The 72,089-nt window shown below is 37.1% G+C and overlaps 2 protein-coding genes across 5 annotated transcripts; both read left to right on the forward strand.

Annotated features, from left to right (window-relative positions):
• Nucleotides 1-9,704: 9,704 nt before the first annotated feature.
• Nucleotides 9,705-18,637, forward strand: LOC311277058 (GTPase IMAP family member 7-like). 2 transcript variants are annotated; one of them, XM_084387197.1, is made up of 4 exons: nucleotides 9,705-9,878; nucleotides 10,134-10,210; nucleotides 14,282-14,317; nucleotides 14,494-18,637. In XM_084387197.1, exons 2-4 carry the CDS (start codon nucleotides 10,177-10,179, stop codon nucleotides 15,339-15,341), a joined length of 918 nt encoding a protein of 305 aa, XP_084243323.1. In that variant the 5' UTR covers nucleotides 9,705-9,878; nucleotides 10,134-10,176; the 3' UTR covers nucleotides 15,342-18,637. The 2 variants fall into 2 exon arrangements, with proteins under 2 accessions (XP_084243323.1, XP_084243324.1); XM_084387198.1 differs by lacking the exon at nucleotides 14,282-14,317 and having other exon boundaries at nucleotides 9,720-9,878.
• A 1,217-nt stretch (nucleotides 18,638-19,854) lies between these two features.
• Nucleotides 19,855-57,039, forward strand: LOC311276864 (interferon-induced very large GTPase 1-like). Of its 3 annotated transcripts, none has more exons than XM_084386849.1 (4): nucleotides 19,855-20,093; nucleotides 35,287-35,890; nucleotides 51,678-51,772; nucleotides 52,133-57,039. In XM_084386849.1, the coding sequence occupies exons 2-4, from the start codon at nucleotides 35,317-35,319 to the stop codon at nucleotides 56,894-56,896; spliced, it is 5,433 nt and encodes a 1,810-aa protein (XP_084242975.1). In that variant the 5' UTR covers nucleotides 19,855-20,093; nucleotides 35,287-35,316; the 3' UTR covers nucleotides 56,897-57,039. The 3 variants fall into 3 exon arrangements, with proteins under 3 accessions (XP_084242975.1, XP_084242974.1, XP_084242973.1); XM_084386848.1 differs by having other exon boundaries at nucleotides 19,856-20,093; nucleotides 52,130-57,039; XM_084386847.1 differs by having other exon boundaries at nucleotides 19,861-19,940; nucleotides 52,130-57,039.
• The last annotated feature ends 15,050 nt before the right edge of the window (nucleotides 57,040-72,089 follow it).

A 72,089-nucleotide genomic window follows, 5' to 3' on the forward strand; every position in this document is an offset into this window, starting at 1 on the left:
AATATTATACCATTTTCCATTAAAACAGTAATATACCGTAGAAAATAAAAGTAGCCTACAGGAATATACTGTGAATTAACAGTGCTCAAAGTCGACACTCAGAGGCTGTTTTCCCAATCACACCCTATACCCTCATTCACTATTCTCTACATTAGTTCACTAATATAGTCCACTTGAATGAAAAGAAGTAAGTGAATTGAGACACTGATGAACACCTGATAAGCAGAATCACTGAAGGACAGAGAAAAAAGAACAGAAAAAAGAGAAACACAAAAACTACAACTGACTTCCAGCCACACTGAGTGTGAAACCAGTTTACAAACCAGTTTACGATTATTTCTTTCATACATGTACAAAAGTTCTTGTTGAGAATTAACAGAGATTTAGTTATTAATAAAATTTGTTGTCACCATGATGGAGATCAGTATTTGCTTTAGTTGGTCTCTTGTCCCTGGACTTCTTACCATTCATCTTCCTCTGACTGCTGTAACAGTGAGTTTATAAAACACATTTGTTATGGCACGAAAAAGTCAAGAGGAAGATGATCAGGTGTTTTTTTTTTTTTTTTGTGATGATGTCACAATCATCCTGAACATGCCTGGTTTTCAGATTTTTCCTGTATATAGTCATTGAAATTATAGTTATCTCATATTTAGCATATATCTGTGAATCTACAAAATGAAATCAATATTTCTGTAATCAGGTCTTTTGAAGAATATTGTAATCATATAGTGCATTCAATTTTATTTTACTCCTGCTTGACTCAGACACACACAGATATCAACAATCAGCGTATGAATCTCAACAATGGTGAAAAGTTTCATGTCGCAATGCATGCTGGGTTCCAGGATAATATAAAACTCCCAGCATGCACTGCTGCATGAATAATAATAATAATAATAATAAAGAAATATTGCCACCATTGTTGAGATTCATGTGCTAAATTGTGATATCTCAGTTTTTCTAAAACACAGTGTAGCTCTGTTTCTCTGGCTATGCATCATGTGTTAAAAAAAAAGAGTCATTGTATCTTATTGCTGCGTTTTCACAGTGGTGCTAATGCAACACTTTTGATTGAGAATTAAACTCTGAATAAGTGAGAATGAATTCCTTAGTGAATGAACAGGCAATATGATGATTTTGTCATCATAATCATTACAACTGCAGTCATTCATAAACTGTGTGTGCGCAAGTGTGACTTGCAAAAACACAGCTCAAGCAGCAAAAGAAAAACTAACGTTTTAGCATCAGCATCCCAACTAAAGCAAGCACTGATCTCTATAATGGTAACTTCAAACCAAACATTTTCAATTAAACATCTCAATAACAACTTCTGTATGACAGAAATAAAGTCATACTGGTTAATAAAAAGTGTTAAAATGTGTAATGGCTGGAAGTCAGTCGTAGTTATTGTGTTCCTCTATTTTCTGTTCTTGTGTTTCTCTTTTCTTCAGTGATTCTGCTTACAATCACTTACATATTCCCTTAATTATCTCACTGCATCGCTACTTTTTACTCGTAGTGTGGATTTTCCTGTGGGGTTGAAAGGGTTAACTGTGTAAGATAAAAAAGACACACCCACAAAATGTATTTTAACAGGAATAAACTGTAAGTTATAAAACAGGTTTATACTGGCAACACTGTTGCCAGTAGTTTACTGTAAAATTAATTTTTTGGGTCACCATTGTGCTGAAGAGTAGAGCCTGTGCTTCAGTCCAGGAGAAGCTCTACAAACATTGATGATTTGCTGCATGTTGCTTTATTTAACAGACAGTGACTGTGTAGTTGCTGATCCAGTAAAAATCTTTTTATGTACAATAGTTTTTTAGTGGTCTCAAATGAAAGAAGTTCACAGTAATACTTTGCTCACATTATTAATGCATTATAAATTTTAGTTAATACATTTAAATGACAGTTGGTCAATTTAAGGCAGTCGGTTTCTGCAAGTGTAATTAGTTAACTATAATTTAGTGCATTTTTACAGAAACAAACTAGATTACAGTAAAGAACTGTACAATTAACAGTATTTTACTGGCAACAGTGTTGCCAGTATTTTACTGTAAAAAAAAACCGGTAAGGTCTAACAGTGCAGTTAAAATAAACTCTGCTTTACTCCCCCAGTGGCCCCTCTCTTCTATCTGTCCTGCGATTGTCTTCATACCGGCGCACCGTTTTCACCAGTTCACTCTGAACCAGCTGCAATTCTACAGTGGTGGAGGATATACTGAATTATGACAAAGGCATAATTTGAAAAACAAATAAGACAGTGGGAGAGTTGGGCAGGATTCAGGTACAATATGTATTTTAAAGAAATTCACTTAAAAAATATTTAAATATAAAACCTACAGCCTCTAGCATGCATTGGTTCAGTCAGCTGCTGTTGCTGAGTTCTAACAGATTTAATTTTTTTTTTTTTTTTTTTTTTTTTTTAAAGGAGTCGAGTTGAAAAAAATAATAAATGAGTTGGATGAAGGGAAATATTCCTCTGAACTTTGACCTAGGAAGTGCCCAAGTAACTTTTTATATTTTATTAAGTACTAGTTTTGTAACATCCTGAACACAACTAAAATTTTACTCATTACTCATAAAAATAAACACTTTTGTTCCTTTAATTTCCTATTATTACATAAAATTTGTAAATAAATAATACATGCAAGTGTTTCAGATGAAGGGGTAAAGGCCACAATTATTATAGAAGCAAAACCATGTAAAGAAATCATTTTGATAATTTAAAAACAGGTCATATTAACTAAAGAAAACGTTTAAATACATTTCTGATCAGATTATAGAATGATGCCTTTGTTTCTAGTTTGGTAATTTCCAGAGGTGGGAGTAAGTCACATGAACAAGTCACAAGTCTCAAGTCTTAACCTTCAAGTCTCAAGCAAGTCCAAGTCAATTTTGTGAAAAGCAAGTCAAGTCAAGTCATTAATTGAGTGATAATTGAACATTATTGAAGACACCTGATGATAACAAGCAGAATCACTGAAGGAGAAAATATCAAATTGTAAGTTACCATTATGGCGATTTGTGTTTGCTTTAGTTGGACTCTTGACCCATATATGTTTATTTTAAATTTTGTCTGACTGTTGTATCTGAGTTATAACTGCCAGATGAACAAAGCAAAAAAGTGATCTGATGGTGTTGGTTATATTATGACAATCATCATTTGAACTTGATCACTGAACTCATTAAGATCCTTATTTCTGACTTAGATTTACGTTGTTGTTTACAGCATAACTGTGATTCTGCATAAATATCCAGATAGATATAATACAAAGGATTTCTTAAAAGTTGTTTTGAAAAAAAAAAAAGATGAAAAAATCTTTCTTTTAGGCACACACAGACGTCAAGATTCAGTCTATGCATCTCAACAATGGTGACGAGCAGAATATTCAATTAGGAAAAGTAAATTACATAGACAATTCAGATCATAATTTATTCATACCGCAATGCATGATGGGAGCCATTAATGAGTTGTGATTGGTGGCAGCCACTGCAACATGCTTTATTATTGTCACCATTGTTGAGATTCACAGGCAGATTAGAGATTATTGATATCTGTGTTTTTAAATAAATTCATTTGAAAGTGTTTTGATCAGAACAATATTTAATAAATATTTTGAATTATATGAAAAATACTGATAATCATATGCTGTAGAATGGCAGAGCTGCTGTAATTATCAAGATAAGATACCTCAATAAATTTCGTTTTTAAGGTTCACAACATGATTATGTCAAAACATAACCAACACTATCAGATCACACTTTTCTTTATTCATTTGACTGTTATAAATCAATAACAGCAGACAAACAAAATTTAAGGTAAACATAAAATGGTCAAGAGCCCAACTAAAGCAAACACAAATCGCCATAATGGTAACTTACAATTTGTGATTTTCTCCTTCAGTGATTCTGCTTGTTATCATCAGGTGTCTTCAATAATGCTCAATCATCACTCAATTAATGACTTGACTTGACTTGCTTTTCACAAAATTGACTTGGACTTGCTTGAGACTTGAAGGTTAAGACTTGAGACTTGTGACTTGTTCATGTGACTTACTCCCACCTCTGGTAATTTCATCTATGTACTTTGGGCAAAGGCAGACATGATTAATATTAATAAGGAGCGTCCTGAGAAACAAGCTTTTGTATAAAACAGCTCGCATTTGTTCTGGTTCAGGTCCTCTGTACGTGATACGTTGATCTGATACTGTTTAACTCAAGATTCCTTCAGGAGCTATACCAAATATGAGCATAACTGATGCATATGTATGCCATATGCAGGTTTACATAAATCAACCATGTAACGTTAATGTATGCGCACTGCATAACTACAATAATACTCGGGACATACTGAATTTTCTTGTAACTTCCACATACAATGTAAGTATGTAATGGTGCATTATAGTTCGTGCAATTTAAAGTTAACTTACACAAATAAATCAAATATATCTATCAATGTACCATACACTGTTAAAAAAAACCCGTGAAATTTACGGTAAAAAACCGGCAGCTGTGGTTGCCAGTATTTTACCGTAAAAAATAAGGTAGCAACCTTTTATGTTTTACGGGATTTAAATTTACGGGCAAAAAAACACAATGTTAAAAAACCCCTGTGAAATTTACGGTAAAAAACGTTAGCTTGGTTGCCAGTATTTTACCGTAAAAAATATGGTAGCAACCTTACTTTGAAAAAAAAAAAAAAAAAAAAAACCTTCAGCAGGATTTAAATGTGCGGTAAAAAAAAAACATCAGCTGTGGTTCCCAGTACTTTACCATAAAAAAATACAGTAGGAACCTTTTAGTTTTCACGGGACAATCGTTATATTACATAAACCGATAAATGTTATCATTAAATTTCACTGAAGTATTAAAGTCTGCTTTATATCTTTGCAATATACTGAAAACCATCATAATAACACAAGTGGCAAAAAAAAAAAAAAAAAAAAAAAAAAAAAAAAAAACATGATGATTTAAGTATACCATTAGTTTTTCACAAACTGAGATACATGGTAACATTGAGAAGGTGCACAGTGTCATACACACAAACACAAAACACCATCATGGTGACACACACACATGACTCCAAATAATGCCATAAACATTAATTAAACAATATATGATGTAATATAAACCCAAAATTTATAAAACTGATAACAAAAACCAAGAAGAAACATAATTATTTAAATGAAATAGCATCAAATGTGAAGTGTCACACAGGGAATTCTGGGAATGTCCATTTAGAGAAACAACAGGAACAGAAAAAAGAGACGAGCAGAAACACAAGAACTACAACTGACTTCAGCCACAGCCTCAGATGAAATCAACTGAAGATAAAAAAACATTAAATCTGTGAAGATCTCAGCAGAGGAGGATTAAACAACTCCACAAACAGCATTACCAGCTTCACTTATTACTAACCAGACTGACTTTATTTCTGTCAGACGCCTACAGTTCTGTTTGAGAATTAACAGAGGTTTAGATGTTGATGATTTATTGTTTCATTTGAAGTCACCATGATGGAGATCAGTGACTGCTTTAGTTGGGCTCTTGACCCTTGACTTTCTAACTTTAGTTTTTCTCTGCCTGCTGTAACTCTGTGTTTATAAGACATGTTGATTATGGCTAGGAAGTCAGAGAGAAAATGAATCGTATGATGGCAGTTGTGAAGCAATGATGGCACACACAGATGTCACTGAACTCATCAAAATTCTGATTTCTGACTTCGATTTATGTTGTTGGTTAGTGAATCTGCATAAATGTCCAGAATTTTTGATATAATATAAAGGATTTCTTAAAAGTTGTTAAAAAAAAATCATTCTTTTAGGCACACACAGATGTCAAGATTCAGTCTATGCATCTCAACAATGGTGAGGAGCAGAATATTCAATTAGGAAAAGTAAATTACATAGACAATTCAGATCATAATTTATTCATACCGCAATGCATGATGGGAGCCATTAATGAGTTGTGATTGGTGGCAGCCACTGTAACATGCTTTATTATTGTCACCATTGTTGAGATTCACAGGCTGATCATTGATGTCTGTGTTTTAAATGAATTTATTTGAATGTCTTTTGATCAAAACAATGTTTATTAAATATTTTGAATAAGTAAAGTACTGATTATCATAGGCTGAAGAATCACTAAACTGCTGCTAACAAGTTAAACCAAACTATTTCAATAAGTTTCCTTTTTTCAGATCACAGCATGATTATGTCAAAACATAACCAACACTATAAGATAACATTTTACTTTGTTCATTTAACTGTTATAAATTAATAACAGCAGACAAACAACAGTAAATATTAAAGTAAACAAATTATGGTCTAGAGCCCAACTAAAGCAAACACCCATCACCATAATGGTAACTTACAATTTGTGATTTTCTTCTTCAGTGATTCTGCTTGTTAACATCAGGTGTCTTCAATAATGCTCAATCATCACTAAATTAATCACTTAATTATCTCCTCAGCCCTAAATACTGCTTCATCTGAAAGCAGGTGATGGTGATTTACTACTAATCAAGGAACCGGCTTTACTGACGAGATGCGCATAACAATATCGCGATTTAAATCGCCCAGCCCTAATTGAGCCTCCAATCAAAACTCATCAGTATCTCCCAGCATGCATTGCAGCAGGAATACATTATGCTGAATTGCCTTAGTATTTTCTTTTATTATTATATCTGCTTTTATTTGTGATGTTGTTTTTGTTGCAGCTTTTTAGTAGCTTGTTTTGTGATGTTCAGAGTTTTATCTGATTATTGTGTTGATTGTCACCGTTGTTGAGATTCATACGCTGAATCTTGATGTCTGTGTTGGTTTAAATCACGCAGTAATTCAAAACCTATTTTCTACACTATGTATTTTTAAAGTTCTTCAGGTTATCTGTTGCTCATTTACAGAAATATTATACTCAATAATATGAAATATTCATTTGTAATATTATAGTCAATATTATCACTTCGCTCAAAGTGAGAGATAAGACTCTTTATGAGATCAGTGAATCAAACCACAATATGACGATTTTCTCATCATTAACCTGCCATCATCACCTGGTCACATCTTCTCTCTGATTTTCATGCCATAACATTTGTGTTATATAACCACACAGTTAAGGCAGTCAGAGTGAATCTAAAGTTAAAAAGTCAGAGAGCCCAACTAAAGCAAACACTCATCTCCATAATGGTAACTTCAAACTTTATTATTTTCAATAAAACATCAACGTCTAAACCTCTGGTAATTCTCAATAATTAGATTACAGGAAACCACAGCTGGCAGGTTTTTATTTTTTATTTTTTATATAAAAGTTCAGTTCAATGTTCAATGCCATAAAACCTAAAATATTACTACCGTATTTTACCGTATAAACTTTAGTTCAGTGCCGTAAAAGCAAAAACAATTCTACCGTATTTTTTACGGTAAAGTACTGGCAACCACAGCTGCCAGTTTTTTTCCGTAATATTTAGATCACTGCCGTAAAACCTAAAATATTACTACCGTATTTTTTACGGTAAATCGCTTTCAACCAGCTGCCAGTTTTTTACCGTAAACTTTAGTTCAATGCCGTAAAACATAAATATTTATACCGTATTTTTTACGGTAAAGTACTGGCAACCAGCTGGCAGTTTTTCACCGTAATTTTTAGTTCGATGATGTAAAACTTTGTAAAATTAGTAAACATTTGCTACCGTATTTTTTACGGTAAGGTATGGTAAATGCAACGGTAAGTTTTTTTTTTACAGTGTACTTCCAAAATCCGTACATTTAACAGTATATTTATGTACAATTACATGAAATGTCCCGTGAGAGCTATTACAGTTTTTCACTGTATATAGTAAGGGTGCATACCGTTAAGGAATTAACATTTTTTTTTCGTTGCTTTTTTACAGTTTTTTACTGTTAAAATTACGAACATTTTTAACAGTGTATCTATTAAGTCAATACTTTTGACCCACATAAACTGCAAATATTTATGGCTGTGAATCAAACAAACATCATGACTTAACTTGATAAGTGAATAAAATAAGGACTACAGTGTGTGGAACTACAGTCTTTTCTACTGTAATATCTGAAGCTGCAGTTCTACAGTCTCACCACAAGAGGACAGTGTGCACAATTACATAACTATTTACTATTTAGTATAATGATACTGTCACACACACATTGGATATTACAGTATTAACGTAACACTTTAGTTTAGGGTCCAATTCTCACTGTTAACTAGTTGTTTATTAGCATGCATATTACTAAGATATTGGCATTAATTAGTAGCCTACTTATAAAGCACATATTAATTCCTAATTCTGCATGACCATATTCCACATCAATACCTAAACTTAACAACTACCGTACTAACTATACACACTCTCCATTGTTTCTGAGGCATCAGCTTTTTAGCTGCGTCTGCCGAAATTTTTTTTTTTTTTTTTATGGTGAGGATTCTGGAACACACACGATGGTCTGTCTAAAATCTAAAAGGTGCTTTAGCTACCAAAGATATGAGCAGTATAAAACAATAAAATATAGAACAATAAAAGACCTGTGTTTACAGGGTGAAACTAATCAGGTGAGCTCTCGTTGATCAGTATGATGTGCCTGGTGCTATATTATAATAATAGTGATCAGAAGAATTTAACTGAAAGCTCTTCAATAGATATAATATACATACTCCATCTGTATCTGTTTATATTTTTATGGTCAGCTGCTCTTGTCTTTGTCATTTATTCACATTATGCCTCATTTTCACAGAAACTGTATAGCTTGAACCTTTACCTGCACCAAATGCTGTCAAACCAGACGGACAGAAACAGGTTTTTATCTTTGCAATGTGACTGTGACTACATTTGAAAACTTCTTCCTGCTTTCCTGATGGCAATAAAGAAATACATAAATATGTAAACTATACACACAGAAAGAAGAAATAAAGAAAGAAGATTAGAAATATACTGACATGAAATGGTCAGTATATGTTCTCTTTAGATACAATTTAGACAAAATGTCCCATACAAAAAATATACAAGTTTGGGTGTCACACTCAATTGTGCTATTTTCAGGTTTAATGGAAAGATATCACTAATTAAGTCAGATTTTACACCATCTGTAATACATTTTTATGGTCAGCTGCCATTGTTTGTCATTTATTTATATCATGCCTCATTTTCACAGACACTGTAGCTTGAACTTTTACCTGCGCCAAATGTTGCCAAACCAGATGGATAGAAACAGGTTTTCTTATCTTTGCAATGTGACTCTGACTCCATTTGAAAACTTCTTCCTGCTTTCCTGATGGCAATAAAAAATAAATGTGTGAACTATACACACAGAAAGTAGTAGCCTAATAAAGAAAAAAATATATAATAGAAATACGCTGGCATGAAATTAAGAGTTTGGGGTAACACTTTAGATTACAGCCCGGAATTAATTACTTAATTAATTAGGCTACTGCGTAATTAAAACAATTTTACAGTGTAACTTTCTGTAATTATAGTGTACCTTAATTATATATATATAGCCTATATACAAACACACACACACACACACACACACACACTGTGCAGAAGCGTGAATCCCGTGAATCCCGCGAAATCTTTGATCTCGCAGGTGTCAGATCCACTACGAGAAGAGAGAAGTGTCCGGCTTGCCTGCGCTTTTTTCACTCCTCCTCTCACTGCAGCCGCCTACTCTCGACTAGCCTACATTTCAAACAAGCCTAGTGCTTCTAATTGACTAGCCTACACTGGTCTCCGTTGAAGTCTTTGGGGTCGCTGTGTACATTTATTTTACTGTCTATGTCGATAACCATTTTACAGCGCCAGTGAGCAGTGATACCGCATGGCATCTTTTTTGTTGTCCCCAATCACAGCCTGGATGGTATGCGGTACAGTCCTTTGCAATGCTGATGTGATTGTGTCTTGTTTATTCTATAGGCTACTTTTTATAAACTTGTCCTAGTCTGTTGTGACAATGAAGTGATTATTATTATTCTTTTATTTTTTTTGTGTAGCTTGAAAGGAATAATCTTGACTTAACCACACAATTCATTATAATTCCCTCCGTCTGCCATTCATTCAAATGAAGACTGTATCATGTGACTTTCTGCTCTTCTTTCCGTGTTTGCATTCGAAGGAGTCGCCATAGCCCACAACTGCGCATTTATCGGCTGTGCATCATGTCGTCCTCAGGCGCCACAAAAGAGACAAAAGGTATCATTCTGTGTACTTTTGATCATAATAATTATACTGAGAATATTTTATTTATTTTTTTACCACAGAGCCTTACTGTTTAACTGTTTAACTTTTTAGTCAGTATTTTGTAGGAAGAATTCATACTCTCATTGACTTCTCATTGACGCTAAACCACAATTGACGCAGCGTAGTGACTTGAGCGAACATTAAACGCTTAACGATTTAAACATTGCATTCAGTAGTTTTTGCGTGGTAATGTAGGCCTATATGTGATTTAATTTAGGCTATTTTAAGTGCATATGCGTGTATGAATAAACAGGTAAAACAGTTAAAAGAACTGTTTTAATACATAGGTTGCATACAAGTATTTTCCAGTTACTAAGCTGAATAAAATAAAATATTTTTATTCTACTTTCCCATAATAACATACAAATAGATATTTACTTAGTCACATTATTAATCTCGAAAATGTCCAATTGCAGTTCCTATTTATCTTTATTCCTTGAATTTATCTTAAAAATAAAAAAAAAATACATCAAATAGACCATTTTAATCAAAAACTCTTAATAGGTGGTTTGCACATGACGTCACGCTGTGGCGTGAAATGCAGATGGAGGGCAGGAAGCAATTTTCTACATAGTAAAGCACTATCACAAACTCAAAATGCCTATATTTGTGTTGTTTATTGATGCTCTAATCGATTCAATCAAACCGACAAACCGAGAAACCACAAGGAGCTATATCGGTTACGTAATTTTTTTTTTTTTTTTTTTTTTTTTACTTTAAAAGTTGTTGCTTTTAATGGTGTTTTGCACCTGCTGATACTAAATTAATATGGATACCTGCTTACCTTTGAACTTGTTTAAATATTCATATTCTTCATGGTTTTGTTTGCAGGGAAGATAAGCTATTTTATTGCATTGAATAATCATTTGATGTTTGTTTTGTAGAATTCTGTTCACAATGTCGATCTGGTTAAACAAGTTCAACAAGTTGACTTAAGTTGATCCATTTCTTTCTTGGAAAGGTTAAATGTAACTGATTTTTTTTTTTTTTTTGTCTTTGTAAACCCATTTGACCACGGAGGGGATTCAGAGAGTCACGTTCAGCGGACAGACTCCAACAAACTATTTTTTGTATTTATTTGGACAAATGACAACCAAAATCAAATCCATGGAAGCTTGTGAACAGTTTTAAAGTGGCTGCTTGCAAGTGTAATTTGGCGTGTATTTCACAAGCCGAGTGAGAGTCATACTCGCAAATGTAATGTTAATTATTAAACCAAACAAAATGCAAAACTTTCAAAAACACTCAGCAATGTGATTATTTTATAAGTGATAGGCAGTGGGATTAATCAGTGAGATTATTACTAGATTTGCTATCCAGCGTCTTCCCGTCACCTCCTCAACCTCAACCACTATGTGCAGGCCAGTCAAGTTCCTCCACACCAAACTTACTCGTCCATGTCTTTATGGACCTTGCTTTGTGCACTGGTTCGCATGTCATATTGGAACAGGAACATCCCCAAACTGTTCCCACAAAGTTGGGAGCTTGAAATTGTCCAAAGTGTCTTGGTATGTTGACTGCGTCCCACACTTTGCATTTTACTTGGTGATGTAAGGTTTTGATGGAGCTGCTCAGCCATTGAAATCTATTCCATTAAGCTCTATGTTGATTTTATACAAATGTGGCAATGGAAGCAGTGTTAATTTCGTTAACGAAAACTATGACGAAAAATGTTCATTGACAACCGTTTTTCCCCCAACTAAGACAAGACGATGAGAGACGACACCCACGTCATTAAACAATAACTGTGACTACTGTTGACGAAAACAGACGAGACTGAAATGTGTTAAAAAAACAACCAAAAAACAGTGTTTTTACAAGTGTTCCTGCTTACCGTTGCCAGAGTTCAGTAATTTATTTAAACCCTAAGTCAGAGCTCTTTTTCTGTTCAAAAAAACACGTTTTCTACCCAGTCTTTTCAATAGTATATGGCAACCATGCACGCACGCTCTCTACATTGTTTAAGAAGCGCGTATGATCTGAAAACACCATAGACAGTAAAAGAAATGGACACAGCGACCCACTGGATTCAATGGAGAAAAGTGAAGTCAAATCAAGCGGGAAGGAAGTCGACCGGAAGTTGAAGCCGGCCGCGTGCCACCATCTTGTAGCAGAACTTCACTTGCGTTAGCATTCCATTGACTCCCATTCATTTTGGCGTCACTTTGACAGCGAATAACTTTACATCTTAGGCGTTTGAAGACTCTATTTGTCCATTATTTATTTCTAAAGAAACACGTCAATGTATAAAAGGCTCCATTACCTTGTATCTTACGTTATGGCCCCATAGAAGCAGTTTTTGTAAAAATAGGCTAACGATTGCATCATAACCACGCGGCTCTCTGTCGCGCAGTAGAGAGATTACCGTATGAACGGGAGGAGAAGCTCGCGAGCAATCGGGGAGACGTGGAGGCAAAATGTCAAATTAATTAATTAGAATACCTAGCAAAAGTTTCTCCTGCTCCAAGCTCATGAACAGCTCCTACTCACACTCTCCGTCTCTGCAAGTTTCGGAAGGGAATGATTCAGATTTCTCGTGCCACAGCCTCTAGAAGACAGACGGGTTGCTCACGTCACATCTACGTCGTCAAGCTCAGTTTGAGTCTGCGCGTCAGGAACGTAAGTCCTAAAAAAACGCTAAAAATGGGCTTCACTTGTCTCAATTGAGTTCCAATGAGATGACTCTGTCCACTTCTTATACTCTCTATGAGTCAAATAGAAGCACTCACTTCCTGATGGCTGAGCCTGAGCGTACTGCGCAGACTCAAAATGAGCTTGACGACGTAGATGTGACGTGAGCAACCCGTCTGTCTTCTAGTAGCTGTGCCAAGAGAAATCTGAATCATTCCCTTCCGAAATTTGCAGAGACAGAGATCGTGAGTAGGTGTCCATGAGCTTGGAGCAGGAGAAACTTTTGCTAAGTATTCGGATTAATTATTTTGTCATTTTGCCTCCACGTCCCCCCGATTGCCTGCGAGCTTCTCCTCCTGTCCAGTTCATGAACGAATCTGTGAATTTGAACGAATCGTGAGATTCAATGACCCGTTCATAAACAGCCACTTCGTTACTGAATGAATGGATCACTGGATGACTCACTCATAAAGACATTGAGTTACGCCACCTACTGGCGATTTTAATTTAATATTTAAAAGTATCACTTCGTTTTTACCATCATTGCATATTTATTGAACATTGTTTTATTTAAAGCATTATTTATTTTAAGGTAAAAAATGAACTGGAAAAATCAATTAAAGTGGGCAAATATTGTCCCTTAATGGAAAAGGTGTGACTGCAGTCTAAGTGGAAGAGGGGGTACGGCACTCTAAAAAATTGGAGAACCACTGAACTAAGGAAAAGGGATATGTAAAATTGCACAAGTGCTACTGCTAAAGAGTGCAATGTCAATACAGCCTGTTGCCTTGATTCTAAATCATCATAAGCTTAATTGAATTGGCCTTGAGAGAAAAATTATAATAACATTTTTAATAAAGACTGCATATAAAATAGCTACCAAAATTAATGTTGGTAACTGCGGTTTGACTTAAAGTAATGACTGAAAGTTGAAAAAAAAAAATGCAATGACTTTTCATCACCTAAATCTAGACTAAAACTATGAAAGCTAAAGGGCTAAAATGTGACTAAGATCAATAAGCATTTTCGTCTGAAGATGAAGACTGAATAAAAAATGGCCGCCAAAATTAACACTGCATGGAAGTGATTGGAACACCTGAATTCAGTGATTTGGAGGGGTGTCCCAATACTTTTGGCAATATAGTGTATGTTTTTCTGTTTTACACCTTTCTAAACCAGCACAGTACGGGCTCTCCTTCATCTCATCCATTCTGCTTTTTTTTTTTTTACTTCCTCCCCTCCATCTGATTTTTGCGTGTCACCAGAATCACATGTCTGCAAACAAGCTATACAAGTTTCCACACCTTTCCAAAACAGTCTTACATTTCCTAAGAAATGTTTGTAATAAAACAAAAATCTAGTATTAACTGAATGTCTACTCATTTTTTGTAGGTAGAAAAGGAAGCTTTGGCTCAGAAATTCCAAATTGTGAGTATAAACCATAGACTGTAAAAAATAGGTATACACATACAAATGAGTACAATATATGCATTTGTTTGCTTTATGACTTTAACTTAACATTATTTACAGTCAATTTATCTGGTTGTAACCTGTAATCTGTTTAATTTGTAATTGCATGATCTTATCCTCTCTCTCTTGTTCAGTGTCCTTGAGAAGGATGGTGTTGGTGGGAATGACTGGAGCAGGGAAAAGCTCTTCTGGAAACACAATCCTGGGCAGAAAAATCTTCAGAGCCGACAAAAGCCCTTCATCTGTGACCAAAGAGTGTGGGAAAGAGTCTGAAAAGGTGGCTGGAAGAGAAATTACTCTGGTCGATACACCCGGTATGTTTGACACAGATGATATAGAGGAGGATCTTCTGAAACAGGAGATCAGTAAGTGTATAAACATGACGGCACCTGGACCTCACGCCATCATCCTGGTCATTAAACTCGGCCCGTTCACTGAAGAAGAGAGACTTTCAGTGGAGAAGATCAGAGCCATATTCGGAGAAGAATCAGATAAACACACAATCATCCTCTTCACTCACGGTGATAAATTGAAAGACGGCACTATTGAGAAACACCTCAGTGAAGCCAGTGAGGACCTGAAAGAAACCCTGAGGCGCTGTGGGAGAAGATATCACGTGTTCAACAATAAAGACATGGAGGATCGTAATCAGGTTGTGGAGCTGCTGGAGAAAGTGGATGCCATGGTCTCTGCCAATGGAGGAGGATTTTACACCAGTGAATCTTACCAGGGTGTGGAAAGCATGCTGAAAACTAAAGAAAAGGAACTGAGACGAGAATTTGAGAAGAAACTACAAGAGAAAGAGAGAGAACTGGAGTCTAGATTTGCTGAAGAGAAGCAGAAACTGGAGGAGAGATTGAATGAGTACAAGCGTTTTTATGAAGCAAAGCTCACAGAGTTCAGACTGGAGACAGAACGGACTTACACTCATGAGAATAAACTGATAAAGATACTTGCCAAGTTAAAACAACTCACAATGTAATTTTAATCACATTCTAGTTATTTTTAGGCTTATATTTTGAGGTATTACTTGCATTATTATTACACTAATAAACTTTTGTACTGTAAATATTTTTAAATTGACATGTCTTAGGGGACGGGGCACTAGTGAGCAGGCTATGGAATAGCTGGTGTTTTGGGAGGTTTTGACCTCTGTTAAAATGTAAATGAAAATACTTTAAAACTAAAAAAAAAAAAAATGTTTACTTTTTTGCTGCAGCCTAATCAAAGTGCAGAGCAACACTGGATATTTTATTTTCACTTTTTCGTCAAGTTACACAAGCTTTGTCGCTTAAATGGCTAGAAGATTACATCAGTATGCCTACCAAGGGAAGGACGTGGCTAACAGTTCTGGTGCCAACGACCCAAGAATGACTAACAGATAAGCTGAAATGTCAGAAGAACGCACCGAACTTGTTACATGCTGATCTAGAGTCCATGAACAAAACTAAAATTGAAGAAGGCCTCAATGCATATCTGTGTGCAAGATTGAAGCAGAGATTGCTAAACTGCAGGAAAAATGTATTGATATGGAGGGAAGAATGAGGAGATCCACAATTCGAATAATGAATGTGTCAGAGACACTGGGCTTAAGTACCACTCCATCTGTCTCTAATCTGCTAATGGAAGTATTTGGTTTGGAAACTGAGATTCTAATTGACAGATCGCACCGTGAAACCCAGCTCAAACAACCAGCTCAAATTGCACTGTTATCAAGACTGTGTACAAGTTCTCTGCCATGGTCCTCTGCAATGCAACGGTGCCATTCATCCATATTCCTGGACTTTCCTCCAACTGTGGCGCGTGCAAGAGCAGCATTTAATGAGGTCAAGAAATAACTACATTGACGAGATGGCATTCGTTACTTACAGTATCCTTCATCCAGCCAAACTCCAGATAACTCATGAAATGATTGAGAAAACACTCAAAGATCCTATCTTGGCGATGGCCTACATCAAGTCAAACCTCACTGCTAGTAAGGACGTTTAATAGAGGTAATAGGGCCTGATCACATTCTCCTGGTAAAGTGTAAATGTATGTATGTATTAGTAGTAGAAGTGGTATTGAGTAAACTTACCAAAGCCATCAGACTATCGAGGGTGACACAGACTGCGGATGTCTCCTGTAATATCAGTTAAAGTTATTCCTTAAAACTCATCTTTGATCACCAAAATGACATAAGGAATAAAATGTGTATATATTTGTTTTAAATAACTCATCTTTGATCACTAAAATGACACATTTAAAAAATTCATTAAAAATTATTCATGCCTTATAGGGGAGATATCATGAAAATCTGACTTTTCCCATGTTTAATAATCGGGTCCCCGGTGCATCTAACAACCCAGAAAATGTGAAACAACTACATAAATGTATCCACTAACCATTTAGAAACGTCTAAAAGTTAAACTCGTCCTGAGTCTCTCAGTAAGGCTGAACTCGCGACGCTACCTGGTTATTTCTGAGATTTAGATGAGTGAGACGCTTACTTTGTTATTGAAGCTCCAGTATCCAGCAGCTCATTTGCATTTAAAGGGACACACACAAAAACAGAGCGTTTTTGCTCACACCCAAAAAAGGGGCAAATTTGACAAGCTATAATAAATGATCTGGGGGGTGTTTTGAGCTGACACTTTCTGGGGACACCATAGATTTGTATTAAATCTTGTGAAAAGGGGCATATTTTGTCACCTTTAAATCTATTCTTAGAAGTGAGTTTGAGGACATTAATTCTCAAATAAAGTCTGTTAAAACAAAAGTTGTCGGCAGCCGCAGCATTGACATGTTACACGCTGATCTAGAGTCCATGAAGAAAACTGAAATGGAAGAAGGCCTCAACGCATTTGCTGATGAGATAACAGGTCTGCAAAATGTGTGCAAGATGAAAGCAGATTTTGCTAAACTACAGGAAAAATATATTTACATTGAGGGACGAATGAGGAGATGCATATGCATCCAATTAGGATGAAAGTAACTTTCCTCAAGAAAGTTTCATCATTTTTACTTGCCTTCCGAGTACTGACACTCGTCAGTTGATCCTGGGAGGGGATATGAATTGTGTTGTGTCCCCTATGTTAGATCGTAGCTCATCTACAACTGGGGTTGTATCGAAGTCAGCCCAAGCAATACGACTATTTCTGGACGCATATGCGTAGTTGACGCTTGTTTATTTTGAAATTCACCAGTACCCAGAACTTATTCTTAATCATAAACAATTTTTTATAGATAAGACTCTCCTCTCCAAAATTAACTATTCTGATAATCAAGCAATTGTTTTTTTCTTTCTGATCACACACCTTTACAATTGATGTTAGATATCCCAAATACACATGCTATTGCTAACTCTCCTTTTATCTGATACATGTTTTGTTAATTTTATATCAAAAAAAGGTATACCATTTTTTGGAATGTAATATGGCCTCAGTAATGCCGTCCTCAATAATTTCGGAGTCATTGAATTCCTATTTACAGGGACAGATTATATCATATCTATAAAGTGAAGAAAGCTCAAACAACCCAAACCAAACCCCATCAGCTGTGCTTTTTAAACAAATAATTGCCCTTCAAACTGAATGTAATCTTTTAATCCACCACATACAGTATAAGTCCAAACCATGAATACAGAGGAAAAACGGGTACGATTTTGTCTTACCAGGTACAGCAGAAAACCGTAAATCAGTTTACCCTTGTGATAAATGATAAGCTGGGTGTAAAACAGTTAAACCATTCACAAATTAATAAGTGTTTCCAGGAGTTGTATGGTGATTTGTACTCTTCAGAGTCATTTACAAATGTAGCTTACAAAGCTTTCTTTAGTCAATTTAACATGCCTGCAGTCGATGAAAGATAACCCCTAGTATCCACCTAGTTTTGCACAGTGAATTAGAGACCTCACACTCTCTGACACTGGAAAAAAAATTGTTTCTGCTGTACAGCAGACCTAGAAGAAAAGTGATGTCATCGTCCTGCTCAGTTCAGTTCAGTTCTCATATAATGGTGTCAATGCAGGCAGATCAATAATATTGTTGAATATTAAGGGCTATTACTAATAAAGGTAGCTGTAAATTATATGTTGCTTGAGAGCCAGTATTGACTTAGATATGTGATGGATCCAGTTAATGATGTCGAGAACAACTTCTGTTATTACCCTCTGTTAACACACAATATTTTTGTCAAATACTGTTGATATATATGTGTGTGTGTGTGTGTGTGTGTGTGTGTGTGTGTGTTCTGTTGGGATGGGAGCCTTTTGTATTACCAAAAATAAAATAAAAAGACTTTGATAAAACTTTTTTTGCATGTCTTGAATTATGTGCGAAATAAAAGATTTAGTCACAGATTATATAAAAACAATGGGAATCACAAATCATTATAATATTGATTACTTCATATTATAACAGATAATATTACACAACTGAACCATATTTCACAGTTGACATTTACATTAGACCACACCTTTATTCCTGGAGTGACTATTCAGCTGATGGACACGCGCTGCGTTGTCATGGGAACATCCCAGGTGAAAATAATGAGGAAATTACGTTGTCTTTCGTTGCTCCCTTCATCAACATAATGGCACACAAGTGCCCCGCTCCCTCCAAAGTGCCCAATTCAAGGGCTCTGCCGTCTGCCCTTTTAAGAGAGTAGGGCATAGGTAAAGCTCACGAGCAATAGACCTTTTCAGAATGTTTGTAAACAATAGGCACCAAGATACTTCCGGGTGGCAGAACGCGAGCGGCTTCTACTGACTATAACTGAAGAGATCCAGCCGGCGACTGCAACAGTTTCCTACTTATGTTGTTTTTCAACGGCTCTGAGTGGATGTCGTGTCGTCAAAAGTAGAAAATCTTAACGATCCCCTATCTCAACCCTGTCACGGTCTAAAAAAAATTTTTTTTTTTTTTTTAGTTTATAAGTAATTTAATGTTTGTTGAACTTAGTCTGAATTGTTCAGAGCATCATACCAATACTGATTTTAGTTCAAATTCTGAAGTTAAGCCACATCTTTGATCCAAAATGATGAGGTTGCTGTCACAAAAAGTGCTCATTTCAGGCTTTAGTGTAAAATAAGGCTATATGTAAATTTTACATTTACAATTACTGAATTAGTGTGAGGGAGATCTGATTAATAGGAAAAAGTTGATTTCATTACAAATATATTTTATAATCATATTCAGAGAGCTCCCATAGTGTCCATAACGGGGTTGAAGACATATAGGCTAATTACCAATAGGCCTTATGATAGGGATGTGATGCCTAAGGTGGGAAAATATGTTTTTCTAGAAGTTAAATATGTAATTAATGTTGTGGGGTGTTCAGATAAATAATAGGCCTACATATAAGTAAAAAATCCAAAAAAGGGTAAGTCCAAATCGTACCGGTTTCCTGGAATGACTTAAAAGCGTTTTTAAAACAAGAACGTTCACGAGTGAAGAATAATCCTGAAGATGGCAGTAGTGAAACGCCTGTCAATGGAAGCTGCTCTGAAATCAGATAGAAGAAGAAGAAGAAGAAGAAGAAGAAGAAGAAGAAGAAGAAGAAGAAGAAGAAACACCTGTCAATGGAGAGTGGCCAATCTCAGGTACAAATGAAATGTAGCTACAAGAGATCTGGTAGGACCAGTAACTTGTATGGCCTGCGCCATTTTTCTGAAAACATGGTCAATTCGTACAATTCGACGCTCACTTCAGAACTGAAACTAACCTCGAAGCAACTTTTTCTGGTAACTTTTTAGGTAAGTAAAAAAATAATAATAATACTTTAACCTAATTCTGATGTTAACTTGTGTACATTACTGTAAAGTCAACACATTTGCTGTATTTTTAAGCGCGTGTTGTTTTCTAAAGGTGCGGTAACGTTCAGCTTTAATGCTGTGTTCACACCAAACGCGAATAGAGCGTCTGGCGCAAATGATTTCCATGTTAAGTCAATGTAAAGACGTGTTTACCCGCGTCCGGAAGTCCTTCGGCGCGAATGAGGCGTTTAGCGCAGCGCGGTGGGCGCGAATATTATTATTTTATCACACTTAAACTATCAAACTTGATTTCAATATATGAGACACATTTTGTATTGAATGCTATTTATTCCATATCTAATCTAGATTGTATGAAACAAAGTTTCTAATGTAAAGACAACCAACATACTTTAGTGTAGAACATAGGGCTAGTTCGTGTCTGACAGTGTTGTGTGAGAAAACAAATCACAGGACAGGTTTATTACTTTTGGAGGCTGGCTCCAATTATCATCAAAATAAAAATAAATTCCAGATTAGGTGGATGAGGGCGCCGGGCGCGGGTGATCCTCGCTCCGATGCGGGACAACAGGTCCTCTAACTCGGTGCGGGACAGGCGGAAGCACCGCTGAAAGCGGCCGTCATCCAGGCGCAACTCCTGGAGCAAATGGTAAAACTCGCCAAACTGGGATCCCTCGAACTCCTCCGGAGGGTCTGGTGGACAAAAGTACGGCGACGATGACGCCGATGTTCTGCTATCCAGACTCAGAGCAAATACAGAGCGGTGACTCTCTCGATGAATGCTACGCGCGTCCTATTCGCTCTGAACACGCGAATGGATTCAACATTTTCAAGCGTCCAATTTAGACGCGAATTTGACGCTCTATTCGCGTTTGGTGTGAAGGCAGCATTTAGACTGAATCACTCATTCCCTTCATTATCATTCTCGTTCTCTTAAACACGGATGTGTTATAAACACAACCTGTTATATCTTAACACACCTGTGTGTCTAGTTAAGGACAACAAATTTTGTGTTATTTTTAACTCAACCACTGTGTTATTGTTCTTAACACAGGGTTGAAACCGTTTACACTAAATGTGTTATAGTTACACAACTTGTGTCAGATATGTGTCACATGTGACTGTAGTCGGTGTGTATTTGCCAGAGTTACTTCCTGTGTTTTTACAGAGTGTTTGGATGAAAACTGAAACGTAGTTAACTTGTGTTTATGGAGTCCAGTGAAGTTTAATAAAGAGTTTTAAACATTTGGATGGTTTAGACATCATGAATCTACATAGACAAGCTCTTATTGAGAATTAACAGAGGTTTAGATGTTGATGTTTCACTGAATGTTTTATTTGAAGTCACCAGAATCGTGATTAATGGCTTCTTTATTTGAGCTCTTGACCCTGTACTCGTCTTTTAGTTTTTCTCTGTCTGCTTTAACTGTATTTTAATCAAATACATTTGTTATGGTGAGAGAAATATGATCAGATGTTTGTTGATGTCATAATCAGTAAGTGCTGATCTGATCAAGGTTATGAGTATATGGATGGTGTGCATTAAATTTATTTATTTGCTATTAGTTATAACAAGCATGCTATCCATCATAGTAAAAAATGTTTTCTTAAATTTTTAATCTACAGCAGAAACTAGTCAAACACAGACCTCAAGAATCAGCGTATGATTCTCAACAATGGTGACAAACGAAAAGCTTCATGCCGCAATGCATGCTGGGAGTCATGGATGAGATTTGTACTATGGTGGCACCCAGCATGCATTGCGGCATGAAGCTTTTCGTTTGTCACCATTGTTGAGATTCATGTGCTAAATCTTGATGTCTGTTTGATATCAAAGTTTGTAAAGTCCTGTACGAACTGTGTATTTTAAAACAAATTATAAGCTAATTGTAATATGCAAATCCTTTAAAAATCATCTTTTAAATATTACATTAATCTTTCAAATATTGAACTCTTGCTGAGCTTAATAACCCTATATGTCCTTGATGATAATATTATCATCTGAGCATATTTTTCTCATGATTATTTCTGCTGTTTCAAATGTGTTTAAATAAATAGGCTACACAAATACAGCAATCAGAGAAAACTAATGTTGAAGGGTCAATAGCCCAAATAAAGCTACTAATCACGATTCTGGTGACTTCAAATGAAACATTCAATGAATCGTCAACACCAAAACCTGTTAATTCTCAATAAGAGCTTCTGTAGAGTCTGACAGAAATAAAGTTAATCTGGTTATTAATAACAAGTGAAAGCAGCATTTGAAAAAGAGGCATGATGTGATTGGCTGCCAAAAAACACATGTTAATCTTTAAGTTTTCATGAATTAGCCTATGTTTTAATTTATTTATTTAAATGTATTGCTTTATTTATTTTAGAGCATTTTATGGGATACCATATAAAATATACCTATAATTTTTTTCATAAACACAAACTCTCCTCCACCCAGTGCTATTCTATCCAGAGTTACATTTTAACACACATTGTGTGTTAAAAATATACACAACATGTGTCAAAATACCATCAACACATGCTGTGTGTTGTTTTTTAACACATCTCTTTTTAGAGTGTACATGTCGAGGGGAATGAGAAGGAATGCCATTTGAACGCCATTACGCAAATAAGGTTTAAATCCTTATAGCCTGGGACATACACAATAACTAAAGGTTCTCTCTTGAACTGCAACTTTACTTCAATTTTACTTTCCATTATCTTCATTTTCTCTGATATATCTCTCTCACTTGTGTGTATCTTGTTGCAAAACAACCATCTTATTGTAATTTGTTTGCACAATATACATTTATTTTAGTGAAATTTTATACATTACAACATGTTTTTGTTTTATCTTAAAAGGAAATAAATACTAAAGAACAAAAAATTGCCTGAATGTCAAAATTAGTACAAATATAACTACATCATGAATATAGAAAAATCCAAATACTGAACATGTTCTTGCATTATCTAGGGCTGTGCGATATATATCGTGAGATTGTTATGCGCATCTCGTCAGTAAAGCCGGTTCCTTGATTAGTAGTAAATCACCATCACCTGCTTTCAGATGAAGCGGCATTTAGGGCTGAGGAGATAATTAAGTGATAGTGATTAATTTAGTGATGATTGAGCATTATTGAAGACACCTGATGTTAACAAGCAGAATCACTGAAGAAGAAAATCACAAATTGTAAGTTACCATTAAGGTGATGGGTGTTTGCTTTAGTTGGGCTCTAGACCATTATATGTTTACTTTAATATTTACTGTTGTTTGTCTGCTGTTATTGATTTATAACAGTTAAATTAACAAAGTAAAATGTTATCTTATAGTGTTCGTTATGTTTTGACATAATCATGCTGTGATCTGAAAAAGGAATCTTATTGAGATAGTTTGGTTTAACTTGTTAGCAGCAGTTTTGTGTTTCTTCAGCCTATGATTATCAGTACTTTACTTATAATTCAAAATATTTAATAAACATTGTTCTGATCAAAAGACATTCAAATAAATTCATTTAAAACACAGATATCAATAATCAGCCTGTGAATCTCAACAATGGTGACAATAATAAAGCATGTTGCAGTGGCTGCCACCAATCACAACTCAATAATGGCTCCCATCATGCATTGCGGTATGAATAAATTATGATCTGAATTGTCTATGTAATTTACTTTTTCTAATTGAATATTCTGCTCGCCACCATTGTTGAGATGCATAGACTGAATCTTGAAATCTGTGTGTGCCTAAAAGAATGATTTTTTTTTTTTAAACAACTTTTAAGAAATCCTTTATTATATCAAAAATTCTGGGCATTTATGCAGATTCATTAACCAACAACATAAATCGAAGTCAGAAAGAAGGATTTTAATGAGTTCAGTGATCAAGTTCAAATGATGATTGTCATAATATAACCATCACCATCAAATCACTTTTTTCTTTGTTCAACTGGTGATTATAATTCAGATACCTCAGACAAGCAAAATCTAAAGTTAATAATATATGGGTCAAGAGTCCAACTAAAGCAACCATTGATCGTCATAACGGTGGCTTACAATTTGTGATTTTCTCCTTCAGTGATTCTGCTTGTTAACATCAGGTGTCTTCAATAATGTTCAATCATCACTAAATTAATCACTTAATTATATCATTACCTTAAACACTCTTGAGTGTGGACTCATACACTCCCAGGAGTGTTAATTTAACACTGGAGTTTTTGCTGTGTACAAAGAGCCGTAGTTAACTGACAAGCTGAGCCATATCGCATTAATTATCGCTGCCGATACGTCCGCGATATTAATGCGATATGGCTCAGCTTGTCAGTTAACTACAGCTCTTTGTAGTAAATGCCGCTCCATCTGAAAGCAGGTGATGGTGATTTACTACTAATCAAGGAAGTGGCTTTACTGACGAGATGCGCATAACAATCTCACGATATATATTGCACAGCCCTAGCATTATCATGAGTCATGGTTTTCCCTTACAAAAATTAACCATCAGGGTAGGGTTGCACCAGCCGTTCGTAAGTTCTTTCTTAAATTGGAATGTAAAGTCCACACAATAGAGGCTTAGTAACTACTAGTTTGTAACTAACTCTGTACTTTATTCTGTTGCACCATTTGTTCGTAAGGCAGAACTAGTAGGTCGTAAGCTCTCCATAAAGTAATGTGAAGTCGCATATTATGACGTTTAGCCTCGATGATCCAATAGCAGCCTTCAAATACATGAGCAGATGTCGTGTTGAAATGCCGTGAATTTCAGTTTATCCTTCATTCGTTTGCCTCATAGGCTACTAACGGTAAAAATAAGTTTAAAAATTAAATACGATAGCCTACTTGATAATGAATTTTTATATGTAAATAACACTCAGAAACTGTATTTGAAATTAAATGAATGAGGATCAATAAATAGCCTAAATATTGATACAAAAAACATACGAAATTACGTTTATTGACTATGACTGATATTGGACACGCACAGCATGGACCGATGCACACAGCAGCGCACTGTTTAGGAAGGTTCCGTGTTAAAGATAGCCGCTAACAAAGTCGGCTAATCTTTTCACATAATGTTCTCTCTCTAAAATGTAAGCGAGTGTAACCCAGCAGGCACAGGATATAGACTACAACGTCGGTCAGACGTTGGATTTGAAAATGAAAGTCGGGTTGATGTCTAAATCCAATGTTTGTTTGACATCAAGCTCCAACGTTGGGCAGTCGTTGAATTTTGGTTGAAATAAACCAAACAAAAAGGTGAAATGCATGGCTGTACACTTATTACCAGCTTCACTTAAACTAACCAGATTTACTTTATTTATTTAATTTCCAGGTTAAAGAAATCATATTTTGTATTTTAAAGTCACCATGATGGTGGTTAGCGTTTGCTTTAGTTGTGCCCTTGACTCTTTAATGTAAAATGTTCTCTGGCTGCTATAATTGTGTTTATAAAGTACAATTGTTATAGCTAAAAAAGCCATGAAAAAAATGAGATCAGGTGATTTTGGCTGTTTATTGATGATGAAGACTTCAATCTATGGCATTATTCGCACAGACATCAAGAAACAGCATATGAATTTCTCAGATCAACTCTGAGAATAAAACAAGCTACAAAAAAATCCAGCTGCATAATTTATTAATGCCACAATGCATGCTGGGAGATATGGGTGAGTTTTGATTGGTGGTACCCAGCATGCACTGCAACATGAAGCATTTCATTGATTGTCACCATTGTTGAGAGTCATACACTCATTCTTGATGGCTAAGTAATAATGTAGAGGAAAAAGTTTAAAGGTGTTGTGGAGTCGTAACTTCTTGTTTACGTTTGAATTGTTGTCAAACTAATCGGAGGCTAGCTAGACCTTCTCTCCTCCTCCTGCCTCCTCCCTCCTCCCCTCCCTTCCGGCACATGGCTGGACTGGCCATTGGGCATACCGGGCATTTTCCCGGTGGGCCGACGTGCTTTTTGGGCCGATACATCTCATAATCATGCATAATCTTTTTTTTTTTAACGGCCCATAAAATGTGTACATCACCCATTCGTTTGGTTTTGTTTTGCTTAGTTGGCGGCCTGGGTTTGTGCCGGTGTAATGCATTGGTCCAAAAAAGTGTTCGTTTTTTTTTTGTTTTTTTTTTGACAGACCAGTCCATGAAACACGTAGATCAGCGGCCCATTGGTTCTTTCCTTGATTGACACTGGGCTGGCCCAATCACAACTCTAAACGAGTGAGCGAGCGTGCAGCAGTGTCAGTGTGTAATATCTGCCAGAATAGTCAGCGAGATGGAGAAGAAACGCAAGGAATGTGCAGATAAATAGCGTGAAAAAATAGAACCAGGCCCTTAAAGCAGACGCTTTATGTGTCAAAATATATGTTTTCTGACCTTCATCAGCTCCTGTGGCATATGATGATAGTGAGGATCAGGAGAGAGATGAGAAAGTGTAGAGTCCGTGGTAAGCAGAACTACTTTCAAAACACTTCGGCTATGTCATGAGTGTAGGAACCCATAACCCAGTTACAGATTATTTCCACATCTGCATGGTTGACGATTACCGCAATTCACTAGAAATTTAATGAGAGGCGTTTGTAAACCATGTTTTCCGCCAAAATAAAAGCTTGATGCAGTTTGCGTCCAAATAAAAGATCATGTGCTTATCTCTTTCAAGTATAGATTAGTTTTGGTACAAAACTAATTATGAAAGTTTCCTTTATTTTTTAGTGCATTTGTTTTACAAAATATGGCAATTACTGTCATTGGATTAATATTATAACTATTATGTAGTAGGTGTAATGTAAATAGACACTGTAAATAAAAGAGGTTTGAATTTTTCTTTGTTTAATTTGCACACTGAATATGGGTTGGAGCTTTTAATTTTGAACTTTCAAACTGCACCAGATTGATGAATTTAACATTAAAATGCACAATTTTCTCACGGGGGGCATGCCCCCAAACCCCCCTAGAAGGACCAAGGTCCACCCACCACATTTTTACCAAAAATCCTGTAAGAAACACTTGTATTGCTATGCAAATGCAGATTATAGCTTGTTTTAGGCTTAATCACTGTGAAGTGTATTAATAAATGTCAAATTTTTACTTATTTCATCTGTTAACTCTCACTCGTTCCTATACTCACATTACATGGCATTAGTGGTTTTAATGAATAGGAGATGGTATGCATATAATTAAGGGCGGGCAAAGATGGGTGGTGTTTATGACCATATAGTGGGCCAGTCTGGGCCAAAATGCCCGGCCCGATTTTTTTTTTTTTTTTTTTTTTTTTTTTTTTTTTTTTTTGTCCCAGTCCAGCCCTGTTCCGGCATAAAGGAAAGTCAAAGTAGTCACTACAAACAAAGTTAAGTTTTACTGATACTTCATTCAGTGTGTAAGGTCACTAGTTAGATAAATGTGGTAACACTTTACTTGAAGGGGTGTGCATAAGACTGACATGACACCTTCATAATCATGACATGGCAGATGTCATAAATATGAAGGAGGTCTTATGCATGTTTATGACAACTGTCATTAACTGTCATTCGCTCAATTATGACATTTTTAATGCAAATATGACATTGTTTGAGATGTCTTTATGACAACTTGACATAAACCAATACATCATAACCTGTCAGTGTCTTTGTCATGACAACTTGACATTACCAAGACAACATAAATTGTCATAAATATGTCATAAACATGACATAGCAGATTAACTATCAAACTTAAGAAACCACTTAGCTTTATGGGTTAGCATTTCATTAAACTGTCAGGTGGTTAGTTTTGACATTGGCTGTCATGAGGCCATTATAACTGTGTCATGAATGTTTTTCTTGACCTCAAGTACAGTGGTACAAATTTAATTTGTCATTAAAATGTTATAATGGCCTCATGACAGCCAATGTCAAAACCAACCACATGACAGTTTAATGAAATGTTAACCCATAAAGCTAAGTGGTTTCTTAAGTTTGATAATTAATCTGCTATGTCATGTTTATGACATATTTATGACAGGTTGTGTTGTCTTAGTAATGTCAAGTTGCCATAACAAAGACATCTCACACGATGTCATATTTGCATTAAAAATGTCATAATTGAGTGAATGACACTTAATGACAGTTGTCATAAACATGCATAAAACCTCCTTCAGATTATGACGGTGTCATGTCAGTCTTATGCACACCCCTTCAAGTAAAGTGTTACCACAAAGTTAGTCAAAGTTGTCAATAGCCTATAAATGAACATTCAAATTCATAACAAACAGTGGATGAAAACAATCATTCACACAAATTGTCGCCCAACTGTGAATTTGCTTGATCATTTACAATACAGATTGATTGCTAGCTGCTAGAAACAACTTGTATTCACCAAAGTTAACGCTGACTGCATAGATCTAGCTAATTACATCCTTGTGTTTGTTTGGCGAACATGAACGTCAGTTAGGAAAGAAAAATGGATTTACCTGTTCTGCAAAAACAGAGCAACTGAATGTCGGATTGGAAGCCTTTCTGCCGGCGGAGTTCTCGCCACCTTTCGAAGGTTTTTCCGATGTAAATTTGGTACTTTGCGCGTTCCTTATCCTTGTCCCTTATCCTTGTCCCTTATCCTTGACCATCTTCTTTGCAATTAATTAATTTTGTTCATCGGAATGTCGTCTCTTTGGTCGAGTGTCGGCCATAATTCAAAATTTCCTCTTCATGCTTCTCTCTCCTCCACACCCCCTTCATGTGTATGCGCACTAACCCCCCAAACCCCACCTTCAAATACTTCTTACCAGTGATTGGCTGGAACACTGTTTGTTGTGTTTCGTGGTGCGGGTGAGCATAGATATCATATAAAGGCTAGATGTCTTAAGGCGGAGTCACTTCCGGCATCACCGGCGGCCATCTTAGGACAGGACTCTGTGAATTAAGGTGAGTGAGCAGCACGCACACAAATCCTCTTATCTCGCTGAAATCTGGACGGATTTACAATCGGTTTGGTTTCTTACAAACGTTATTAACGTGGCTATAATTCTGAATGCTTAAACATTTTGAACATAATTATTCATATGTATGCAGTATAATAGCTACATCTCTGACGTTTATAACAAACCAAACCGTTTGAAAATCGGTAGAAAATTGAGCAAGTTATGGTTATTTAAAAGTACATGCACCATGTTATGAGTGAGCGAGCATCCTGTCTTAAGATGGCCGCCGTGTGCGGATGTCGAGCTCCATTGGCCAGCAGCGCGGACGAGACATCTAGCCTTTATATGATATCTATGCGGGTGAGCCCTGTTTGTTTTTCTTGCTGTTTGTGGAGCCTGGGCTGTCTACAGAGATCGCGTTTTTTTTTTTACAGTGTGTTCAGGGGACAGGCAGCTAGCGGATAGTGAGGAGATGTTTGCTGGATGTGATAAAAAATGTTTTCGCCTAAAAAAGCATGACATCACTTTAATGCACTAAATGTTTTAAAAATCCTTTATATTTGACAAACAACATTGCTCTCATGCTGTAAAATTAAATATAAATAAAAATATAAGTCCAATATAATCAAAACATTAGACACTGAATAAGATCAGGGATTCAAGCAATTACATGATGATTTCATCAATATCATCATCAATGAACAGCCAACATCACCTGATCTCATTTTCTATAGGCTTTTTTGCCACAACAAATGTGCTTTATAAAAACACAATTATATCAGCCAGAGAAAATGTTATACTAAAAAGTCAAAGGTCAAGAGTCCAACTAAAGCAAACACTAAACACCATCATGAAATACAACCTTTAAAATACATCTATTGATTTCATTCAAATGGATATTAAATAAAGTCAGTCTGGTTAGTAATAAGTGAAGCTGGTAATGCTGTTTGTGGAGTTGTCTACTCCTCCTCTGCTGAGATCTTCACAGATTTAATGTGCTGCCATGCATGTCACATTTTTTTGCGGTGCTTATTCCAACCAAAATTCAACATCTGTCTGACGTTGGAGCTTGACGCCAAACAAACGTTGGGTTTAGACGTCAACCTGACTTTCATTTTCAACCAAAATATGACGTCTGACTGACGTTAGATTAGTTGGAGTCCAACGTCTTCCTGACATCACATTGACGTACTGTGCCTGCTGGTTAATGTCAGCATTACCAGCATTATGTCTAAAGAATTAAAGTCTGTCAGTTAAAAGAAGAGCTTATTGATACAGTTCAGTCTGTCTGATATTTTATTCCAACCTTTACTCCCGATTGGAGGCTGCCGTAAATATGTAGTTTATATGTAGAGTTGCGCTTTAACTAAGTTTAATGGTGCAACGCAAAAATATTTAGAAGTGTGTAAGTGTCCATCTACGTCAAAACTAGGCTAAGTTGTAACTTACTCACAGCTGGTGCAACTGGCCCCAGGGCTCCAAACTAACATTTTTTACAAAGAGTGCTCTAGCCCCTGACTGAAAAACGTAGGAGCGCAAGCAGAAAATTTAGGGGCACACCTTAAATTATGAAGGTAAAAGAGTAGCAAAACTTGAGAGCACGTAGATGTGAGTTTGAGAACTTGTACAATATTCATACTTGTACATTAACATTTACACTCACAGCTCCAATGTGAAAACCTGTAAAATAAAAATCTGAATTTGAATGTTAAAATTGGCACTCGCAGACAATAGTCACAAACCTGTGTTCTGAATTTGAAGCTGCAGACAAGTAGACACAAATGTGTAAAATGCCATTCACAGAAATACAATGACAGACACAAACTTGTAATATATATTTTTGCATTTAATCTTACATTCACATTCGTAGTACAACCTCAATTAGGCACTTGCAACTTCTCAAATCTGTCACTGCAATGTACAAATTGCACAGCTTGACTTTTACTACTCTTTTTGCGATATATCAGGTGCAAAACTAACTTGTGTGCTTGAAACTCAGTGGTGGCGAGAGAGAAAGGAGACGGGGTGTTCAAAGGAGCCGTTTGAAATGAGCCAATGAAATGGGACTTCTATTGTACACGCTGATGTCACGAAACCCGTGTCCTCGGGTACGCTCTGAAACGCTAACATGGACATGGACATTATTAAAGTTAGAGCTTATTTCGAGATATCAGCCAAATGGCTTAGTGCAGGCGCTAATGGATCCAATTTTGTATCTTGTAAATTACCCCAATAATAATGTCCAGAATGGTACCAAACTTCTACAGTAGGTTCTGTACTCAGGACTTTTACAGGCTTTTCCCAAATCATGCACAGCAAAAACTCCAGTGTTAAATTAACACTCCTGGGAGTGTATATGAGTCCACACTCAAGAGTGTAAAGTGTTAAAATATGAGTGTTAAATTAACACTCAAGAGTGTTGAAGTTATTGAGATAATTAAGTGATTAAATGAGTGATGATTGATCATTATTGAATACACCTGATGTTAACAAGCAGAATCACTGAAGGAGAAATTCTCAAATTGTAAGCCACCGTTATGGCGATCAATGTTTGCTTTAGTTGGGCTCTTAACCCTTATATTATTAACTTTAGATTTTGTTTGGCTCCTGTATCTGAGGTAGAACTGCCAGATGAATGAAGAAAAAAAGTGATCTGATGGTGTTGGTTATATTATGACAATCATTATTTGAACTTTATGTTTTTGATTTATGTTGTTGGTTACAGCATAACTATGATTCGGCATAAATATCCAGAATTTTAAATATAATATAAAGGATTTCTTAAAAGTTGTTTAAAAAAAAATATATATTTCTTTTAGGCACACACAGACGTCAAGATTCAGTCAATGCATCTCAACAATGGTGACGAGCAGAATATTCAATTAAGAAAAGTAAATTACATAGACAATTCAGATCATAATTTATTCACACCGCAATGCATGATGGGAGCCATTAATGAGTTGTGATTGGTGGCAGCCACTGCAACATGCTTTATTATTGTCACCATTGTTGAGATTCACAGGCTGATTATTGATGTCTGTGTTTTTAAATTAATTCATTTGAAAGTCTTTTGATCAGAACAATGTTTATTAATATTTTGGATAATAAGAATAATACTGAAAATCATATGCTGTAGAATCACAAAGCTGCTGCTAACAAGTTAAATCAAACTATATCAATAAGTTTTATTTTTCAGATCACAGCATGATTATGTCAAAACATAACCAACACTATCAGATCACACTTTTCTTTGTTCATTTGACTGTTATAAATCAATAACAGCAAACAAACAAAATTTAAAGTTAATGTATAAGGGTCAAGAGTCCAACTAAAGCAAACACTGATCGCCATAACGGTGGCTTACAATTTGAGATTTTCTCCTTCAGTGATTCTGCTTGTTAACATCAGGTGTCTTCAAAAATGCTCAATCATCACTAAATTAATCACTTAATTATCTCATTAACTTAAACACTCTTGAGTGTTAATTTAACACTCATATTTTAACACTTTACACTCTTGAGTGTGGACTCATATACACTCCGAGGAGTGTTAATTTAACACTGGAGTTTTTGCTGTGTGGAAGTGACCTCGACGTCCGGGTTAGCTGCAGCATGAGCCGTTAGGCAAGTGTTATTTAAATAAACTCAGGATCCTGATGTACTTACAAACTTTCCAATGCCTCATTCTATGAGTACAGAACCTATGTGTACTACTGTAAAAGTTTGGTAACATTCTGGGCATTATTAGTGGGGTAATTTACGAGATACAAAATTGGATCCATTAGTGCAGGCCATGCAATTCCACCAACTGCGTTAAACGTAGCCTATAATTTATTATTTAAAATTACCAAAGCTTGTAGAAGGTTCCTATTGGTAAGACTGACTTACTACAGGTGAAATTGTTCCCATTCCTCCCTTCATGTATTTAGAGTAAACAATTATTTTTATATTTTTATTTTTATAAAGGGTTATTGGGGACTTACTACAGGTGAGATTTTGCATTATTCACCTATAGAATAAGAAGTGACCAAATATTAAAGATAAAGTTTGTTTGGCCAATATTAAAGGAGCTGTATGTAAGAAATGTTTTTCAATTAATCATAAAATGGCCCTGATATGTCACTAGACATTAAGAAATCATGTTCATTTCAAATACTTATATCACTGACAACAGTAGTCCGGCCAGGATATTGTCATTTAAAAGTGATAGTTGCAGCCCTCAACTGATGTTGATGTTGTCATCTTGTGTTTTGGCCTGAAGCGCCACCCTCCCTAGGGCTGGGCGATATATCGCACGATATTGTTATGCGCATCTCATCAGTAAAGCCGGTTCCTTGATTAGTAGTAAATCACCATCACCTGCTTTCAGATGGAGCGGCATTTACTACAAAGAGCCGTAGTTAACTGACAAGCTGAGCCATATCGCATTAATATCGCGGACGTATCGCCAGCGATAATTAATGCGATATGGCTCAGCTTGTCAGTTAACTACGGCTCTTTGTACACAGCAAAAAAAAGGAGTGTATATGAGTCCACGTGTTGAAGGTAATGATATAATTAAGTGATTAATTTAGTAATGATTGAGCATTATTGAAGACACCTGATGTTAACAAGCAGAATCACTGAAGGAGAAAATCTCAAATTGTAAGTTACCATTAAGGTGATGGGTGTTTGCTTTAGTTGGGCTCTTGACCCCTTATATTATTACTTTTAGATTTTGTTTGGCTGTTGTATCTGAATTATAACTGCCAGTTGAACAAAAAAAAAAGTGATCTGATGGTGTTGGTTATATTATGACATTCATCATTTGAACTTTATCACTGAACTCATTAAGATCCTTCTTTCTGACTTCGATTTATGTTGTTGTTTACAGTATAACTGTGAATCTGCATAAATGCCCAGAATTTTTTATATAATATAAAGGATTTCTTAAAAGTTGTTTAAAAAAAAAAAATCATTTGTTTAGGCACACACAGATGTCAAGATTCAGTCTATGCATCTCAACAATGGTGACGAGCAGAATATTCAATTAGGAAAAGTAAATTACATAGACAATTCAGATCATAATTTATTCATACCGCAATGCATGATGGGAGCCATTAATGAGTTGTGATTGGTGGCAGCCACTGCAACATGCTTTATTATTGTCACCATTGTTGAGATTTACAGGTTGATTATTGATATCTGTGTTTTAAATGAATTTATCTAAAAGTTTTTTGATCAGAACAATGTTTATTAAAACTTTGAATATAAGTGCTATATTATAATCATAGGCTGAAGAATCACAAAGCTGGTGCTAACAAGTTAAACCAAACTATCTCATAAGTTTCCTTTTTCAGATCACAGCATGATTATGTCAAAACATAATCAACACTATCAGATCACATTTTACTTTGCTCATTTAACTGTTATAAATCAATAACAGCAGACAAACAGTAAAAATTAAAGTAAACATATAATGGTCAAGAGCCCAACTAAAGCAAACACCCATCACCACAATGGTAACTTACAATTTGTGATTTTCTCCTCCAGTGATTCTGCTTGTTAACATCAGGTGTCTTCAATAATGCTCAATAGTCACTTAATTAATCACTTAATTATCTCATTAACTTTAACACTGTTGAGTGTTAATTTAACACTGGAGTTTTTGTTGTGTAGTAAATGCCGCTCCATCTGAAAGCAGGTGAAGGCGATTTACTACTAATCAAGGAACCGGCTTTACTGATGAGATGCGCATATCAATGTCATGCGATATATCGCCCAGCCCTACCCTCCACCTATCTACCAATCACAAAGTCAGTTTTGTTTCAGCATCCGGGTTGCCAGCTCTGCTGTAGTTACCACAGCTGCAGCTACAAACGTGTCAGCCTACGTTCCTGCTGGATCCTGCAGCCTATCTGGCAACCTCAAGTCAGGGGGGAGGGGATACACTGCTCTACAGTAATTTGAGTGATTGCAGTACCAGTTTTTGCCACAATCTTACATACAGTTCCTTTAAACAAGGATTTGATCTACTGTTAAAAACAGCAACCACCAGGCCGATGGCGCCCTCTGCAGGCTTTTGTTATAATTGTGGGAATTGTGAGAACTTTTTAGGTCATAATAATAATAATAATAATAATGATGAGATCAGATACAATGAAGCACCAAGAAAAGACCCAAGATGCCTTCAGCTGCTCTATTTGAAACAGTTTCCGGGCCAGTAGGTCCTTACAAAGCATTCTCACGTACCATATGTACTGAAGGGAATGTCTATGAGATTTTTGATAAATGCGTGTTCATTCTTGTCTTGCAGCACTTTTCAGCTTTAGGCCACATCTTGAAAATGGCAGAAATGATTGGAGGTCTGAATTTGGTGTTACTGGGAAAAATAGGAGCTGGGAAAAGTGCATCAGGAAACACAATACTGGGACTAAAAGCTTTCGAATCAAAGGAAAGTTTCACTTGTGTCACACAAGAATTGGCTGTTGAATCTGGGATGGTCTGTGGACGACGGGTCACTGTTTATGACACACCAGGTTTATTTAACACAAAGCTCAGTGAAGAGGAGATTCAGCAGATTTATGAAAAGGTTCTTCTGAGATGTGAATCAGATCCCTGTGTGTTTCTGCTGGTCATCAAAGCTGACAGATTCACTGGAAAGGGGAGAAAAACTGTGGAGAAGATTGAGAAGCTGCTGAGAGAAAACCGCTTGAAGAAAACTTGGATTCTCTTCACTGGAGGAGACGAACTGGAGGAAGAAAAGAAGTCAATAGATGATTTCATCAATGAGTCTAAACCCCTGAAGAAACTCGTTCAGAAATATAATCAGAGATACCATGTGTTCAACAACAACAACAAGAGAGGACAAGTTCAAGAGCTGCTTACAAAAATATATTCAACACACCCTGACACGATAGGTAAGTGAGTCACTATTACACAAAATATTATTAATATTTGGGAAAAATATTCTTCAATATTCTATAACACATTGGTGACTAATTGTGAAAGTCATCGAGTCAGCTGATGTCTAGGATATATAGGAGGGTGCCTCGGAAGATAGAGGCACCGGCATGTGAAGGTAGTGTTAACATACTCCATCATTCTCTTCATTCATGGAGATCAGCTAGAAAGTTTGATATTTGAACTCTGACTACATTGTGTCAGTGAGATATGTGTATTAAGTTACATGGTGGTGGAAAAAATATGAGTTTAAATATATTTCAGTGCTTTTGCATTCTCTTGCAATTATATAGTTAGGTAATTTTATTGTAAATATGTTGCAGGCATCAGAGAGCCACATTCAATATGCACTGTATTTGAAATGAAGCTTTTCACTTTTGCTTTCACTTTTGAATTCGCAATCATGTAGTATGTTAGTCACACATGCAGCAAGCCTAACAAAGACCCTTCTGGCGCTCCATACACTGTAAAAAAGAATACATTGATTTTATTGATATCTAATTAATAAAAATGAGGCAACAGATTACAAGCAATACTATTAATTTTATTAAAATAACTTTATTAAATAGAGCAGTATAATATTTTTAGCCTTTTCAATGAAATCCAAATGATCAAATCAATAATAAAAAATAAATAAATGTTTTTTTTTTTTTTTGGCACAAACACACATCAAGATTTTGCGTATGAATCTCAGCAATGGTGACAAACAGATGAACATAAGCTCATTATTTATTCATGCAGCAATGCATGATGGGAGCCATGAATGAGTTTTGATTGGTGGAACCCAGAATGCACTGCAACATGTTTTATAAATGTCACCATTGTTGAGATTCACAGGCTGATTATTGATGTCTGTGTGTCTCCTTTTTATGTAAAATAAACTTTTTAAAAACTATTTGCCTTACATTGTACAAGTTAAAAAATATTGTGCCGTACAAGGTCAGTGGTGCTATAATTAATATAGTTCACCTAACTCATAAATTGGACTCTATGAGTTCAGTGATTCAGGTCAAATAATTGTGAAATAATGATTATGTTAAAACACAACCAACACCATTACATCACCTTTTCGCTTTGTTCATCTGGCTGTTATAACTCATGTACAGCAGCCAAACAAAACTTAAAGTTAATAATTTAAGGGTCAAGAGCCCAACTAAAACACACACTGATCTCCACAATGGTGACTTTAATTATGGTTTTCTCCTTCAGTGATTCTGCTTGTTAACACCAGGTGTCTTCAATGTTGGCAATAAAAGATATTTTGTACATTTTACTCATTTTAAATGGTTACCTTTAAAGGAATTCATTTGATTAATTATTACTCAATTCTAATTTGTTAAATTTAATTAATAGTATTGCTTGTAATCTGTTGCCTCATTTTTTATTAATTAGATATTAATAAAATCAATGTATTCTTTTTTACAGTGTAGAATGTTTTATTCAATTTCCGTGACTTGATTTTTAGTTCAGGACTGGTTATTGTAATGCAGCTAGTTTGATCTCTGCATTTCACCATTGTGTTCTTGAATAAGGAAAAAGTAAACTTAGTGCTGCATGATATATCATTTTAGAATCAATATCATGATGTGTGCATCCGAGATAGTCACGTCGCAGCGTATGTGATGTCAAGTTTAGGCATCGTAGATCAGGTTCGGAATGCGTGTGATTCGCAGCATGTGTTTTTAAGTCCTATCAGTTTAAACATTCAAGCAAGAAGATGCAAAAGCGATCTAGAACTTGCGCCCCGTTTTTTTGTGCAGAGATCCTCACAGACAGAACATGAATAAATTCAGTTCTCGTCTTTTTGTGCTTGAACGGACACATACATACAAAATTGTCAAAATTCCAGTCTCTGCAAGTATCCTTGTAAAAACAGTCGGCTATGTCTTAAAGGGGTCATATGATGCTATTTTCAAAGATGATTATTTTGTGTACTGGGTGTAGTAGAATACGTTAACATGTTTTATTGTTCAAAAAATATATTTATTGTAGCTCCTCTATGCGCCGTATTTCTAAAATGCGTAATTTCTACAAAGCCCCTCCTTCTGAAAAGCGTAGGTTGCTCTGATTGGCCAGCTGACCCAGTGCGTTGTAATTGGCTGCACACCTCAAGCGTGTGTCGGATATGGCACGCCCCTTACCATAATCATGAGCTTTAGCTTCCAAAGCAATAATAAAGACAGATAGAAATGTTGTCAGTTTGACCATATAAGATCGAGTCATTGTTGAATTCTGAAAATGCAGATCGATTGGATACTCATATGTATTTGCATTACACAAGCTGCGGTTCAGCTTAACGTGACAAACGCCGCCAGTGTTAAAGCACAGCTTGAGCTCAGCTTGAGCAGCCAGTGTGTAACAGAACACGCAGTGCATCTATGTTTGTCATACTTTCATGTTATAAGCGGAGAACAGAGGATGCTATGTTTATAAACATAAATCTATCTCTGTACTTTTGATCGTAAGTGCAGGGTTAGGGCTGGGCGATTTAAATCGCGATATTGTTATGCGCATCTCGTCAGTAAAGCCGGTTCCTTGATTAGTAGTAAATCACCATCACCTGCTTTCAGATGAAGCGGCATTTAGGGCTGAGGAGATAATTAAGTGATTGATTTAGTGATGATTGAGCATTATTGAAGACACCTGATGTTAACAAGCAGAATCACTGAAGGAGAAAATCACAAATTGTAAGTTACCATTAAGGTGATGGGTGTTTGCTTTAGTTGGGCTCTAGACCATTATATGTTTACTTTAATATTTACTGTTGTTTGTCTGCTGTTATTGATTTATAACAGTTAAATGAACAAAGTAAATTGTTATCTTATAGTGTTGGTTATGTTTTGACATAATCATGCTGTGATCTGAAAAATGAAACATATTAAGATAGTTTGGTTTAACTTATTAACAGCAGTTTTGTGATTCTTCAGCCTATGATTATCAGTACTTTACTTATAATTCAAAATATTTAATAAACATTGTTCTGATAAAAAAGACATTCAGACATATTCAATTAAAACACAGACATCAATAATCAGCCTGTGAATCTCAACAATGGTGACAATAATAAAGCATGTTGCAGTGGCTACCACCAATCACAACTCATTAATGGCTCCCATCATGCATTGCGGTATGAATAAATTATGATCTGAATTGTCAATTTACTTTTCCTCATTGAATATTTTGCTCCTCACCATTGTTGAGATGCATAGATTGAATCTTGACATCTGTGTGTGCCTAAAAGAATAGTTTTTTTTTTTAAACAACTTTAAAGAAATCCTTTATATTATATCAAAAATTCTGACCATTTATTCAGATTCACAGTTATGCTTTAACCAACAACATAAAAAGAAGAATTTGAAAGAGTTCAGTGATCAAGTTCAAATGATGATTGTCATAATATAACCAACACCATCAGATCACTGTTTATCCTTTGTTCAACTGGCAGTTTTAACTCAGATATAACAGCCAAACAAAATCTAAAGTACAGTTAAAAGGCTCAGAGACCAACTAAAGCAACTACCCATCACAATAATGGTAACTTACAATTTGCAATTTTCTCCTTCAGCGATTCTACTTGTTAACATCAGGTGTCTTCAATAATGCTCAATCATCACTAAATTAATCACTTAGTTATCTCATTAACTTAAACACTCTTGAGTGTGGACTCATACACTTCCAGGGGTGTTAATTTAACACTGGAGGTTTTGCTGTGTACAAAGAGCCGTAGTTAACTGACAAGCTGAGCCATATCGCATTAAAAATCGCTGGCGATACGTCCGCGATATTGATGTGATTTGGCTCAGCTTGTCAGTTAACTACGGCTCTTTGTAGTAAATGCCACTCCATCTAAAAGCAGGTGATGGTGATTTACTACTAATCAAGGAACCGGCTTTACTGATGAGATGCGCATAACAATATCGCGATTTAAATCGCCCAGCCCTATGCAGGGTTTGATCGAGGTGTTTTAGTTAGGTCTGGATCTACCTTCTCTTTTAGATACAATTTTTTTTGTGGGAGACTTTGAACCATGTAACTTTGTAGATCTTATTCATGTACAAACAGCAACATAACACACTGAAGAAAAAGTAAGTTAACACTTTATTTTGCAATGTTCTCAGGGCTCTAGGGAGCGACCAAAATTTTTAAGGGTGCAACTAAAAAATTTTCCTAGGTCGCAGCGGTGCACCTAACGTCCTTGCATCAGCTGCCTCTCCACGAACTAGGGGTGTCCCCGACTATGAATTTTCATAGTCGTATCAATTGTCGAAACTTTCTATAGTCGAATCATCTATGTGTGTGTGAATGGGTTGGGAGGGGCACGACACTAGGTAGTCAGCAGGAGGGTAAAACTATTTTTATTTTATTTTACACACTGCACACAGCAACAACTTTTAATAAAGCGACCAAAACTGACATTGAGCACCCCCATATTGCCAAAATGGTATGATGCTCGTTTCACCCACGAAGATTCGACTGGTGGTGGTTGATTCAGGCTCCGCATATTGATGCATCGAATCTTCAACTATTCGGGGTCACCCCTACCACAAACAAAGCATTTGTTCTCCTTTGACGGAACTCACACACATGGTTGATCATATCATGGTCTAAACCAGGGGTCGGCAACCCACGGCTCTTAAGCGCCGCCCTAGTGGCTCCCTGGAGCTTTTTTAAAAAATATGAAAATGGAAAAATATTTTTTGTTTTAATATATCACAACCTTTCAGTGTTTTCAACCACAATGTTTATTTTAGGTTTCAGACATATAAATACAAAAAAAAAAAAAAAACATTTAGACACTACAGCTAATATAGACACTTACAGCATGTGTTGCCTTCATTATAAGGCTTATAAGGCTTTTCATTTTTTGCGGCTCCAGACAGATTTGTTTTGTTTTTTTTCGGTCCAATATGGCTCTTTCAACATTTTGGGTTGCCGACCCCTGGTCTAAACCAATCAGAGACAGAGATGGGGCAGGTCTTTGCCTCTGATTGGCTGTGGTCCAGATATTCCTGTAGGCCTACACTGCTCCGTGCTGTGTGATTGAAATTGCAACCTGAGCAATCTCACGCGGTCCCACAGCGCGCACAACACGACAGTGACGACGGAGGACAGAACTAAACATTTAAACGTAGCCTGCCTTAGATCTGTGATATGTTTCTGATTTTATTTTAGATTTCGGCTTCCAAAGCAGTACGCTGTCATTTCTCACTAAAACTTAACGACAGAATCAGCACGATCGGTGATTGTTGTAAAATCCAGTCTAGCTACTGTTGCTAAATTGCGGGCTCTTTCAAAAGAAATATTTTGAACAACTCGCTGTGTTTCCGTCCGCTGGCATTTTGTCAGTCAAAAATAGTCGATTTTTAAAACACAGTGAGTTGTTCAAAATATTTATTTTGAGTAAACTCTTTGTATACAAACATTGTTCTCAATGCTTGAGTTAATGTGTAGAGCCCCTGGTGATACTTCAAGCACAGTCTGATGTTGTGTCGAGCCTTCTTAGTGTTTCAAAAATAGCGATTTTTTTATGCTATCATTATCGTGCCCCAAGCACTCCCATTGAAGGAATAGTTCACTTTAAAATGAAAATTGTGTCATCATATACTCACCCTCATGTTGTTTCAAACCTGTATGAATTTCTTTCTTCTGCTGAACAGAAAGGAAGATATTTAGACGAATGTCAGTAACCAGACAGTTTTTGGGTCCCATTGACTTCCATAGTATATTTTTTTCCTACTATGGAAGTCAATGGGACCCAGAAACTGCCTGGTTACTGACATTCGTCTAAATATCTTCCTTTCTGTTCAGCAGAAGAAAGAAATTCATACAGGTTTGAAACAACATGAGGGTGAGTATATGATGACACAATTTTCATTTTAAAGTGAACTACTCCTTTAAGAAGGCAATTTGACCGAAAACGAAAATACGGTCAAACTTAAGTGCCGTTTTTATTCTAATTATGCTTTTAAACAGTTTGCCTAGGGTAGATTAACAAAAATACCCTAGGTTGCATTTTCAGTTGCACCTCACTGCAGTACATGAAATCCAGGGGGCGGAGTTGGATCTAGAGCTAAGGAGTGGAGATTGGTAGGTTTAGGGATCAGGGGGTGGAGATGGGTAGGTTTCGGTATACGTAAGGTGGGAGGAGTTGGATCTGGATCCAACTCCTCCCCCTGGATTCCGTGTTCTGCTGTGAGGACCATCTCTGCATTTTGGCAAGAGTTATCCTTCAAATATATAGTTACAGTGTAACAAATGACATGGAAGGAAACCAAAAGGAAAACATGAAAATGCATATATGACCCCTTTACAGGTGCAGTGTGTAATGTTTAGCTATGTTTAGTTATGTTTAGCGGAAGTTACGGTGACTGACAGGAAGTGATGTCGTCGTCTGAGACAACAAAGAGTAGCCAGTTCAGCAATGAGGTTTCTTTACAAAGATAAATTAAGAAATTAGGTTTACTTAAAAATTCAGTAAAACTAGGGGTGTAACGATTCGTTTTAACAACGATTCGATTCGATTCGCGATTCGTGGTTGTCGATATGATTCAAGGACGATATTGGTTCATTTAGAACGATCCGATCCGAAACGATTCAGTGACTTGAAATCGATTCAGTAACTTTTTAGCCAAAAATTCTTGTAAGGGAATCAGGTATCAATTAATTATAGATATAAACAAACAAGTAAACAACAATTAATGTAAAATGCATTCACATTTTATTTTAATAAGTAGGACTGAACGATTATGACAAAAATGATAATTGTTGATTATTCCCTTGAAATTGTAATTGTGATTATTAATTACGATTATCACAACATAGAATGATGTTTTGAATAGTTTGGCCATGGGACCCACATTTCCTCATGGTCATCAAGCCGCGGCCCACCTTTTTAGGAATTATATAAGCCTATTATAATACATTTGTTTACACAAAAATTGTTGACACACAAGTTATGTCCCCCTTTACTTAATTTTTTTTTAAGAATATGACAAATACTGATAGACAGTAGGCACTGCGAGGTTAAGCTATTAAATAGCAGTCCCAAACTAGTTTTTGTTAATACAATCTTGGTATGAGCCACCACAGTCATATAAAAATATACAAAACCAGTAAGTGGCATTTTGTTATGGAAACAAACAACAATTAGGCTACCATGGTGATACACAATACTTAGAAGAACTGGTAAAGAAACATGGAAACTGCTCCTGATAAATAGCAACACACATGACGTACCAATAACGAAATTTATTGGTATTTTACTTTTATTTCTTAACTTACTAATTTACGACGTTGCATGCTCGTATTTCTTTTGCGCTTTAGTGAAGTGATACAGCGCGCGCCGCCGCATTTGCGCGTGCAATTGAAGAGTGCGCGCTACTGCAGTATAGCGGCTGAGAGGACAGGACAGTCCGTTTTTCTGAGGTGAGAGACTTTGCGTTGCTTGTTGTGTTTGCGCTGCTGCTGGCGCGTCACGCATGGCGACGACGACACAGATAGGCAGACTGAATCGAGTAACGTTTAACGCCTTTATCATTAAAAGTGCAAAGAAAAAACATCCATATAAAGTCTAACGTGCTTAAATCCAATGCGCTATTTCCTAGTATCGATACAATCGATTCATTACCTTTTAAAACGATATTAGATCGATATATGTCGTCCGGAAGGCCAACTTGCCGAGCACAGATCGATCCAGTTGGATCGTAGGAATATAAATCGATACATCGATGTAGTTGATGAATCGTTACACCCCTAAGTAAAACGATATGTTATTGTGAATATTGTTACTTGTTCATCATTGTGTGAGTGTTTTATTCAAGCTTCTTTGATTGAAGAACAACATAGTGACGAAACGCATTTGTGCGTTTAGGGCTACTGTAGAAACATGTCGATCTAAGGGGACCCATGGTGTGTGTAGAGAGAAATGTCTCATTCTAAGGTAATAAAAACATAACGGTTCATAATGTAACCCACTAACCAAAATGATGTCCGAAAGACGTCTTTTCAACAAAAATCGGACGTTGAAATGACGTCCACTGAGGGTCTAGAATGAAAGTTGATATGACGTCTTTTTGCAACGTGTTCTGCACGTCCGATATAGACGTTCATCGAACCTTCGTACAAGTTTAAACACTAGTTCATATGTGGGCATTGTGGACATATTTCAACATCATTTATGGTCTCATATAGACATAATTACTTTGACTATTTCTGTCAGATGATCTTAGTGAGAATTAACAGAGGTTTAGATGTTGATATTTGTTTAATTTGAAGCAAGAGTATTATGTAGTCACACACAGACATCAAGATTTTGGATATGAATCACAACAACGGTGACAATCAAAACAAAAAAGCTTGAGAATCAAGGATGAGTTTTGTACTATGAAAGCTACCCATCATGCATTGCAGGATGAAGCTTTTTTTTTTGTCACCGTTGTTGTGATTCATATCCAAAATCTTGATGTCTGTGTGTGACTATATGATACTCTTGCTCAAAACATGTGCACATGATTTTAATCCACCTTCAAATAAGTTATAATTTTAATGCTTTTGGCACCGATAATGCAGTTCCACAAGGATGGTGGTTATCAATCCCAAATATAAACACAAAACTTTAAACAATATTAGATGCCCATTTTGTGATGATTATGTTATCATCAACATTGAGCTGATAACACTCAAACTTTTTCTAGGCTTTCTCTGCCACAACAATTGTGTTACACAAACACACTGTTACAGCAGCCAAAGAAAAGTTAAAGTATAAAGAAAGGGGACCAAGAGCCCAACTAAAGCAAACACTGATCACCACAATGGTGACACTTCAAATTAAACAAATATTAACATCTAAACCTCTGTTAATTCTCACTAAGATCATCTGACAGAAATAGTCAAAGTAATTATGTCTAAATGAGACCATAAATGATGTTGAAATATGTCCACAATGGCCACATCTGAACTAGTGTTTAAACTTGTACGAAGGTTCGATGAACGTCTATATCGGACGTGCAGAACACGTCGCAAAAAGACGTCATATCAACTTTCCTTCTAGACCCTCAGTGGACGTCATTTCAACGTCCGATTTTTGTTGAAAAGACGTCTTTCGGACATCATTTTGCTTAGTGGGAAGGTCTTTAAACTAGTGTTGGGTCCGAGTCCACCCATGTCGAGTCAGAGTCAAGTCCAAGTCCTTAACAATCGAGTCCAAGCCCGAGTCTAAAGAGGGCCGAGTCGGACTTGAGTCCGAGTCCTTAACATCCTAGTCCGAGTCGAGTCCGGCCGAGTCCACAAAGATTTAAATGATTTTAAATTGACCTTTCACAAAGACCCGCCTCTCTTAGTTACTGTTGCTACATCTGACAAGCCATTCCGCTCTCACTCCACACATCATGTTCTCACATGGTGAAAAACATATTGCGGCGCAAAGAGGACACTAACAACACCAACAGACAAGACAGAGCAGGTTTTGGTACGAAATAAAGTCTCAGTTTTCAAATTTTGTAATTTTTATGAAATTCAAACAATAAATACTGTTTTGTGGCGGTTTGTGTAGGCCTCAGTTCAAGCAGCATGTGAACTTATAATCTCTTCTAGTTATAGCACAAATTAAACATGAATGAACTTCAGACCTGCAAAAATAAATCAATACACATCAGTTTTCAGGTTCAAATCCACTGACTTTAATCTGCATTATGATTGGTCAGATTGCCTGTCAATCAAATTCCAGCGAAATGTCTCAACACTGAGCTCTTAAATTAATATTTGAACCCTTACAAAATGATTGCAATGTATTGTTGCAGCCATACGTTTACCTACTGTACATCTTTCAGAATCTGCAAGGTAATGCTCAAGAATGCAACACGATGCATTTAGAACCAGGGGGAAACTTTTGAGCAACATGATGGTGATGTTTACATTATTCTTATTTTGTTTTGCATGCTAATATCTTATTTATCCTCTGAAGGGCAGGACTAGTGGTGCGTTCAAGTCATCTCGTATAGATCGTATTTACGAGTTGAACGCACTTGAACGCCACCACAATGTCGTAAATACCAGTGGGGAGCTCGGGATTTTCTCTAAGCTCCGATCTTTACGAGTTGGGGGCGTGTCAGTGATTAACATGGCGGAATACACAATACGTAAAGGTATTTAGCTGTGATTGTCAGGCTGTTCTATTAACAGCTCAGTTAGCTAATCGCCAACACAGAATATGATAATATAACAATGCAACATGTAACGATGTGTTGGCAGTGGCTTCATAAATTAATTAAAAACATAAAAATACAAAGTACACCTGATGCACATTTCTTTGTTCTTCATTTTCTAGAACAAGAGTTAAAGAACCATACTGTATTTTTGTGTAATTAATTAAGAGAAAGTACTCTGCCATTTTGCTCCGACGAAAGTGACTTGAACGCACATGCCGTTATAAGAACGACTTCCCACCTCGTACGTACGAACTTCCCAGGAGGACTTGAACGCACCATAAATTAATGAATTTTTAAACAAAATAAGAACAATTTACACCAATGATCCAGTTCAAAAGTTTACACCCCCTGGCTCTTAATCCTTCCTTCTTGAGCATCACTGAATGTTTGCAGGGTTTGTAATAGTTGTGTATGAGTCCCTCAGTTGTCACCAGTGTGAAAAGACGGATCTCACAATCATAGTCACTGCTAGTAAGGAGTCAAATATGCAGAAGATGCTGGAAAGCAAAGAATGTGCAGGAACAGGAGGATGTTTCCTCATGAACAACCATTTAAAAAAAAAAAATGATGTAGGGTAATGAAAAAAAATCATTCAGGTAATGACACACAATATTAAAATCAAGCCGTAATTTGTCTTGTATTTTGTTTGTATTTTGTTTTGTGGACTAGGCTTTTAAACATTTATGTGAAAAAGCTTTTTCAGGGCAGTACTAAATAGAAACAATGTTTTTATGATAACATTTTGGAGATTCTACAAGGTGAATGTAAACTTAGGACTAAAGTGTTTCAGAATGTGTCAGAAAGTGTCAGCTCAAAACACCCCCCAGATCATTTATTATAGCTTGTCAAATTTGCCCCTTTTTTTGGGTGTGAGCAAAAACGCTCTGTTTTTGTGTGTGTCCCTTTAAATGCAAATGAGCTGCTGGATACTGGAGCTTCGGACACTCCGGCAATAACAAAGTACGCGTCTCACTCATCTAAATCTCAGAAATAACCAGTAGCGAGTTCAGCCTTACGGAGAGACTCAGGACGAGTTTAACTTTTAGACGTTTCTGAATGGTTAGTGGATACATTTATGTAGTTGTTGTGGAGTTGCATTGAATCATCTCATCGACTTGCACCGCCATCTTTAACTTTTACAAAGGTTTTAGACACAGTTCTCTGAGGCCTTTATAAGACAGCTGTGACCTTTTTTTGCTGTTCATTGCTCGTCTGTGCTCAACGGCAGAACAGTTTGCATGCTTTGCTCAAACTTTTGCCATTGCGTTAGAACTGGTTACACTGTTGTCTCTTGCGAAAACCAAATGGCGGCGCCATGGGTGAAACATGCAGATTAAGGACGGTAATAATATAATAAGATCTCCTTCATGTGTCTGAAGGGGAGCAAAATCTGATTGGCTCATTTTTTGACATGCTTGCAGAGAAAGGCTTACCAAAACAAAGTTACTGGGTCTCACTTTTCACATTTACTCAGTAGATGCAGGACCCGATTATAGCACTTAAAGGGGTGGTTGATTTATGATTTCCCTTTTTTAACTTTAGTTAGTGTGTAATGTTGCTGTTTGAGCATACACAACATCTGCTAAGTTACGACGTTCAAAGCAAAGGGAGATATTTTCCTATACAGAAATGCCTTTTTAAGGACTACAACAAACATAAAGGCCATTTTAGCCTTTATTCTGGCATGATGGCTTGCCCATCAACAACACATTCATCTCACTGTACATTAATAATCCACCTATTATCTTTAGTCTTTCTAGAGAAAAAAAAGAAAAAAAAAACCTATTCTTAGGACCTTATGTGAATTCTTTTAACAAAATAGATTATGGAATAAAAAAGCTCCAGGAGCAACAGGTGCGTTAGAGATACAAGCATCAAGCTACATGACACAATTTAAAAGATTAATATTACACTTTCACTCAAAACTCACTTTAAACCACCATAGAGTGTTTTTATTAACTTCCAATCACTAATGTGGATTTTAGTCATATAATTGTTGAAATATGTTATATTTAGCATTTATATGGAGCTAATTGTTACACCTGCTTATGTATAATGTAAACATTCTTTATTCATATGAAAATACCCCAAATCTCAAGAAAATCACACACAAACCAAACTCCATCTCAATTGTGCGTTTATTAGCTTCTCGTTTCAGGTGTAGAAATGTTTATTTGGCTTTGATTTTCATTGAGCTCAGGACAAGGAAGTGTACAGGACAGATTGACAGCTGTATGGCAAATTGGGGAACATCTCAGTTTCCGTATGCAACCCGGTTCCTTGAGAAGGGGAACGAGATGGTTTAACCCTATGGGGAACATTTCATTTACATTTAGCTGACGCTTTTATCCAAAGCGACTTACAATTGCTATATATGTCAGAGGTCGCACGCCTCTGGAGCAACTAGGGGTTAAGTGTCTTGCTCAGGGACACATTGGTGTCGCACAGTGGATTCGAACCCGGGTCTCTCACACCAAAGGCATGTGTCTTATCCACTGCGCCACACCACCCCACACCCTAATTGTGATGAAGTACCACCTGTCGAAAGAGGTGTTTCCCTACTTCAAATACCAACAATAATTGGGGAAGGGAGGCCAACTAGATAGAGGGACACACTGCGCACTTCCCAACTTAATCCTTTACCTTGCATCATCCCTAAGGAGATGACTGTCTAGGAGGAAGCATTTAACCCTATTTCACACTCCAATCTGAATACCTGGAGAGGGTGGTAAATGGGAGCATGGGACGCAATGCCTTTTACCCAACGCACTCCTATTCACCCAGCTTCATGCTGATTATAGCCTCCATCCACAGGGAGCCCGGCGTGCAGACGCTTGTTTCTCTTTACTTGAAAAAAAAAAGCATGAGCAGAACTTCTTCACTGTGAACTTAACACACATGCCAGGGCTCTACGCATTTTTTTTTCCCAAGGAGTACATGTGCTCCTAAATGGAATTTTTTTTTGGAGCACACAAAGAAATTTAGGAGCACAGTGAAAAAAGTTTTGATTAATCTGCTCAATTCATATGTATTAGTTTTATGATCTCTTTATGAACTTTTTGAAGCATCAAAGTGTCAGTTGTGTAGCTGTCAATGGAGGGAAGGAAAACTTCTTTTGTGTTCCGAAGATGAATGAAAGTCTTACAGGCTTGGAACGACATTAGGGAGAGTAATAAATGACAGAATTTACATTTTTGGGTGAACTATCCCTTTAATAAAATTATTAAAGTGATAGTTCACCCAAAAATGTAAATTCTGCCTATATTTTTATGTAATTATTATTTTTACTTCAAAATGTATAAAAAGAATGAACACCTCAATAAAGTATAAAGTGCTAAAAACAAAACAATTAAATGCCCGCTTGCTTCTGTCCTTTGTAATACTTGCAGTACATTAATTCGTCCTCAAAAAAATAGTTTTTGTCATCTTCCCATCCTGGGACTGTTTCGGTCGTAACTTCAGTTTCTGCACTTGATCTTTTGGTGAGACCGAAACGTTGCTAATAAAATTTTGATACTCATTTGCAAGTATTGATAGTGTGCGGGAGTTCCTCGTTTTGTTTATTGCACTTTGTCTTTTGAAAAATGACTATAGGCTTCATACTGTGTTGCGTATCTAGCTCACTGCATGTTTACTTGATTTTTTTTTTAATGGCGTCTAGGCTAGGGGCCTGTTTACACCTGGTCACTTCATGCGTTTTTACTGATCAAACAATTCCATTTACACCTGGTCACATAAGTGTGTTTTCGTTAAACGGATATAAATCCTGTCTTCAATTCCTGCGCTATATGCAGATTTAGTGTAGGCCAATGCAGAGTTCACGTCACTGAAAGCAACAGAAATGAGCTACATTTTTATTGATCATCAGCTAATTTCAAAATCAATGACAGGAGAGAGCTACAACAGCACTGGTAATATCATTTTGTTTCTTTACTATTAATGAAGATGATTGTGTGTTGAGCAGCATCTACGACTTTCTTTCACTTTCATTTGCGGCAGTTTGAGCGTTGGCTTGATGAATAGATCGCTCAGCTGTGGTGATGCGTGTTGCAGTGGTGTTGTCATATCTGGCATCTATAACATGATATAGCCAATAATAAGGTCTCACACATTTATTTTATAGCACTGTTGGGTGGAGTAAAATTGATGTGGTTTCAACAACCAGATGCATTTACACTTGTCCATTTTTCGCTTAAAATAAAAATGTATGTTCTTCATTTTTAACTATGTCTGCACTATTGTACCAATACTTTTTTATACCAATAATGCATGCATGTTCTCTGGTGTCATAAAACGAGGACACAGACAAACACACTTCCTGAAACTCATTGCCACACACTACAAACTAACAGAGCCGGTTTACACATGCTCAGACACCGGTTATGTGAAGAGGTTTCCCAAAGCATCAATACCAAGAGCAGCATCAAGAACTACTACAATTCTCTTGAGCAGTGAGACTGAAAATCTTGCTACTATTATTTTACAATCTGAATCATTTATGTTTGAAAAACAAATCTATAAAATACAAAATAATTCAGTTCTAAAATTCAAATGTATAAAATTCAAATATTTGTCACATCTCCTGCTCCATATTAAACACCCAGCTAACACTGAAACACACTGTTGTACCAACGCATTCTCATCCTAGGGCGTCATATACTGACCCTTTTGACATTTCGTCTACATCGAACGCACATGGCACCCTTTAGCGTCAATATGACACGCACAGAGCCTTGTTCGGATATGGGTAGGTTTAGACCGCTAGGAGGCGCCTTCTGGCCCATTACTATCTGCGTCTCATATTGACGATAAAGGGTGCCATGTGCGTTTGATGTAGACGAAATGTCAACAGCGTCAGTATTATGACGCCTTGGGATGAGAACGGGCTGGTTGTACTGCATATTTTCTCTAAACTATTTGATAGAGAACAACTGTCTGATGAAAATTTAGAAAGTCCCTATAGTGGGTCTCTGAACTGCTCCACCATTTATAATGTGCAAATTATAGTGTGACCTTAAGAGGGGTTATCTAGAGGACAGATAGCTTTTGTTTATTTCAACAAAAGTGTAGTCAAAAATCATCATAACAACAACAACAACAACATTACTTCAAACTACAGTAAACATGTTTAAAGAACAATGTACCAAACAAACACTAAACACCATTAACACTAAATCTGATGAACTTGAGGTGTACTCGTTGTTTTCTGGGACTTTGCCATGGGGCAATTGTCGCACACAAAAGTAGTAGTTGTTCTGTGCTTTGGCTCTGTTAGCGATCTCAAAACATGCACAGAGCCCACGCCAAATTGAACCAAGGCCAGCTCTACAAGCGGGCCAGACACAGTATGGAGCGATCACACTATAGTCAGACGACACGTTCATATCGCCTAGTGTGAATACACCATTCCTCACAATTCTTTATAGACAATCTAAAATTATATATGATGCTATAGAAGCAGAAAGCAGACCTTGTTACAACATCTAATATTGAAAAATGTTGTTAGCTTTTAACACTGATCCATTTCCCTTTTTTACAGGTTCAAAGAGTGACAATGATATAGAGATAAAGAATTATGACAATGAGAGAAAGAAAAGAGAACTCAGAGAAAGAGAAACTGATGGTTCACTACAGGTGAGTGTTCAGAGAAACCTGGAGAAAACTAGTTCATGTTCATCCATTATAACACTTTAAACCTCAAAACCTCTAGTTTACATACTACCTATTTATCCATAATTATCTGAATAAATATTTTCATGTTTCAAACTTTAAACAGCTAGAAAACCCTGAATAAAACAAATACATTATTGTTTTATTTATGATAAAACATTTCTTTTTGTTGTTGTTTTAGTTCACTACATTGTGTTTTAAACGGGGAGAAAACAAAGACATTGGAACAACAGGAGTCATAGTAATCATAATAAAGCATAATAGGGGCACTTTAAGACAAAAACAAAATATTCAAAGTAAATTAACTGTTTATTTCTTCAGCAGGCAGAAAACAAGCACTGTGGAACATCAGAAGTCACTACAGATCAACACCTACAACAGGAAGTGTTGACTAAAAAAATGAATCTATTTCACAGTCTTCATCTTGAGGGCAGACATCACAATAAACTGAGAGCTGCAGATGTTCTTCAGTTAAATTCTGTACATTCTTTACAGTCCCATGAGTCTTGTGCTGAAGAGGAGCTGGTTCAGACTTTCATTCAAAAACTACTGATGATGAACTACAGAACAAGAAACATTAAATCTAAAGAGACCAATGAGGAAAGTCACAATGAACAAGGCACTAATGATTCATTTAGACAAGAGGCAGATTCTCATGATTTTTTTTTTAATTTAAGGTCAGTGTCTAATGAAGGTATAAGTAAATCTGAGCGAATCCACCCGATGGATGTTCAGATGGCTGTGTTTCATTGTGCTGATGGTTTCCTGAAGCAGCTGATGGTCACTAAACTGTCCCAGTGTCAGTACGCTCTGCCTCTGCTTGTTCCTGATCCAGACACACAACAGATTGAGTTTCCTCTCTGGACATTCAGACAAATCAACAAGAGCTGGAAGATGAGAAACACAAACAATGAGATCATCAGTCAAATCCATCCGGTCTATAAGGCACAAACTCCAATGGTGTCTTTCTTCAGGTTTAGCTCTGTGTCTTCATCCAAGTCTCAGCTGATGAACAGTCTGATCAATGAGAAACACAACACGTTCTTCCACAGGAACTGCCCAGGCAGCAGCAGAACCAGAGTCCTGATGGATGGAGTGGTGGAGATCGCCTGGTTCTGTCCCTCTGGATCATATGATGATAAATTCACTGACTGTGTTGCGTTCTGTAATCTACACGGTGATGCAGGAGATCATGAGAAACAGCTGCAGATCCTCACTGAAATGGCCTCCGTCAATGTTGTTCTTCTACCACAACTTCAAAACAATGACAGAAACGCAACAATAATCCAAAACCTGTACAGGGACAGAAAGCCACTCATTTGTCTTTTTACTGAGGATGAATCTTCTATAACTGAGATGAAGAAAGGGAAATTTAAAATTGGTCTTAAAGACAGAAGTCAGTCAGATGTACGCGAAGAACTCAGTAGAACTATAAATGACTGTCTCTCAGAATCATCTTCCTCTTTCAGACTTGAAGATTTGTCCAAACACTCAGATATCAGAGTAGATGAGGAAGATGACGATGACTGCAGGAGAGGAAGAGAATCAGCACAGCAGATGATGAGTTTACTGGAGAAGAAAGATCTGACAGAAATCAAAGAATCATTTCTGCCTCATCAGGGAAAACTGTGGCGTCAGTGGAGTCAGAAGAACAAAGAACTACATCGACCTCGAGCAAATGAGACAGAAATGGACATCAGTAGAAAACAAAATGAGATGAAGAAATTCCGTGAACAGCAGCATGAATCTGACATCAGTGAGTTTATGAAGTTCTTCATTAAAGAAATGAACACAGACTCTGGAGATAAGATCTATTTCATTAAATGGCTCGGAATCATCATGGATGAATATATCTCAGCTGACCTTTCTGATCTACATCATAAGTGTAATGAAAAATGGTCAGCAGTCTTAAAATTGAAAGAGAATCATGATGAATCTGAACAACTCAAAGCTGAACAAGCAGAACTTGAGAGAATATCTGAGGATCTTCAAGCCGCAGCCTTTGGTTTGGAGCACATCATGAGGGAGATCGGTCAGATCTATGAATCATGTTCATCTGTGAAGAAAAACAAGAAAGACCTGCAGTTTCACTTCTCTTCTCTCCCGAGTCTTGCAGCAGAGATGATGATCTCTGGATTTCCACTGGAGCTGATGGATGGAGATGCTGCTCATGTTCCTGTGATCTGGATCTCTGCTGTTCTAGATAAACTCCTCCAGAAACTGGGAGATCAGAGAGTCTTTGTGCTGTCAGTTTTAGGGCTTCAGAGCTCTGGGAAATCCACCATGCTGAATGCCATGTTTGGACTCCAATTTGCCGTCAGTTCTGGCAGGTGCACCAGAGGAGCTTTCATGCAGCTGGTCAGAGTCTCAGACAAGATGAAAACACAGATGAACTTTGACTATATTCTGGTTGTTGATACTGAGGGTCTTCGTGCTCTAGAACTGGCTGGAAGATCAACAAGAGATCATGACAATGAATTGGCCACATTTGTTGTTGGTCTTGGAAATCTGACCTTGATCAACATCTTTGGTGAAAACCCAGCTGAGATGCAGGACATTCTTCAGATTGTTGTTCAGGCCTTCCTGAGGATGAAGAAGGTCAGACTGAATCCCAGCTGTGTGTTTGTTCATCAGAACGTTTCAGACGTCACAGCTAGAGAGAAAAACATGGAGGGAAGGAGACGACTGCAGGAGACACTGGATGAGATGACAAAACTCGCTGCTGAAGAGGAAGACTGTGATGCAGAACGTTTCAGTGATGTCATTAGATTTGATATTCAGAATGATGTAAAATATTTTGCTCATCTTTGGGAAGGAAACCCACCCATGGCACGACCAAACCCAAACTACTGTGAGAATATTCAAGAACTAAAGGAAACTATTATGTATCATGCCTCAAAGTCACATGGAATGATGCCGATTGACTTTAAAGTCCGTATTAAAGATCTCTGGGAGGCTTTACTGAATGAACGATTTGTATTCAGCTTCAGAAATTCTCTGGAAATTTCAGCCTACAAGAAACTGGAGACTGAATACAGCAAGTGGTCCTGGAGTCTTCGCAGTGCCATGATGGAAACTGAGAACAAACTACACAACAAAATAGAAAATGAAGCAATTCATGAGGTTGAGGAAACTGATCTTCAAACAGACCTGAAGAAGACAAGCGAAGAAGTGGAAAAATCAATGTCTGAATTCTTTGAGAAAGACAAAGATAAAGATATACTGATTCAGTGGAAATCATCATTTGAAATTAAAATCAAAGAGCTTCAGGAAAACATTGTGAGAGAAACAAAGAGGAAATTAAACGAGATTCTTCAGCAGCGAGACCTGAAGAAAGAGACTGATGCTCAGAGGACACATCATGAAAACACTCTCTATGAAAAGAGCAAAGAACTTCACTTAAAACGCAAAGACATAGCAAATGATGAAGAAACACTGAAGAAAGAGTTTGCTTTGTTTTGGGAACAGAGTGTGAATAAGATCATCACAGAAACTCCTCCAATCAAAGACATTGACATAATGAGAGATGTGAGAGATATCCTCAGTAACGTCTTTGAGGGTGACATTACAGAGGACAATGAGTACATCAACATTTTCACTGTGTGGAGTTATTTTGAATATGTTATTTTCAAAAACTCCACAAAAGGAACAGTTAAAGGAACATTTGGATGTATTCAAACTCTGTCTCCAGACGATGAAGCTCGAATAAGATCATTAGTCACAGATGTTGACCAGCAGACAGACAGAATGATTAATTCATTTAACATTTCAACGATGGGCTACAAGATCAGCCACATTCAACAACTCACAGATTACATCAAGAAGAGAGTAAAAAAACATGAGGAAGAATCAGTGAAATATGAGTTCAAGAATGAATTCTTCATGGATTTGGTTTATTCCATCTGTAAGAAAGCAAACAAGATAATCACTGAGCAGCACAGAAAGTTCAGAGATGCCAATGATCCTGTAATATGTGTTGAGAGAAAGCGAGAAGAGTACTACAGTGTTGTCCAGAAATACTGTCATGAAGCAACATCAGCTGCCATTTTTGGAGAGATCATCTGTCAGAAACTCAAAGAGCCCATTGAGCAGAGTGTCTACAAGAAGACTGCCAGAGATCTGACATATGAAATAATGAAAAACTGTTCATCACTGAATGGAAACAGATCAAATCTAGAGAAACACATCCTGAAGACACTGGCAGAAGAGGAGGATTTTGTCAAATACATAGATTACATTAATTTTCCAAGCCATCACTATAAGGATTTCATCAGAGATGAAGTCAGTCAGTACATCAGTGATAAGTTCAGTGTCAGTGTTTTACCCAAGATGAAGAAGAACATTAAACTCCTGCAGCAGAAAATCATAAAAGCAGCACATGAATCTACTGAACATGTTCAAGTGAACAGAGGAGATGTTGGTTTGTGGTTGAAGAGTTTCACACAGCAGCTCTCAAATGTGCTGATCTTTTCTGAAAAAGACCTCAGTGCAGTGAAACATGATGATGTTGATGATTTCAACCTCCTAGAAGATGTGATAAGGAAAGAGCTTCCTGCTATAATGTCTGACATCAGCAGTAGATTAAACACAGATACATTCCCATTAAATTTGGACTATAAGTTCAGGCCAGATGAGATTCTGATTGATCACTTCTGTCAGTGCTGTTGGGTTCAGTGCCCATTCTGTGGAGCCGTCTGCACCTACTCCATAGGAAACCATTATGGAGAACACAGTGCTCCTTTTCATCGTAGTACTGGTCTCAATGGAACATATTACAATAATACATCTAACTTGTCTACCCATATCTGCACATCAGCAGTAGCAAACAGCACTCTATATTTTCATCCCAATGATTCAGATGATACAGTCCTCTGGAGAGAATACAGAAGAGCAGGAGGAGTTTATGCAGACTGGAGCATCACCCCTGATCTCACCGAACTGCCCTACTGGAAGTGGTTTGTGTGCAGATTCCAGAAAGATCTGGGAAAATACCACAAGAAAACATTTGAGGGGGAAGGAGAGATTCCAAATGAATGGAGAAAATACTCAAAACAAGAAGTTATTGAGAGTTTGGATAAATACATGTAAATGAATAGGTAAAATACGTTTCTTTTGGTTTTCGACTCAGAGAACACTTTGAAATTAGTATCTGTTTGTCGCCTCAGTGCATCTAAAATCATCCCTCAGTTCACAGAATACATCAGAGAGATGAGTTAAAGATTTGAAGGGTTCTGTTTTAAAAATATATTCCTCACATCAGTATCTGTGAAGTGATCTCTACTTAAATGCTCTGTTCCAGACAGCTCTGAACTCAAAGTTTTCCCACCTTCTACTTCAAAATAATGACTGGAATGCAGCTCAATTAGCCTGGACTTCAGTGAGAAGTGTCATTTCAAAGATACTGGCAACTATTTTGCATAGTTATTTAATTAAGTTTTTTTTTTTTTTTTTTTTTTTTTTACCTATATTTACAATATATATATCGATATATACTGTGCATCTTAACCAAAAATGTACATGTTTTCATTTTTATTTTAGAGAACATTATGAGTGATTAAAATGTTTTACTAATTACTTAAAATTAAAAACTTAAATATAAATATGATACCCATTAGTGATTTCAGTATCCTCCAATAAACTCCTGTGTCTGCCCATCTAGCTTTCTATGGGATTAAAATATTATGTGAACTTGTGAATTAAGATGATTTGAATATGTTTAACACTACACTGTAAAAAATTTACTGTAGAATTTACAGCAACTTACTGGCAATTTTGGTTGCCAGTAAGCCTGTAAATTTTACAAGAGTCCTGTAAAACATCAACTACAGTTTAACAGTAAAAATACAGCACTAACAAATTGCTGTAAAATTTACAGCAACTTACTGGCAATTGTGGTTGCCAGTAAGCCTGTACATTTTACAAGAGTGCTGTAAATCATAAACTACAATTATACTGTAAAATTATACAGCACACCTGTAAAAGCAGCAAAACAAGAGCAGCTGTGAATTTACAGTTCTTTAATGTAATCTTTACAGTATGTTACTGTTATTAACAATGTACTGAATTAAAAACTGAGATAACTCACTTCATTTGAGAAAATTGATTGGTCAATTGCCATTAAATATTTACTAGAAACATCAATTTAACTAAATCCTACTAGTGATCATCATCACACATGCATGAGTTGAAAAACTTAAAAACGTCATCAATGCATCAGCAACTACACAGTCACTGCCTTTAAATAAAGCAACATGCAACATAACATCTGTGTTTCTCTGCTCATCCTGGACTGAAGCTCAGGCTCTACTCTTCAGCACAATGGTGACACACAAAACTCAACAGAAACCCTTTAAATCCCAACAGATCATTAAACCACTAGCATATCTCCACTATAGCATTATGTGCAAAAACACATAAAATCACACAAAGCAAATCACAGAATTGTACTTTTTTGTTTAGTAAATTTGACACTGAGATTTTACTGTAAACAAATGACTTAAGCCACAGCTTTAGATGAAATCAACTGAAGAGAAAATAAGACATTCAATCTGTGAAGATCTCAGCAGAGGAGGATTAAACAACTCCACAAACAGCATTACCAGCTTCACTTATTACTAACCAGACTGACTTTATTTCTGTCATAATCAGAAGGTCTTTTTGAGAATTAACGGAGGTTTAGATGTTGATGTTTTTTTTTTATTGTTACCATGATGGTGATCAGTGTTGGCTTTAGCTGGGCTCTTGCCCTTGACATTTGAACATTAGGTTTTTCTCTGGCTGCTTTAACTGTGTGTTTGTGAGGCACAACAGTTAGAGCAAAAAAGCAGAGAGAAAAGTGCTCTGGTGTAAATGGCTCTGTATTGATGATGTCATCAATAGAGCTTATAAGACTGTACTTCATTTCATTTACACTTTAATCTATTCTCAAGCAATCATGTGGGTCATTTCAAATGATTGGTTAAGAATACACATATGACATCCCACGGCATTATTATAATTTGAACAGATTTAAAAATATATAATGCAGAGAAAGTTTTAAAATGCTGTGTTATTTTCTCACACACAGACATCAACAATCGGCGTATGAATCTCAACAATGGTGACATTCAAATGAAAAGCTTCATGTTGCAATATATGCTGGGTACCACCATAGTACATAATTCCCAGAATGCAATGCGGCATGCATAAATTATGTAGCTGAAATGTATTATTTTCTTTTATTTTTACCATGTGCTTTTATTTTTGTTGTTGTTTTTGATATGACTTTTTAGTAGCTTGATTTGTGATGTTCAGAGTTTCTGTTTATCTGAATATTTTGTTTGTCACCATTGTTGAGGTTCATATGCTGATTCTTGATATATGTGTGTTCCTGTAAATTTAGAAGTTTTGTGATTCGTAAATATGTAAAACACAAATTATCTGATCTCATGACATGTTGTAGTATCATATGACTATTACAATCAATTTTTCATAATTTGAGAATAGACTCTGGTCAACATCAGCATATCTTCCACTAGACATTGATACCCCAGCATCAATACTCAACCATCACCACCACTGCATATTATACTTTGCTTTTATTGCTATAACAAGCTTGTCTTATAAAGATATGGTTATAGCAGCGAAAGAAAAACTAATGTTAAAGAAATAAAGAGTCAAGAGCCCAACTAAAGAAAGCACTAATCACGATCATGGTAACTTCAAATGAAATATTGTCAATACATCATCAACATCTAAACCTCAGTTATTTCTCATTAAGTCTGATTATGATTATCACTCTTCAGGTGATTTCATCTAAAGCTGTGGCTTAAGTCATTTGTTTACAGTAAAATCTCACAGTCATATTTACTAAACAAAAAAGTACAATTCTGTGATTTGCTTTGTGTGATTTGATGTGTTTTTGCACATAATGCTATAGTGGAGATATGCTAGTGGTTTAATGATCTGTTGGGATTTAAAGGGTTTCTGTTGAGTTTTGTGTGTCACCATTGTGCTGAAGAGTAGAGCCTGTGCTTCAGTCCAGGATGAGCAGAGAAACACAGATGTTATGCTGCATGTTGCTTTATTTAAAGGCAGTGACTGTGTAGTTGCTGATGCATTGATGACGTTTTTAAGTTTTTCAACTCATTCATGTGTGATGATGATCACTAGTAGGATTTAGTTCAATTGATGTTTCTAGTAAATATTTAATGGCAATTGACCAATCAATTTTCTCAAATGAAGTGAGTTATCTCAGGTTTTAATTCAGTACATTATTAATAACAGTAACATACTGTAAAGATTACATTAAAGAACTGTAAATTCACACCTGTTCTTGTTTTGCTGCTTTTACAGGTGTGCTGTATAATTTTACAGTATAATTGTAGTTTATGATTTACAGCACTCTTGTAAAATGTACAACCACAATTGCCAGTAAGTTGCTGTAAATTTTACAGCAATTTGTTAGTGCTGTATTTTTACTGTTAAATTGTAGTTGATGTTTTACAGGACTCTTGTAAAATTTACAGGCTTACTGGCAACCAAAATTGCCAGTAAGTTGCTGTAAATTCTACAGTAAATTTTTTACAGTGTAGGCCACTCTTTAATACAGATATCACTATGTAGTGGCAAAGGCAGTGGGATGTCAAGGTTTCAAACTTATGAATATACGATATACTGTGTATCTTAACCAAAAATTAATGTTATCTTTATTTTAGAGAACATTGTGAGTGATTGAAATGTTTTACTAATTACTTTAGTTTAAAGTTGCTTTCTAAAATCTGCTTAAAACTTAAACACAAATATGATACCCATTAGTACTTTCAGTACCATCCAATAAACTCCTTCAAATGTGTATATTTGTGTCTGCCCATCTAACTTTCTATGGGATTAAAACGTGTGCAAATTGTAGACCTGTATGTATGAATGCATGTGTTTGTGATTATGCACAAGAAGAAAACAAAAATAAACTTAATGAATTCATGTGAATTTATTTACCTCTGTGTGTGTGTGGCTAACAAGCTCCAGAGCAGGTTTTGTTTTAGGTAATAAATCTCTAACCGAAATTGGCCGAAAACAACCGAAACCAATCAGTTGTGAGCATTAAGTGACCATTGTCTGATGCAATAAAGTCACTCCTTTAAATTATCTTGCTTTAAATTAAGGGTCACTTCACAGGAATAGAATTTAAAAGACAAAATTGCCTGGCTTTTAGTGATGCTGATGATTATTTATTATAATTATTTTATATGATTTATACATATAATTATACCCATAATCCATTACAGAGCTCAAACCTCAATCAAAAATTTAAACTAAGCCTAAACACCTTTATTAGCAAATTATTAGAAAAGATTAGAAAACACTGAAGCAGTGCTGCAGTTGTTGAGATAATTAAGTAATGACTAATGTTGAAAATTTGTTGAAAGGTTCTGTGGATATCACCATTATTGTGATTATGTTTGCTTTAGTTGAACTCTTGAATTTTTATTTTTGAATTTTTAAAAATGCGTTTATAAAACACATTTGCTTTGGCACAGAAAGCTGAGATTAAATGTGATCAGGTGATGTTAGCCAGTTACGATGGTACTATAATCATCATGAAGTGGCCCAATTCACTGATCTTATCCAATCTAGACAACAAAGATTAGGATAGTTGTGTCATTAATACATGTTAGTTTTGCATCACTAATCCTGTGAGACAACAGCATGAGATCCAGCAATGTCATGTAATATGCTGCAGGATTTGAAGTCAAATCAAGCGTAGCATCAGTACTGGCAGATCACGTTAGTCAAGCTCGCATCAGCTGACTCTCAGCTGATCCACGTCTACCTATAGGATGCGCAGGGAGTTCTTGCCCAGAACAGAACCATACCGCCAATACAAACTATATGCTAACAGTCAATCGTATTTGACACTAGTGGTCCATAAACATTTGACTTCTGTTGATCTGTTTCTCCTTCAGTCTCTTTCTACACTATTGCACTAGTTAAAATTGTATTTAACAGAAGTCAAGGACCAAGAGCCCAACTAAAGCAAACAATAATTACCATAATGGTGACTTCACACAAATAACACATTTTCAATAAAACATCAACATCTAACCTCTGTTAATTCTCAATAAGAGTGTAATAGAATGATGATTAGTTATGTATGTAGGTAAGATGTAATAGGATGGTGTGAGGACATCATAGAGAAAGTGACAGACCCCATAGAGTGGGGTATGCCAATGGTGCCAGCTCCCAAAATGTCTAGACAGGTGTGTATGTATCGACTTCAGGAAGTTGAACAATGCTGTTAAGAGAGAAAGGTTTGTCTTACCCACCGCAGAGGAGATCACAGCAAAGCTGAACAGGCCAACAGTATTTTCCACACTAGACACAACTGCAGGGTTCTGGCAAATACCAGCAAAGACTGACAACCTGTATTACTCCAATAACCAATTTATTACAAATGCCTACCTATTGAAATTTCCAGCGCTCCTGAAATTTTCCAAAGGAAAATTATGGAAACTCTAGAAGTTCTCGAAGGGGTGGACGTTTACATGGATGATATTATCATACATGAAAGAGACATGCCGGTGCACGACCAGCAACTACAGTTTGTGATGGAACGACAACAATTGGCAGGGCTGAGGTTGAACACAAGAAAATGTAGGATGAAGCAAGAAAAGCTATACTTCCTGGGCCATGAAATCAGTGCAGACGGGGTGTGGCCAGACCCGGTCAAAGTATCAGTTATTAACAAACTGCCTTCACCAGACAATACCCTAGGGTTAAAAAGAGTTATTGGGATGGCCAATTACCTGGAAAAGTAATACGCACCCGGGGAAACTCTCAAAGTGGCAGATGCTCTGCAAAGGAGTCCCTCAAATGCCGTACAGGACTGTAATGACACCCAACCAAACATGAAGTGCTACGTGGCGTCTATCATTGGCAGCATGCTGGCTTCAAAACAAAGGATGGACATCATCAGGTCCAGCACTGTCGAAGGTGAAAGGAACACATAGTCAAGGTTCACCAGATGGCCAGAGACTTCTTTTGCAACAGAATGGTCATACCCAAAAATACTGAGGGCTAAGATCATAGATTGCATACATTATGAGCATCAGGGTCTGAGCAAATGCCGGAAAAGAGCAAACACCTCAGTATAGTGGCCTGGCATATCGTGCCAAATTAAACTCAAAGTCTTATCTTGTCAGTCCTGTCAAGAAATGAGAAGAGCTCAGCCCAGAGAACTATTGATTTCCATGCGACTTCCTGAAAGGCCATGGAAGAAGATTAGAATTGATCTCTGCAATACAACAAACAGACCTACCAAGTCATCTCGGACAACTACTCAACATTTTCTTGTGGTAGCCTACTACACATGCCCACAACTACCAGTACACAGGTGGTGCAAAAACCATAGTCCCCCTTTGCCCGCTATGGTATAGCTGAGGAGGTAGTCAGCAACAACGGGCCACAATTCACCAGTGTGGAGTTTAAAGAACTGGCTTGTGAGCTAGACTTTAAACACATAACCTCCAGCCCATATCACCCACAGGGGAATGGGCATGCTGAAAGAGACACACAAACAGCAAAGAGAATTCTAAAGCAAAAAGACTTGACAGAAATCTGTTACCTAAATGGCCGAACACAAAAGTAATTAGGAAAGATTATGCAGCCAAGAAAAATGAACAAGCTTACTACTACAACCGTCATCATGGTGTGAAAACCCTATCTCTCCTATATCCTGGGGATCAAGTCCTTACCAAACTGGACACTCAAAAAAATGGTGACCAAGGGGAGTGTCACTCCACAAACTTATCTAATGGAGACAGAGCTAGGGGGTAAATTACGCCGCAACAGACGCCACCTCCAGGAAGTGCCAGATGAAAACCACCAATGACAACATCTGTAACCTCAGAGCACAAGACCACACTAACAGAGTTAGTGTTTATGCAGAGTGCTGACAAATCACTGGACAAATGTTCCAGAACAAAATGGATCAAAACCAAGGTTTCCTGGTGGACTCATACTGGCAGGATTAGCAGACCACCACAAACTCTGTTAGATCCACAAACTCCACAAACTCCACAAACTCTGTTGATCATCCTCATCATAACAAGATGACATGGGGGGGGGGGGGGGGGGAGTGTCTTGAGAGTATAATGTGCGTGTGTGTGTGGGGGGGGGGGGGTTCCAACAACTGGGTTCCAGCTGGTTCCAACAACAACAACAACAACTTGTCTGTGGGAGAAGAGGATGGAGAGTATGAACACAATGATGAGGATGAAGTGCTGGTAGAAATAGACTTAGAAGATCTCTTCAGTGATGATGAGGAAGATGAGTAGTTTAGGTCAACTTTTATTATTTATTATTTTTTGGTCATAAATTAAAAAAAAAACAGTCAATATGTTGTCAAATGTCAAAAATAACCATTCCATTAAATTTCTAGGGTCGGAATTGTATTGAAAAATGTGTCCATTTGTCTATGTACATCAAAAGTTATGCCACTTTATATCATATATAGATTTTTCAGGTTTGGTGCAAAGGGTTAAAAATAAAGCATTTTGGACATTATTTCAGCTTGGTACCCAATTTAATCTAAAAATAGACACTTGATTGATAAAGAAATAACAGGTTGTGGGGGGGGGGGGGGGGGGGGGGGTCACCCTATGCGCTTGAGAAAACGAAAAAATAGTTGATCCTCTACACATCTTTGGCCATTTTTTGCTATTTTTGTCCAGAAATAGGGTCAATATGTTGTCAAATGTAAAAAAAAACCCATTCCATTAAATTCCTGGCGTCAGAATTGTATGGGAAAATGTGTTCATTTGTCTCTGTATATTGTTTACTTCTAATGTTATGCCACTTTCTATATCATTTTTTTTTATTTTTCGGGTTCCGGTCGGGTGCAGCAAAGGGTTAAAAAAGAAGCCTTTGGGACATTATTTCAGCTTGGCACCTGGCAGATTCTGAAAATAGACACTTTAAGGATTCAAAAAAATCAGGTGGCATAAAAAAGCCGGGGGGTGCGCGTGGACCCCTATTTCCATCTAGACTACTGACATTCTTCTCTGGAACACAAAAGAAGATTATTTTGAGAAATTACTGAGATTTTATTTTCCTCTTTTTATCCATACAATCGAAGTCAATGGTAACCAAAGTGGTTTGGTTACCAACATTCTTCAAAGCATTTCCTTTTTTGCTCTGCAAAATAAATAAAGTCTTACAGGTTTTGGCCTTTAATAACAGTGAATGTACTTTTGCAAAGCTCAAAATCAGTGCTTACAGTCAAATTTGGATTTCAATGTATTTGTTCAATAATATATTCAATGCAGTATATTCAATAATATCTAGGCATATTATTATTATTATTTGTTTCTGTCCTGTTTTATTATTAATTTAATTACTCAGTTTAAGGCCTGGCTGGGCTTGAATTTTCCAGAATTTTAGCCCCAGTCCAGCCCTGGGTTCAGGTGTGTTTGACTTTGGTTGGAGCTGAACTTTTATCTCAACATGAACAACTTCATGGCAATTCTAAATGCATCATGTTCACACTTAAACTGTGCGTTACATTTGTAGCAAGAGGACAAACTGAACACTTCACGTCAACATATTTCTATTCATAGTTTTCAGTCACATGACTGGCGCAGAGACCTGGAGGGCAAGACATTCACAGAAGTGCAGCACAGGCCTGTCAATCCATTTCAAGACATACAGATCACCTCTCAAAAGAAGAAAAACAATAATAGACCTTGTTTTGCCCTCCAGGTTGGAAATATGTTAATGCTTCTTTCTTTATTGCTTCTTTCTATATACTTGTTTTACAGCCAACAGGAAAGCAGGAGGGCATTTTTCAAATAAAGTCACTTTCACATTGCATAAAACTGGTTTCTGTCTGTCTTGTCAGACAACAGTGGGTAAAAATGTAAGCTAGTTTATGTGAAAATGAGGCATAATGTGAATAAATGACACATAAAACAGCAACTGAACCATAAAAATAACAACAAAAAAACAGATGGAGTAAAATAATCCTTAAATACTTTCCATTAAACCTGAAAACAGGAAGTATCATAAACAGAATGGAAAGTATCATAAACGCAAACCTTTATATTTTTTTTTGTATGGGACACTTGATCTAAATCCCACATTAAAAGCTTTAGTATCCTCTACAAATACTTTTTTAATCCAAGTAAAAACCAAAAGTAAATTTTCTAAATGTGTGTTTTAAGTTGTAAATGATGACAGCGGAACAGCGGAATACCGGACAACGCTATTGAGCTAGCGGGACGCCATACATTCCGGGCGGATAGAACATTAGATGGCTCCGGTAAGACCAGAGGTGGTGGATTGTGCATTTACATTAACAAAGCTTGGTGCACAAACTCTGCTATTGTTGGGAGACATTGTTCAGCTAACCTTGAGTTTCTCATGGTTAAATGTAGACCGTTTTATCTACCGCGGGAGTTCACTTCCACTATTATAACTGCAGCCTATATTCCCCCGGATGCTGATGCCAAGTTTGCTATGAAAGAACTTCACGCAGCCATCAGTAAACAACAGACCGTTCAACCGGAAGCTGCGTTTATTGTTGCGGGTGATTTTAATCATTCAAACTTAAAGTCAGTGCTACCGAAATTTCACCAGCATGTTTCCTGTCACACCAGAGGAAACAAAACCTTAGACCATGTTTACACAAACATGGCTGAAGCTTACGTCGCGACACCCCTCCCCCACTTGGGACAGTCAGATCACCTTTCTTTGTTCCTCACCCCCAAATATGCACCTCTGATCAATCACGTGAAGCCATCAGTGAAGACCATCAAGGTGTGGCCTGCGGGGGCAGATTTCTCACTCCAGGAAAGGTTTCTACACACAGACTGGAGTATGTTTGCTTCTCAAGCCACCAGTGGCTCTCACACGGACATTGACTGCTACACCTCCTCTGTACTGGATTATATTAATACCACCATTGACAGTGTTACAACCCAGAAGCAGATCACCACATACCCAAATCAGAAGCCATGGATGAACAGGGAAGTGCGACTCCTATTGAAGACACGCAATACTGCCTTCAGATCAGGAGATGCACAAGCCTATAGTACATCCAGAGCAAATCTGAAAAGGGGCATCAAAGAGGCCAAGCACTGCTACAAGCTTAAGATAGAGGGACACTTTTCCAACGCTGACCCTCGGCGCATGTGGCAGGGCATTCAGGCCATCAGTGACTACAAACCCTCTCACTCCACCCCCGCAGCCACTGATGTCAACTTCCTGAACGAGCTAAATGACTTTTATGCTCGCTTTGAAAGAGACAACAGAGAAACTGCCACCAAGATCAAATCCTCAGCTGACCACCCACCGATCACACTCTCCTCCACAGATGTCTGCAATGCACTGAGCAGGATCAGCGCGCACAAGGCTGCTGGACCAGACAACATCCCTGGACGCGTACTCAGGGCATGTGCGGAGCAGCTCGCTGGGGTTTTTACAGACATTTTCAACCTGTCTCTTGCCCAAGCAGCTGTACCAACATGCTTTAAATGCACTTCCATTGTGCCAGTGCCAAAACACTCCAGCCCGAAGTGCCTTAATGACTACCGCCCTGTAGCACTCACACCCATCGTAATGAAGTGCTTTGAGCGGCTGGTCCTGGCACACCTAAAAGACTCTCTACCATCCACATTGGACTCACACCAGTTTGCCTACCGTAGCAATAGGAGCACAGAGGATGCAGTCTCCATGGCACTGCACTCTGTGCTCACACATCTGGACAATAAGAACACTTATGCACGCATGCTGTTTGTTGACTTCAGCTCAGCATTCAACACTGTCATCCCAACTAAGTTAATAGCCAAACTTGGAGACCTGGGCTTCAACACCTCCATGTGCAACTGGATTTTGGACTTCTTGACCAACAGACCCCAGAATGTTCGATCAGGCTCCAACTGCTCCACATCCATCACACTCAACACTGGTGTACCACAGGGCTGTGTGCTAAGCCCGTTCCTCTACTCCCTCTTCACCTCCGACTGCAAGCCTGTGTACGGATCTAATTCCATCGTCAAGTTTGCGGACGACACTACGGTGATTGGTCTCATCAGCAACAACGATGAGACTGCCTATAGGGAGGAGATCAAGCACCTGGCCACATGGTGCACCGAAAATAACCAGCTCCTCAACACCACCAAAACGAAGGAGCTCATCGTGGACTTCAGGAAAGTGTCAAGAGGCACACACGACACCATCCACATCAATGGAATGGCTGTTGAGCGTGTCTCCAGTTTCAAGTTCCTGGGGACCCACATCTCGGCGGACATGACCTGGACAACCAACACCTCCAGCCTGGTCAAGAAGGCTCACCAGCGCCTTTTCTTCCTGAGGACACTGAGGAAGAATCAGCTTTCCTCCACTATCCTGGTGAACTTCTATCGCTGTGCAATAGAAAGCATCCTGACCAACTGTGCTACAGTGTGGTATGGGAGCTGTTCTGTTGCAGAGCGCAAGGCACTGCAGCGGGTGGTGAAAACCGCCCAGCGCATCACTGGGACTCCACTACCTGCCATCGAGCACATCCAGAGGAAACGCTGTCTGCATCGAGCTCGCAGCATCCTTAAGGACTCCTCTCACCCAGCCCACAGACTGTTTTCTCTCCTGCCCTCCGGCAGGCGTTTCAGGTGCCTCCGGACCAGGACCAGCAGACTAAAGAACAGTTTTTTCCCCAGAGCTGTCTCTTTATTAAACTCTAACCCTCATTGATCCCACTCCCCTCATATACTGATTGACTCTCCTCTCCCTCCTCACACCTGCCTCCATTTTGTTATTTGCAATACTATAATGTTAATTTGCACTGCTGACTGTTATTACAGTAACAACTGTTTACATATGCATCTTGCACTACTACCTTGACTGGAATATGCTCAATTTGCACTGCCGACTGTTTATTTACAGTACCGACTGTTTATATATACATTGCAATATCGTACCTTAACTGTAATATGCAATTACTTTCCACTGCACTTTCACTCGGATAGCTTCTGTCCAAACTTTATTTGCACTACTTTAAATCCATTGTTATACTGCTCATTAGCCTAACTTATACATATATCTATTTGTTAAATTCTGTTTATAGTAATAGCCATCTGTATATTATGCTCACATTCTGTTTATAGTAACAGCCATCTGTATATATATTCATAGTACATATCTATCTGTAAAATTCTGTTTATAGTAACAACCATCTGTATATTATATTCAGTACATATCTAGCTGTAAACTCTGTTCACAGTAATAGTTATCTGTATATTATATTCATAGGACAATCTATCTGTAAATTTTTGTTTATAATAGTATTCAACTCTATATTTATTCAGTACATATCCATGTTCTGCACTTATGGAACCACTGTATATCCTGCACTTGCTGCTATTGCACTTCTGGTTAGACCTAAACTGCATTTCGTTGCCTTGTACCTGTACTTGTGTAATGACAATAAAGTTGAATCTAATCTAATCTAATCTAATCTAATCTATAGAGTCGTTTCTCGTGTTAATCGGCACACTGTCCTCTGGCGGTGAGATGTAGAACTGCAGCTCCCATATATTACTATTTATTTTATACACATCTGGTAAGTTTATGTTGGTCATAAATAAAATAAATAAATAACATAAATAACTCTCGCTTTCTTTTCACATATCGGGCCAGTGTTGCAACAGAAATGCGGACCTCCTCAGCTACCTTTCTTTATTGACCTGCCTCTACCATTTCAAGCCCTCTCTAAGAGCTGTGCTGCCAATCCCGTATCCGTGGTCCTAAATCTAAAACGGGACATCCTACAACAGGAATAGCACAAACAAAGTCCACACACAGACTACACAACATAGACTAACACACATACACAGGCTGTGCATTTTATTGTCTATGATTGACCTCTGTTACTGCATACTACACTACCAGTCAAAAGTTTTAGATCGGTAAGATTTTTAATGTTTTTAAAAGAAGTCTCTTCTGCTCACCAAGGCTGCATTTATTTATTTATTTATTTATTTATTTATTTAAATGTGCCTTTTAAATTGTTATTATTCATAACACTGTACAAGTAAACAGCATGTGACGCAATAGGACACCGACCCAGGGTACAGTTGATATTGTGTCTCAACCGTCACCCGCTAAACCTACTCTCACATTTATCTAGATTATTTGCAATGACCTTGCATGACACAATGTTTATTAGCAATGGTATACATTAAGTTTAACAGTCGTAAAAGGACAATAAGTGATTCATTGTGGAAGGGACATGGTGAAGTTTTATCTTACCTTGGAAGAAAAACTTTTGCAGAATATCTTTGCAGTGGCGGACGCAGAAAGTGGATGAGGGGTGGACCTCTAAAAGTGTGCTTGGGCCAGAATAATTTGCATCACTCCATGGTTTTCAACTGGCTTAATTTGGAAGAAAAATGATTGACGGACTGGTCACAAACGCCCATGACTTAACCTTCATCTTTCTCTCGCACTTTGTAACACATCTTTCCCTCGCGGGTCAAAATGACCCAAAGCCCTAATATTATACAATAGCCTATATAATATAATATATTATAAAGCCCTAATATTATATACTATAATATTTTTTTCTTTTTCTTTTTTTTTTCATTTTCAATTTCATTTTGATAATATGTTTTACATTTTTTAATGCAAACATTTTTTTGGGAGATATTTTGCTATTTTTTATTTTATTCACCTTTAAATTACTAGATTTTATCAATAAATAAATAATAAATAAATAGTAATTTCAGTACATTCCTCACATTCTTAAATTCAAAATAACTCTTGTGGGAAAAAAAAACTAATATAAAGGCCTGTTCACACCGGGACGAATTTCGCGCACGATATTCGCCGACGTTTAACGCCTCGTGACTAAACAAAGGGCGCCAATGTGACTGTGCACACCGACGCAAAAAACGGCATGCGTAAAAGCATATTTTTTTAAAAAACGCCTCGGGTTCGTTTTTTGGTTTGACACGCGCCGCATCTAAAACTATCCGACCAATGAGATTGTCGCTTTTACTCACGTGTCTGGAGCTTCTGAAGTTACAGTAAAACACGACTTGGGGGTGCCAGAGCCCGTCTACGGAGAGCCTGTCCACTCCCTATTAAGCCCTATTGTACCGAATTTTGGTTGTAGTACCACCAGAGTTCCACTGGGGGCGCTCGCCATGAGTGCAAAATGAATGGGAGTCAATGGGGCTAGACTGCTAAATTTGTCTCTTTCACCCGATTGCCGTTGAGAAATCTCAGATGTGATTGTAGATTTTGCAAGTTCAACATGGGTTATAGGTCGAAAGTTGAATGAACGAGTACTTATGTCCTTTTGATTTCTTACAGGTTGAGTTGTTGTTGCCCATAACACGCTAGCATTCTGCTAATGACGTCAGCATTCTGACGTCATTGACATTTTGAAAGACTTTTTTAAAGCAAATAAGTGACTCTAAAAAATCTAACACCCAGCAATGTGTAATTTCTTTGCATCTCCTTTCGAATACAACATTCAAATTACTAGACAAAAAATTATATCCTGAGAAAAGTGGATTTTGAGGGGTATACCGCCATTGACCTCCATTCATTCTGCACTCGTCCTGTGAGCGCCCTCATATGGAATCAGAGTGGAACTGCAACCAGTTCAGAAGCCGGAAGTGTAGTGAGAGTGAAACTTCTCGCCATATTAGACATTCTCTGGGGGTGCTCAAACACAAAACGGTCTTGCCGAGCACACATGCGTAACGGCGAAGAAGATATACGCCAAGTAGCGTCAACACTGCCGGGAAGAAATAAGACAAGGAAGATGCAAGGCAAGATGAATGTAGAGCTACTGGTCTCGTTGGTGTCGGAACATAAAGAACTATATGACAAACGCGACAGCGACTACAAAAATCTTGATAAAAAGAGAACTGTTATAGAGTGGTATTGCAGAGCAAATGGGCCTTGATGGTGAGTTTCATTTCAGTTAATTTCTGTTTTACATAAGCGCCATCTAATGTCAGGGAATGAATTTGCATGTTCACTCGGCTCATCGTCAGTGAAAATCGCTTGGGTGTGAACACAAAAAACGCGTTGAAAAACGCTGGCGAATAACGCGCACCGATGTTCGTCCAGGTGTGTATGGCCCTTAAAGCCCATGTTGTAGGTTTTTTTCTTTTTTCAAAATTAATATAACCTTGTATGAAAATACCATATGAAAAGTAAATGCAGGATTAAAAATTGTTTTGCAAGACGTAAGGGCTCAAATTTAATAGAAAACGTGACAGTTTCCTTGACCGTG

This window comes from Rutilus rutilus (assembly GCF_951802725.1).
Source record: "Rutilus rutilus genome assembly, chromosome: 1".
Taxonomy (NCBI): domain Eukaryota; kingdom Metazoa; phylum Chordata; class Actinopteri; order Cypriniformes; family Leuciscidae; genus Rutilus; species Rutilus rutilus.

Coding starts and splice junctions, on each gene's coding strand:
- LOC311277058 (XM_084387197.1), top strand. CDS start 10,177: ATGTCGTCCTCAGGCGCCACAAAAGAGACAAAAG. Junction 10,211..14,281: donor CGCCACAAAAGAGACAAAAG/GTATCATTCTGT, acceptor CATTTTTTGTAG/GTAGAAAAGGAAGCTTTGGC. Junction 14,318..14,493: donor TGGCTCAGAAATTCCAAATT/GTGAGTATAAAC, acceptor TCTCTTGTTCAG/TGTCCTTGAGAAGGATGGTG.
- LOC311276864 (XM_084386847.1), top strand. CDS start 19,920: ATGGAGAGTGGCCAATCTCAG. Junction 19,941..35,286: donor TGGAGAGTGGCCAATCTCAG/GTACAAATGAAA, acceptor CTTGTCTTGCAG/CACTTTTCAGCTTTAGGCCA. Junction 35,891..51,677: donor AACACACCCTGACACGATAG/GTAAGTGAGTCA, acceptor CCTTTTTTACAG/GTTCAAAGAGTGACAATGAT.